Consider the following 72,089-nt stretch of genomic DNA (forward strand, 5'->3'; position numbering starts at 1 on the left):
GATTTTTTTTATGATTTTTTTTCCAGCAGCGGACTGACTTTCCAGACTGTTCCTTGTTTAGTTCCAGTAAATGAGAGGAGTCAAATGGTCCACTCCAGGCCCCAGCCCTGGTTTAGTCTTGTACAAACAGTACAAAGTAATTGAAAAGTGCAACAAGGTCAGAACAGAACTGTTTCCTGGATGATTTATGTACACGTAATATTTGTCATGGACACAAGACAGAAATGAACTTTACTTCAAAACCAGCTTCTTGATAATGACTATTACTAGTGGAGGAAGATCTATTTTTTTTCAGTAAAGAAAGAATGTCTATGGATTTTTCACAGGAGAAGAGTATTGATTTGAATTATTATATTACTAATAACAAGGATGTTTGAGTCAATCGTGCTTAAAATAGTTTTTCTGCTCTTACAGATTAAATTTGATATGTATTTTAATGTATTTCTTTGACAAAATGCAACCTTAGTTTGTGGCCCTTTCTAGAGTGATTCAACCAATACCTTGGTAAAAAACAGATTTATCAAATCTTCATGGATAATTCTCCTGGATTCTTTGAGAAAGCTTCATGTTGCCATTCAAGGTTTCCTGCACTCATGCAGCCTCTCAGGTTATATGATAAAAATGACATTTTGTCATTTAGCTCAAGTGAAGGTGCATTGCTATAGTCCTTAATACAAATGTGAACAAGATCACGAAAATCACCAGGTTTGATTTGGATCAGATGCCATTCTTATTAAATTTGTATTTTATGACAATGTCATATCATAACACCAGCTGCAATGGGCAGAGGCTGCATGAGCTGACACTACTGACTGGTGAGATGTTAACACATGAGTTTTTTGTGTAGGACACTGCATCAGGCAGTAAGAGTCCCAAAGCTGGATTTACCGTATCACTGTCTATTAGTGCAAGTTTTAATTCCATGACAGTCTGAGCTGCTGTGCTGAAATTAAACTAGAAGGTGGGTAAGTAGAAATTGCATATCTCAAGGAGTATTTGTACATAAAAGAAGCAATCTTAGTGTTTAGTGAAGTCTCTGGTGATTTATTTTTCTCACCAAATCAACTATCTCTGTTAATATTAAATAAAGAACTTTCTTCTATTGTATTTTTGCCCATACCACCCTAAATACTATCTCAGATTGTACCCCAACTTTGGAAAGAAGAGAATAGCTAAAATAAAGAAGGAGAAAGAAAAAAACCTCCAACACAAAATTCCTCTTCATTAGAAGAGTTTCAATTCCTTCTAACAAGCTGTGCTCCCACAGCATAGCTAGGGTGAAGAGATTGATTAGGATAGACTACAATTTCAGGAACAATCCAAACTTCAAGCACAGCTCAGGTGAAGTTAAATGTATTTTGGAAGCTATCTCACAGAAAGTGTTTGCTCAAATCCAGAGCAACAGGGCCAAAAAGTTACTGTGGTTTTACAGGTGACCATGATGCAGGAAACATGCTCATAGGATAATTTCTCTTTGATACAGAAAAAGAAATGTTTTGTATTCAACAAGAACATTGGCATAAAATTCTGACCAAGCTTAAAGATTATCTGTAGGACTTCTTATGCCTGAAAGCTGCAAAACTTCCAATGATTAATAAAGAACAGGAAAAGAAGACACACATATGCACAGCATAAATAGTGACAGTCTGGTCAAATCCTATAACAACAGTGCAGAACAGTAAGATTTGCCATCTTTTCCATAGCAGCCCGGAAGTGGCAGTTCTTTGATGGCTTTTTAAGCAGGATTCACAAACTTTCAAAAACTTTTCAAACCTTTTCACTTTTTTTGCTGAAAGTACCGTTTTTATGCTATTACCAGTGAAAGACTTGTCTCTGCAATGAAATAGCTCACTGACCTCTTCGTTTGCATAGTGAGGAATCCTTTGAAGATTCCTTTACTCTTTTTTCCCTTTGATTAGGGCCTAGATCTAACACTCAGCCTACCAAGGTCTATTTGTGAGAGCAACTGCCCTCTGTATCTTGAGAAAAATTTCAGAAGTGGGTTCTTGGAAAGTGCCCCAGTAAGGTAAGTCATGACAAAAGACAGCTGCAAAAGATAACGTTAGATTTTTCTGAAGCAAAAGTCTGATAGTCTCAGAAAAGACTGGATAGAGAATGGTGAACAGCGACAGTTTCAAAACACCTGCAATCCACTCCTTTCTCTTCTGAGGTTTCTGTTGGACTTCTGTTTATTCAGTTATTACAGAGAAGTAGCACTTTATTTGTGATTTAATCGCCTATGTAACATGTAAAATCCTGACCCGGTACTGCCCTCCCATTCCACTGCTGTTGTACGCAGCAGATTGCACACAACCCCTGACTCCACCTCATGCATCGAGAGCACTGAAGAGTTAACAAAACCCAAAGGACCAAATTAATCACTGTCACACTGGGAAAAGATTCCATCTTTCCACATTCTTGGTTTCATTTATTGAATATTTTTCTTGGCTAATATTTATATCCACCACAGCTGGCAGAGCTCAAAACTGTCATAGCTCTGACTACGCCTCAGACCTCTCCATGCAAGGAATCAATAAAAGTGATTCATGAAAAGCATCATTCATCAAACCTAGCTCTTGGATACAGCACTGCAGCTGATAAAATAACTTTGTTGTCTTATTCTTCAGCTAACTGCCTCTTATGATTTAGCACAGTGGATTAATTCATTATTTGCCAGTACCCACCCTTTTTATATGTTTTAACCAGTAACAAGATACTCTGAAGGGGTCCATTTGAATGCTTTGGTTATAATAAACATGTTGTGCCATAAAAATAGAGCTTAATTCTTGCAAAGAATGTGGCTATAAACAATACCTTCAGCTATTTTTCATTAACAATACAACATCAAGTAAAACTTAACATCTGGTGATGTGGAACAGCAATGTGCATGGACAAAGGTAACAAAACCCCAAAATAATTTCACATTCAGTTAGTTATATTAGTCTTTGACCGTTAAAATGTTAACATGATGATAATCAATCTTAAATCAATTACTGTGTAATTGCTGAGTCAATAGGAATGCAGTTAAATATTGATAAGTCTCTAAAAGCTCTGTCAGGACATATTGACAACAGGAGAAATGAATGCAAGCCTGTGCAAAAGGAAAGCTTGACTTGCATTGCTTTGATGGAAAGCAGCACAAGCCTGAGTTTACATTCTTATTACAAGTTAGACATGATGATCAATACAGGGTGCCTCTGCCCTGTCAGCATGGAGTAGTGAAGATGTCTGGGTGTTATTTCCAGTCTTTTCATCTTTACAACTGCATGGAGATGACCAGCTAACATCCTGTGTAGCAGAGGGCAACAGACTTAACAATCCAAAGGTTGTAAAAAAAATATATTTGTAAAGTTATATCGGAAAAAAAGTATTTATGTCCAGAAGGGTCACTGCTGTTTCTGCTTAACATTCTCTGGTGGCTGCAAAGGTAGTTGCAGTAGCCTGCAGGAACACTCACTGGGGTGGCTATACTTATAAATTATGAATTAAGAATCCTTTTATTTTGATGCATATGGGCAAAATAGCTCCAAGAATTTACACTGTCTTCACAATTACACAAAGTCAAGGCACATTTTAATTATACTCAGCTTGGTTTTATGATGCTGTTTCTCAAAGGCCTCACCAGTTTTGTTTCATGAAAGTGGAGCAGTCACTGCTATCCTCTTCTTCAGCTTATGAAATCTCTCTTTGCTTTTACAGTACTGAGCTATTTGTGTTCCTGTTTGCTTAATGAAGTCATTATGTTCCAGTGAATACTCTTTACTATCCTTTTTGTACCTGTGAGTGGATGAGTAATTTGTGCCTAGATACTAACATTCTTTGGATGAAACAGCCCAGTTTTATCTGTAGCAAGCAGCAAAATATACAGGAACAGGCAACAGAACTATTTGTTGCTGGATTTGGGTCACATAAGATACATTATTATAGTAAGCTCCTGGTAGGGCCGTTAGAGTTGTCAGGACTATCATTGTAACTTTGTTTCTTCCATGCAGATAACTTTTTGAAACATTCTCCTTCTCTTGTACTTTTTTCCCCACTCTGTGTCAGCCCAGAGGTAGGTGGTTTTCAGCAAGTTTCAGCTAAAACCTGTTCTGCTATTGCACTTTACTGAAAGATTGTTTCACCTCCCTCTCAACCCCATTAATAAATACTAAGTCACAGTTTTGCTCTTGCAGCAACAGCTGAACAAACCTTTCAGGCTAGCCCTCATGGCTCATTCTGTGCTTGCCCTTTCACGGCTGGCACTCAGATACAAAACGTGTGAGGAGCATCTTCCTCCACCTGCTGAAGCCAGTAGCAGATGGTGCCTTCAGGGAGTCAGTCGTGGGCACAGGGGAAGCCAGAAAGCTGCTGTACAGAGCTCAGTTCAGGAGTTTCTGACAAGAAATCTCCTGTGGCTCTGCAAATATACCCATTCTTTCCATGGTGTAAGATATAAACCCTGCTGCTGGAAAATTGCTCTAGAGTCCTGACAAGTCCTGTGGATCTTGCTAGCTGAGGAGCAGTCTTCCTAAAGCCCTGTACCTACAGTTCTCACCAGGTCATCATGATTCCTCAAGACTAACCACATCATCAGGGCTCCAATTTTACTTTTGTCTCAGGAACCTCCCATTTGATTCAGGAGCACACAACTGCTCATGGCTTTGGTTGGCATTGTGCTGCTCAGCAAATAAAGGATGAACGGCCCTCAGTGAGGGTGGCCCTTTAGCTCCCTGAGTCTTAGGTAACCTCTGACAAAACGTGCAACAAAGGAAAAAAATAATTTAACTGAGAAGAGGTCGATGCAGAAAATTAACTCCAAGTATGTTGCTCACTGATTAGCAAAATATGTCTTAATTTGTAACCTGCTTATCTTATTGAATTTGACTCCGATGGGGAAAAGAGAAGCACTTTTACAATTCAGTTTTATTTCCATCACTTATTTCTTCTGGAAGCTTCAACAATGAGAAAGTCCCGGTTTACCTGGAGAGTTGGTAATTCTGGGAGGGGAACAGCTGACATCCTCAGTGGGAGGGAGAACAAATTGATAAACAGGCTGAGGCCAAGACATAGCACACCCTTGTAAAGATGTGTTTTTTGGTTAGTTAAATATATATAGTTCCTCATTTCAAGAATACAAACTGCATTGGTGCAGACAGTATTTTACAGCTCTGACAAGCATAGCAAGCAAACCTTCATGACTGTAGACTATTACTTTGTTTGATCTGTGCAGAGTGGGGAAAGACATACATCTGTACAACTAAGACTCCAGTGTCTTATTTAGATTCAGAATATGAATGGGATTATTTTCTATGTGGAATAGGCTCTCTATCTTCAATCACGGCCATTGATGAAAAAGTCACTCTTAATGGGGAAGGATGTTACTATTCCTGACACACAGAATTTTTTTTTTAAATGTCAAGGACTCTTTATAACTCTGTTTAAATACTTAACCTGTCTCAGACTACAGACTGCATCAGCTGTGTTTGCACATCAGCATGTTACATGATAGTCTGTTACAGTTTAAGAACCATTTAAAAATGAAACAATAAATTATAGATTAATGTCTCTGCTAATGAGATCCCCATTTTAATTAAAAAAAAAGCGCAAGTCTTTCAATGGGTGAAACAGATAGGATTCAATAATCCCCATTTTTTCCACTTTTCCATCTATAACAATAGAGTACGTGCTTCTAAAAGAGCAAAATTTAAATGTGCTGTCCTTATTCAGATATTGCAGTAAGCAGTAGTTAAGACAGATTGTCTTTAAAATCAGGTTGAATTCAGCCTCCTAAAGAGATACAAGTTCTGTTTGCAGATTAAAGGAAGGGTTTAAGGGACTTACAGATCATAAACTATAAAGCCTTAGGGTAAGAAGTGGGACAGGGCTGTCCTATTCCCCATTGCAACCTTTGCACTCTGTGGGCTCATGGGATGTCTCCAGAAGGCTGGTCCTGATAGCAGCACAGTGGATACACAGGGACAAAATGTCCATACTCAGTCAGATCTCTCCCATGTCTACATTTTCCCAGCTGGCTTCCTCCAACTGGAGCCAGAGTGCCAGCCCACACTGAATCATTCTGAAGGCTCCAGCTGACATGAGGTTCCTAAAATCAGCTGTCAAGGTTAACCGCCATCGTGTGTTGTTTGTTTTAAAGATGATGGAAAGATCATGAAATGTCTGACATATATCTCTTCAAAACAGGGCCCTAGAATTAAACTGAAATGCACACTAATGTTGCTTTATGTGTATCTAAACAGAGAGAAGTAAAGATCCCTCACACATTTTAATAACTCCAGATAACAAATTACAAACTAATAATACCAAAACACCCATGAAACAAAGTATGACATCAAAACTGCATTGGCTCCCAGAATCAATTTGACATAGAATTTTCAATGTTGGTCTCAAACAAGAAGTGTGAAATACCCCTCAGCCATTTCTATTTCCCCGTGTACACTTTGACTAGGAAGGCTATGGCTGAGCATCTCAAAGTTGGCTGGTACCCTCAAAAATCACAGAGTATATTTGTTTTAAAAAAATATGTAACACCTATATATCTACCCTCATTTGGAAAAATAAAACCCTACAGTTCAGCGATCCTGACGCTACTTAAATAGGAAACTGATTAAATCTGAGGAGAGCACTGGTTATTTCAGCCAGCACACTTCATGGTTATTTAAATGAAGAACCTGACAGCCAAAAAAGGAGATGTGAAACTCTGGAGTTTGAAAATTCCTAACCACTGAACAGATCACCTTCAAATCTGACTTTGTCTCTCACTCGTCATTAACATAAGCTTCACATATTGAAAAAGAAAGTGGTTTTTAAAATGTAAGTTTTAATACGTTCTTACTATTAAAATATGCCATATGTAATGTGGGATATGCAGCTTAGCCACATTACACTTAGAACAACCTAACCTTCTAAAATATTCCCATTTTTGAGTGCTTGATATTACTGTGCTAGCGCTGCATTAATGTAGTATTTTGAAGCTCAGATTGTTTGTATTTGTTATTAAATTTCTAGAAGTGGGTCTGTACTCCTTTAGAAGTGTGAAGAAGTATTCTATATATACCCCGGTACTCTTGCTAAGCCTTTGCTTTTCAAAGACTGACTGCAAAACCAAAAGAGGCATGATGCTCTTCTTTACAAGCATGACAGGGAATCTGTTCAATATTTATGACCTTCAGATGTAAAAATGCTCTTTATCAGCTCCTGTTTTGCATTCTGTTCAGCTAAAGTCACACCACAGGTCAGCTAAAAAGACTATCACTAGTGCAAGATAAACGAGCAGCTGTCAGCATATGGGAAAGACTGTAAGTATCATAGCAGTCTAAGTGGATAAAGTATAGGATTTGCTTTTACGGGAAAAGACAAAGTCTTTTGAAAATTACTAATAAGTGAATTAATTTGTGCTTTGCACAGAATATCTACTTTAGTAAGAAAGAGACAGAGGATGAGCTTCAGCTGTGTGTTTTTTAAGGACAATTACAGATGGGAGTTTTAATGCTGCATTCAAGAATACAGCTTGGACCATTTTTCAGACACGTGTGCTTTCTTTCACTGGTGTCCATATTTCACTAGGCCTTGGCATGCCTACCTTCAAAATATGTCTGGTGCATGTGAAGTTTCTGACAAAAACTGAAAGTGTGCTGTTGTCCCAGCTCCTGCACTGTAGAGTAGGAAGCCCCACTGAGCACTCCAGGGGCTGGGTCAGCAGCACACCGGTGATGAAGGCTTGCAGAAATACCACATTTTTGCTGGCATAGTGCTAAATCCAAGGAGATCCACTCTCCATAGGAACAACCTTTCTCTAATGAGCTACACTGGTTTGAATCCCTAGCAGGTAAAATCATACCTGATTTTAATAATATTTAAAAATCCCAGCCAAAGCAATCCAAGGTTTATAAAGGTGACAACTTGTCATTTTCATTCATAGCACAGTAATTTTGCAGAAAACAATAGGAAAGGTTCTACTGTTAATCAAGAAAGGGTTTGTTTTAAGAAGCCTTTTCAAAATGCAAGGTTTTGCTTACTTATTTTGTTTGAAATTGCCCTTTCTATCTGCCTGGGAAGTAAACATGCACAAGCCTTGGAATCACTGTGTCAGCTTGCCAGGGGTAGGAAAGCTGCCTAATGCTATTCCAGCAGCAAACAGGCACCATAAAGTGGTCGGACATTTTAAAGTTCCCCTGCATGAGTACAGCATAATGCCCGTGCTTTTTCAGCAATGCACTTAATCATAGGAATGTCCAGACAAATAAGGACTTTTACAAACAAAAGGTGGAAATACTTTCCAGTCCAAAAGGAGGCAGGAGATGCTGGTCTTCTCAGGTTCTGCTTAGTAACTTTAAAAAGGTGATCTTTCTATTTTCAGTTAAAGCATCTTATTTCCCACAGAGTTAAGAGACAAATTACTGTATGCATTAATTATACAGTATGTTGGGGCCTCACAAGGAATACATGCTTAAAACCAGTGCTGTGTTTGAGTGGGCTACTCTCTTTTCTGCCACATATACATTATCTAATAGGACTCGTAAGGGTTTCAGATCCATTCCTAGGTCATCTTTTTAAATCACAGGTCAAGTGAGTGGAATGATTTTACAGTTTAAGAGCTGTAGGGAAATCAATGCAGTCCCTTTTCAGCAGGGAACATTTGTCATAAGTTTTTGCTAACAGTGAGCAGCTCCAATGTACGTGTGCAACTTTATATAGATAAAAGGAGCAGCAGACAGGAGGCTCAAAATGCAGCACTATGCTAGAAGAGATTTTAAACGTTCCAGGAAAACCCTGTATGAGCAAACCTTGCTGTTAATTGAAAATGAAAATTCAGATTATTACCTCATCTTCACTCTACCCATTTTTTAAAACAAGATAAATCTGCTCCAGGTCTCAGCACAAAACGAAATATCTGTCATCTTTTTATTCATCACACATTTTCTCACAAAGCATATTCAATCATTTATTTCAAGCCCTAATCATTTAAGGCTATAAAATTGATTCAAAATAGAGGTCAGTGTACAGGTATATTCTGACTTCACTTACAGCATGCTAATGCGTTCAACTGCACAGTTTTTCATGGTAGATTTTGACTTGACTTTCAGCAAAGGCTAAACACAGCATTCCTGACTAAGCTAATGCTAGGCATCCACTGGTAAATCACAGCAATGGTGTGTAGTCAAGGCTTAAACTGAGAAGCTTAAAGAAAAATTCACTTCAGGAGGTTTTTTAGTACCAGCATAAATAGCAGTTGCTGTTTAAAATCTGGCACGGTACTATCAGCTTTGTATACTGAAGAGTCCTGAGAAAAAAAGAAAATTCTAAAGGTGCTTCCTAGTTATTTTCTCTAATAGCATGCTAGTTATGCAGAAAGCGTGCTGGGAATTGGTACGCTGAATGTCTCTGCACTCTATACTTTCTCTGTGAAAAGCATTGTATTTTTTTCAATAAGCTGATTTCAGTATTTATGGCAGAATTTTTTTTCCATTAATGATCCCAACAACCCCTTCCCTAGGTACCCACTATGGATATTAAGCTTTTCACCAAGGCTTCATTCCCACAGCTACAGGAGCCTGTACACCCCGCCATGCCACTTTGTGATGTGTCACAGAGACGACGACAGAATCCTCAATTTGACATATGGTTTGGATCTCAAAAGGCAACATGCCACACTCCTGCCTGAAACCTGCTGGGAACTTACTGCTCTTATTTCATCCGTGTTTGCCCCTTTACAGACCAACAAACGTCACCATGGAACTCTGCCCTGGGAGCTTCTGAGATGTATACGTAGACACATTAAGCAGGCCATAAGTCAGCTAAACTATTTCAGTAGCCACAATGCTGTTGTGAAGATCTGAAGCCATGACAGGGGCAAAACATGACAGAAAAGGTGCTATCTAATAAAACAATAACTGTGACAGTGACAGAAAAGAAGCTAAGCTGTTACACATCCAAATCTTGTTTTAAATTAAAACACTGGCACAAACATATATCCAACAGAATATCCCTCCCCTGGCCCAACGCCACACTCTCTAGATCAGATGTTATTAAGAGAGCCTGCTCCTTCCTCCAGGTTTTGCCCGTGGTACCTCAGATGAGAACGCAGAACCAGGGAGCCAGAGTGAAACCTGAGTGAATGGATTATGAATCCACAAAACCAGTTGACAGCTTTACTGTGCTCTGTGAGTCAGTGATACACTGAACGTAAGCTGTGATGCTGTCACCGTATTACCACTTGCTAGCATAAGAAAAGAAACTCCCAAAATATAAATGCTTTCTTGTCATGCTGACCAGTAAATGACATCTGAGCTACAGTACAGTGATGACAAAAAGGGAAAGCATCATTTTGAACCATTGTTTAGGGATGACAGCTGAACACATCTACTTTATATTAACTTTGTTAGTTTACTTTTGAGAAGTTTGGGGCAGTATCAAGATATATTTCGTTTATGGCTTCCCACCACCAAACCAGTTCACTTGCAAATCAGATTAGGCTTATTTTATCCGGTATCATAGTAGTGCTTTCCCACAATTTAGTAAGTCACCTGATGCTTACAATGCTGTTATTTAATATTTTGATCTGATGTCTTTTTGACTTTTTTGCAAGTCATGTGGCAAGAGTTATACATTACAGAACATTAGTTCTTTCATTTTAAATATATAGACCTGCTTTTCTCTACTTCGCCTCTTTTGTCTCTTGAGACTGCCTTGGCTAGTTCCTCAAGAACTCTGCAGCAAGTTTTCTTTTCTTTGTTGACCTTAAGACTGAAGTTTTCCCTAAAATTATCCTGTGATCTACACTTTCCTTACCTTTGGAATATACCCCTAATCTTTTTTTATTAGTTTTAGTACTATTAAACCTCTAGTTACATTAAAGCATTCTGTATGTCAGCAGCAAAAGAACATTAAACATTCAGTATTTTCCATATCGTTACTTATCTGCTGCCTCTTAAGTAACAGACGTGTATTTCCCCAAGTCTTTCCTCTACTTCTAGTGAAATTATTCTCTTTTATTCATGGGCAGTATATTATAGCTGAGAACATTTAGACAAAAGAAACCTAGGATGAGCTGTACTTTCATCTTTGAAACTTTGCTTGATTTGCAAGCATTAGAGAAGATTACCTAACACATTTTTACATTTGGAGCAGACTAAAGACCATACACTAAAATGTAAAAGTCCAAATTTCTGAAAGTAGAATACCAGAACTAAGGACTACCCTCAAATCTTTTAACTGAGCAGTCATTGCCATTAAGTTGCGTGCAGCTGTGTATTTCATTTTAATTTACCCCATGCTACCATAGTTTGTGGTTTTTCCTTGGTGATATAATTTTACTACACCTGGGCTCTGTATAGTACTAAGCATGTTTTCAATACAATAATTAATTTTCCTGCTTTGTATTGCTTTTTCCCTCTTCTTTTACCAATGACCCACAGTGTGGTTACACGAAGAAAAAATTGTTCATGACACTGACAGAAAAAACTTTCCATCAAACCATTTGATAGTAGCCAGAACAAGGACATTTGACACTAATGATATAGGCCTTGACAGCAACAGTAGAACCAGATTGTTAATGTTTACTTTTACCTGCTTGCAATTATATTCTTTGTGTGGTAATTATGTATACGTACACCAACATACTGTCTTTAGAAAAGAGCCCAAAAACACAACTAGATTTTTTTAAGTCGGTTGAGTTTAGATTTTTCATTATGGAGTCATTCTTGAACAGCAATTTCTACCTGGATGTGCTATTTTTCCATAAAGAAAGATAATGACATCATGAATTACTCCTGATTTTCAACTAAGCTAGAAACCACGTGCATCATTTCTACTAGATAGGAACAGTAGCTGAAGAAAAGGAGTTTCTGAAGGATATGCTTACATCTGATTTATGTATTTCTGTGTCACAATATTGCTGTGGAGAGAGAAAAAACAAAATCCACCTTACATGTACAGTATAGATTGGTCAGAGTTCTTCTTGTAAATATAAATATGTACACACAGAGAGAAAGATATTTATGTGTCTGCTGTTAGCTATCATTGCTTCCATGTTTAGTAGTACTCCTCCATTAAGGATTATCTCAGGATAACTGAAAAGAGAAATTGGTTCCAGATTGCTAAAATGCATAGAATGGAAAAGAAATAATTCCCAGCAGCACTTACTGCTATATTAAACAGTAACCTAATAGGATAGAAAACAGCAGGAGTTACAGTGCTATGCTTATGTCCTGGTTTCAGCTGGGATAGAGTTAGTTTTCTTCTTAGTAGCTAATAAAGTGCTGTGTTTTGGATTTAGTGTGAGAACAATGTTGATAGGACACTGATGGTTTTAAGTCAAAGACTTCTCAGGTCCTTGGGTCCTGCCAGTGAGAGGGCTGGAGGGACCTGGGAAACTGGGAGGGAACACAGCCAGGACAGGTGACCCTAACTAGCCAAAGAGGTATTCCATACCATATGACGTCACGCTGAGTATATAAACTGTTGGAAGAAGAAGGAATGGGGGGGACCATATGGCATTATGGCGTTTGTCTTCCCCAGTAACCATTACACGTGATGGAGCCCTGCTGTCCTGGGGATGGCTAAACACCTGCCTGCCGATGCGAAACGGCAAATTAATTCCTTGCTTTGGTTTGCTTGTGTGTGTAGCTTCTGCTTTACCTATTAAATTGTTCTTATCTCAACCCTCGATTTTTACATGCCTTTCCAATTCTCTTCCCCATCCTTCTGGGTGCAGGGGAGTGAGCAAGTGGCTGCATGGTGCTTGGTTGCCGGCTGGGGTAAAACCACCACAGCATGACTGTTTCTTTTTATAGGCCAACTGGTTTGTAATCAATATTTAGGCAAGATAGAAAATCCCCTTTGCACCTCAGTCCATTTTGATCTCACTGGAGCGGTTGCACAACACCACCATGCTAATATGAAAAGAGACATCATCCACCCCATATATGCAAAGCATACTTGACGGTGTTTATGCTTACAGACGTCAAGCTGCTTTCAAGTCACATTCGGAAAAGCTGAAAATGTGCGTCTTTTGATAGTCTGCCAGTAACGTATAGATATATAACCAGCATGGCTACAGCACATCATAAAATTTTATTTCCTGAGGATTTTTCTGCCACAGAACATTTACTTGCTGTCAAAAACATAAAAAATATGCTAACAGCCCAGGGTATCTTCTACACTCGTGGAAATTTCTGAAACCAACCCTACAGCTACTATGTTTTCCTTCTTGCAACATTTGATGTACTCTACTTTTGAGGTATGGGAAAAATTTATCCTAAGAAATGGATTATTTTCATGTTAGTATCTAGGGAACAGCAACTTCTGGAGATATGATTTCATTTAGGCCTCCTTTGTGAGGCTTGGGCATGGGCCCACCACATGGCACTGTGCTGCTTCTCCTTACTAGAAAGAGCCTTCACAGGAGTGACATATAAGCAGTTTATTAGATATATGTGTTGTTTCACTCGAGCCTGTTTCAGCAGCGATGGGTACACTGCCAGCTCAGTTGTTCCATTGTTGCCAAATGTACAGGGGCTAAAAAAGTCTCTCTGGTGTATCTAACAGGGCAAGTATTTTTGTGCCTCTGTTGCAGGGCTCTTAGTACATTAGAACTCAGCAAGAGAAAGGCTGAGCAGTAGCTTCAGCTGTCAAGTAGTAAAATGAATTAGAGACCGATCCTATGCCACTAGCCCTATTTTCAACAGGAAAGCAGCTGTTCTGGAAGTCTGAGGGTGCTTCAGTGAAGTTGTCCTGTATCATCAAGTTAGCTGAAGATTGTTATGGCAAATTTGTTAATAAGAGTCCTTCATACAGTTGGGCATTCTCTCCTACTGTAACATTAAAAAACGCCCAAGTATGGTCCCATATCACTGTGGAAAGGTCCAAGTGTGCTGACTTTACTGCTTTTACTCACACCATGCCCCAGGATAAATACGATAAACCCACCCACAGTCATGCTGAAGCACAGGGAAGCTACACAGCTCAGATCCATCCAGTGCCTGGCTCAGCTCTTCCCAGCAAGTGCTGCTGCCCCACGGTTGAAGATAAAATAACTCATATTTTATCCTCACCTTCAAGAAGCAAAATTGAGGTCTGTGGCAAAGCGTGACTCCTTTGTCAGGAAAATGTTCAGCTAGTCCTTTTCTGTTTGGGGGTAGGCTTCTGGGGGCTCTCCCGGTACTGAAGGGTCCCACATTGCCCAAGGAAGCCTCATCAGAGCTCCCTGGGGCAGCACCAGCCCTTTGCCTGCCCCAACAGCTCGCAGCCCCTGCGTGGCTGGCAGGGCAGCAGCCGGCAGAGCCTGAGCTCGGCAGCCACCCATGCAGCACCCTTGCACAGCCCAAGCCTCGCGCTAACTCCAACTCCAGCACCCAGGTGGGCAGAGATGCTCTCCCCCAACTCCAGGAGCTACTGTGCATGCACCAGACAAAATTCTTCCAAAAGTTCACCAGTGCAACTGTACATATTAAAGCACAAACCAGAGTCACACACTGAGCACACCTACCTGCCAGAGGTGATGTGACAGCTCTGATACCAGCAATACCTGGGGGTATTTTTTGGTTCTGTCAGGGATTTCTTGAACAACTCTGGCCATATCATAATCCTCTCATTGCTAGAGTTTTAATGATAACAGCTTTCTTGCGCTGTCTGGGTGGCATAAAATTATTGGGAAAGCAACACCTCACATGACTGGTCTCTAACTAAATTATCCTGTCCAACAATATGCACTAAATAAGACTTGACAGGTAAATGTTTTCCATCCCTAGATGTTTTCATATTGAAAGAGAAAATCCTAAATTCCAAAAAGCCCAAAGAAACAAAATTCTCAAAAATATTTCCCAAGTGATTCTTTAATTTTAAACTTAAACTTAAACCTTTTAGTACATTCCATACTGGAAACATCAGAATTATATATTTTTAGGAATTAGAAATAATTTCATAAATAGTCTTCCAAATAGACTGGTTTTGGAAGCAAAATTAATAGATGTAGTGAGCTGGCACTTTCTAGCATTTTTTTTTCTGAAAAATTCCCAAGCAATTTAATCAGGTAATAGTAATACCACTTCTGAACTCCTTTTGTGTGCCTTTGATTTCTCCCAAGCTGATGAATGCTTGCAAGATTATAGAGAGAACAGAAAGCTAATTTTTAGCATTTGGAAAAGGAAGCACAATGGAAACGAGCGCACTCTTGTGAGTGCGTGTGGAACCACTCACCACACTGCATCTGACCGCACAGCGATATAGCCTGTTATGAGCAAGAGCATTTAAATAAAATCAACCAGCTAATAATTTTAAAACAACAACAAAAAAACAATAATCAAGAGTCTTTGAAATATAGACTGCTACAAAACACATCCATTGGAAGAGTTTCACCAATATGAATTAAAATATTCTTATCTCAGTCCTGTTAGGGCTTGGAAGGACTCTCTTCCTCTTTGAAGCCTGCTGCAGTTGCTCCCAGCAACTGCAAATACTCACTGATGAGAGCGGCTGAGGGCTGGATTCAGGATCACTATGGCAAAAATGTGAAAATCAAGTTTTTTCAGATTTTCTGCTAAAGTCACTGCCTCTTGGGCACATTTCCCTGCAAAATCTGGGAAGGGCTTTCCAAGGACCTCTCTCTGGCTGGCGGCTCTGAATTGGAGCAGAGCTTGGGCCATAACAACTCTCTGTGGACTGCTTTTTCAGCAATAAAACTGAGCTTTGTGCTCAGAATAATGTTGGCACAGAGTAGTATTTTGAGCCTTATGTGTTATTTGTTGCCTTATTTTATGTGCATCAGCTCTGGATGTCTTCTGTCAATACTGTGCAATATTTGTATTTGGTTTGGTGCTTTCCTCATTATGAAAGTACAATAGCACATACCTAATCCCTGCTAGGAAGCCTGGTTTAAACTCAGGCCTCAGAAAAGCTGCATTTGAGCGGAAACTAACTTCTGTATCTGCGGGTTTGCAGCTAGTCATAATATTTCTATTTTAAATGTCATTGTGTCTTTTTACAAATTCCTAAGTATGTGTAGAATAAATACATCCAATTCCCTGTAGAGTTTTTCAGTACAATAGACATTTATGACAAGTAAATTGCCAAGAAAACATTTACAATGCATATAATTTTCATGTTAAATCAGACCTTTAAAATAGAAGTAATTTTTTTAGAGTTTCACAATTTTTACAGCAAAAGCTTGAGAAAAGAGTGTTTCCCTTCTGAGAAATAAAGCAATAAGATAATTGCAAGGCTGCTGAGAACCATTTGGCAAAAGCTGCTCGCCATCTTTGAGATTATTCCTATGGTAGGTTTTACTGTTTCTCATAAACCTTGAAGCAGCTATTAGATGAATAGTAAAGAATGAGCCTGGAGAAATACCCATATTTGGCCACGAAGCCAAAAGAATATTAGTATGTTACTGTTTTACTCTCAGGAGCTAATGGAAAGGCAGATTAACTGAAAAAGAGAATGTCTGGATCTTGTTCTGCATGAATACAAGAGGAGTCTTGACCTGGACACAAACTAAGAATGGAAGACTCTTGTAGGGAATCAATCTATTGCTTTTTTTTTTTTGAGAATGTGGCATCCTCTTATTTTGCTATTTTTTTCTAGCAAGTTCTACATTCAAATAAAAGAAAAATCTGAAGATAGGAATGGCAGAACTGTCTAGCTGCATCGCTACTTTTGAAATATTTCCCCTTGAGTTTTCATTCAATGCAAGACCAGACGGTTAGAAATCTGGACGACCGCGGGCCACAGCAAGCAGGCAGAAGTACAGTCTGAATTATACAAGAATGGGAGTTGCACTTCATGAACCAGGAAATTAAAAATAAACAAATAGCTATTATCACTGGAAAGCAAGCTTTTCACACTTTCCAGAAGCATATAACGTGTGCTGCTCGCTCCAGGAATTTGTGAGATTATGCTATATACACTAACTATTTGCTCTTTCCAGGCCAAAGCAGGGCAGCAAAATTGATTAGGCAGAGAAGCCAGAACTGCCCTCAGCACCAAGCCAGCTTTTCAGCTGTTCTGCTGTAACATGGTCATCACAAATATTTAAATCTGGAGCAAATAAGGATACAAATGTTTAAGATACCTATTCTACAGAGTTCAAATGTTTCATTGAAGGCTGGAGGTAGAAACTACAGGGATCATACATATTTATGAACAACTGCTTTTTATTATGAGATGTAAATCTCACCATGTCTTTAATTTTGACTGCCAAGCCCAGTGACATTTCTAAATATATCAATGAACACACTTTGCTATGTAGTCTTTTTATGAAATATTGAAATTTCTGAAATATTAATCAATATACAGTCACTCCGGTTAAGAAAAAAGGGTCCCTCTAAATTAGTTTTTACTGTAATGAACTCATAACTGAATTTGGCTTTCTACCCCAAATAGCAGCTCTGGTGTCATCAAGATCGAACATTGACTCTGATCTTCATTGTGGGTTGTGTAGAAAAAACGTAGTGACTTCTCAAAGCCTTTGAGCTGCAGGCAGTTCAAAGAAACAGTTTACTGTGTTCAGTGTTGTGTGTTACTGAAGGGTCCCCTATGAAAAGGCTTCTCTCTCCCACACCACACTCAACAGCCAGCTTGTAGATTTAACAATCTAATCACATTTCTGACATACCAATGCAAGGACTTTTGTTCGGGCTGTTTCAGATTTGTCCAGCGCTGCAGAATTTCTTTGAACTACTTAGTGCACATTTTAACCAATATATTTTAATTTCAGGATTTCACACAGCAGTTATGTAGACTCTGGGGCTGTTGACACCTCTCCACCAATTTTATAAATCCAGTAAATTGTATTAATCAGATTTTAGGTTTCAGTCTAAGCTTAAAACATAGCATATGAAATCAGAGTGTGGTATTAATTACATATTACAACAAGCATGGGCTATTGCAAGCTACACTTAAGATTCAGAGAGCTCTCAAAAGAAGCCTTTGTTAGACACCAGTGGTTTGCATTTACTCCTTTTAAAATAATGTGTGCAAAATACCAACAGAAGAAAATAACTAGTGGGTTTCCTAGTAGAAATCATGGAATGCTAACCACCTCTGTGATTGCATTCACAGCCCCACTAACCATTTCTAGTATAGTGGCATTGACAAGAAAATTGTATGCTCTTGCACTGAGTAAGAAATACTAGACATGAGCAAAGGTGTGCTTCTGCACATCTTGTCTCATGTGAAAAAGAACTTACTGTCAAAATTTGTGAAGCTATGTAAAGTAAAAATGGAATTCTGCTGTAGAGGAGTCCTGTAATGACTATGTTTGCATGGATAAATGACAGTGTTTATACAGTAAACTAGTACGTATGGCTTGACTCCTGCCCCTCTGGATTATCATAATAATATGATGTTACTCTTCCTGAAGATGCCAGAAAATAATGTTTTAAGAAAAGTCAGCACAGCAAACAGTGACTATCATCAGTCTAATCCAGAATTAATGTGCCATAAAAATCTGTACGATACTCAGAAGAAAAACAACAAAACACCATTATAATTCAACAAAAGCTAATTTATGGAGTCTATACCCATACAAAAGCTAAGATACTGGCAAGGTTTAGATCCTCTTGCATTCTAAAGTTTTTAAAAGCATAAAGGCTTTACTGTCACACTCTTATTTTATGCATCTGCATTGCTTATGTAATTGTGCGATATGTTTCAAGTGTCACGTTATCAAGCACCCTCACCATCTGCATCAGAGAAACCGATTCAGGTTGAACCTAATCCTGCTCAAGAGGAGATGAAGTAGGAAGGACACTTTCTCAAACAGCCTCACATGTCTTGGGCAGCAGAGAACTCAGTCAAAGCAGCATTTACCCTGTAACTCACAACGCTCCTTGACCCTGCTCATGGCTCAGAAAGTCTGGGAAGAAAATATCCAGGTAGAGATGGGAATTGTTGTCAAAGTTGTCAAATAACCTTTCTACGCAGTGTCCTCCCACAAAACTATATCCCTGGGGATATATGCCGATCATGCCCATATTCTCAGAAGTTTCTGTACTGCAAATGAGATGTTCACAGAGCTAAAATTAGCTGAAAGTACTGATGTGGCATTTTTGTTACATACTGGCTTTACCATACCAGACAAGGGTATACAATCAGCAAATATCCTATGAAGCCACTAATAGGGAGCTTTTACTAATTTCAAAGAGAATAAGGTATAGCTAAGAATGAAGCTAAGTCAGCAACTTTGACAGACAAATTAGTTTTATCCAGGTTCCAAAAAATGGTCAGAGTATACAAATACTCTGACACAAATACCCAGAAATGGAAAAGAGATTACAAGTCAGATATGGACAAAAAAGACACTAGATTCCTTAAAAAATCAGCAAGACTCAGTTCCACACACTGTGTCAGAAAGTGTTGGGAGATTTTCAATTCTAAATGCAGACGGTCCTGTCTAAAAGTTGACCCAGATAACTCAAATTTCCTCTGGAATTTTCTACATGGGCTAAACTATCCCTTAGAGTCTCTGCTCAGGTTAGCAAGAGACCATTGCGTCAGCGATGAAGGTGAAAAGGCCACAGAGTGTTTGGTTTCAGACTTTTTGACAAAAATACTGAAAAACAGTAACAACAAACAAAATGAATGCAAATTGTATGTATTATTATATTTGATGTAAATACCAGAGTCACACTACTTGCATTTATTAGCTAAAACCAAAAACAAAACCCAACCAAAAAACCAGAATTTTTGTCCTATTTCAACAGGATGTTTGTCTAATGTGTCTGGATAAACCCTGGGGGGAAAAAAGCAAGCTAAATTGTCATTTTCCAATTATTATTCTTCCTTATGTGCCTGTGGAGGGCAAAGACCACTGTTTCCCATGACTGTTGCAAACCTCTTAATGCACTGGATATTTTAGAGCACGAGAAAGAATTAAAATTTTAATCTTTTCTAAATGTGAAGCCTTTATGGTTTATTTTATGTTTCAAAATGTAACTTGGTTTCCCACTACAAATCAATAATGGTATATTTGAATTTATAAATCTGCTTTGTTTAATGATCCCCTTCTACTTTCAAAATTAGGAAAGCCCCTGTTTCATAGACATGCATGAGTTTTTCCTTTTTTCTTTGACTTCCTTCCCTTTAATATAGATTTTAAGCCAGAAAAAGTCTAAGCAATTAAATCTTTGCAGAAGACAAAGTCTTTGCTACCTATCATCCAATTAAGAGTAAACTCATATTTTGACCTGTGTAGCCTTTTATAATGTACTTCCCTTTATTTATTCAGTGGAAAGCTACAACAGGAATATTCAAAGTGGTAGCCACAGTACTTTCTTCTCTCAAAACTCGGAATCTCTCTTTGGTTATTATACTCTCCTTTGCTTGCCTGATACTTCCTAATCTTTCTGTCCCTGTGCCTGGACTCACTTGTAATACACCTTTTAATTAAAGCTCTTCACCTCAGTATTAGGTCAAAAGGAATGAGACAAAAGCTGATGCAGCTTGGGTAAAAATGCATTCATTTCACTGTATTACTGGAATCTGTGTTTTATACATCTGTGCTAAATCTATCTACCGCGTGCCAACACTCAACTTGTGAATCTGAATCTCTTTTGCACTGCTGTTAGTTTTCTTTGTTGTGAAGAACAGCTTCTTCCGGTCCTACTTGGTATATTTATTTGTTCACTATTGTGCATTGAAGCATTGAAAAGAATGAGGTTTCTGGAGAAAATGGTTCTGAGTTCTTTAGAGTATTTGTCTTGTATTTGAAAGGTGCAGTTTTATAACTGTACCTCCCAGTTGGCATAACTTCAGATCCACTTCACATCAGCTTCAGGCAACGAACTTATTTTACTTGTGCTGAGCAAAATTTTGAATACCAGGTATGATGCACAACTCCATTATATTTTCAATGGTCTGAGAATCAGATGCTTGCATACACAATAAACAGGAAGAAAATTACTTTTCTCATGTTACGCATTATTGTGATTATTAGGAAGGTTTTTTTCCCCTTATATCATAAGCAAATACCTGTGGCAACTCTTCTTAAAGGCTCTCCTGTTCATGTAATTAGATACCCCTGATGCCCACATAAGAATCAACATACCATGTTGCCAGCCATGGACCAGATGTAATTTCTAGCAGAAAATGTTTTTTTTTAATTTTCATAGCATAGCACTTCCAGACTGCTACCATTGCCACAGTGTGTGTGAATACCAAAAAATAATAGAAATAGGTGGGCTTGAACTACATAAACAAAATTAATGACAAAGGTGGGACGAAAGTCTTTTTGAAGCTTCTTAGAAGGGCATGCCTTTACACAGAATGCTGTTTCCTCTGCTGATAATTAGTGGATATGAGTTGTTCTGATCTTTTCCTACATGAGAGGATGGAATTGAGAAATGCTCTTTTAGAAACTGATAGAAGGATTGAGCTGACTAGTCTATATTCCAGATAGCTCCACACATGATCCAGATATTCCTGTTCTCTTGTTATACTAAATACAGCAACAGCAATTCTTACTCCCACCCTTAGCTACAGCGGACCTTCCTAGATATTGGTGAATAACAAATATTTGGAATATCTGTAGTGGATCACAGGAAAAACATGAACCAACACCATAAAGCTACTGTGAAATAGGCAAAAATCAGTTTAGAATATATAAAAGGGTGTCTAACTCTAGAGTTTTCTCCCACTGTTAGTTTTCTACAGTTCTGAAGTTTTCTAAGAGATCTTGATGAGAAAAGCATATACTTTCAGGATAATGCACCAGTTTAAGTGGCTCCACCTGTGTGGACAGTGTAGGTTAGTAGAAGAAAAGCAGATGGTTTGTCAAAGATTTCAGGTATATCAAGGACCTCTTAACCTGTGCAGGCAGAATAGTGACCATAATGTGGTTACACATAATCCAAGGAAAATGGTTAGAGTACAAAAAATGGTATTGGCCAGTGGAGTAGATGGCATTAGCATACCCAGCTGTATGCTCTGCATGAAGATGGCATCCCTTTGCAGCCCAGTTGTTAAGGGCAGATGTTCTGTTAAGCACATACCAATTCATCAACTTGATCTTACAGTGAGACTAAGCAAGAAAGTTTTTCTGGCTTGGTTTTATTAGAAAGCAGCATACTTCTGCACTAATTGGTGAGTTAGCGAGCATCTACCTAGGAAAGGATTATTAACAGATGTTGATAATCTGTGAAGAATAATGCAACTACATTCAAATAAATACAGGCTTCCAAAAGAAAACTATTGAAAGAAAAGATCTTGGATATTTTTTTGACTGGAGAAGGATACAAATATTTTACTGAAAAAAAAACATTAAAAAGATGTGCAAGAGTGTGCATAAAACATTTGAATAGTCTGCAAAAAGTATTAATAGGACCGAAAAAAGCTTATTTCTGGATTTCTTTAAAGTGTCATGAAATGTAACAGAGATACAAACATAGATCAATAAATTCAGGAAATATGAAGCATGATGATACATGGATAGATAGTATGCTACCCACACTCCTTTTTTCAGCTGTGGCATAGAAGAAACCACAAACTTTAGAAAGAACACTTTTTTTTAAGAGAAAATTTAGCTTTGCGCAAAATGGTTGTTTTCCTGCAGAATTTCACTGATCTACTTTGACCAGTGTTTTCAACAACATAGACTTCAAGGACTACAAAGTAGAAAATTTAAATAAAAATAATAAAAAATAATCCTTTTTTTCCTACCACCTCTCCATGATGGAAAAAAGGGCCCACTAATTTCCTTCCTTTTTCAGCCCAACTTGCAAAATCAGAGTAAAGCCACCCAGGAAGTAAAACAAGGCAGAATAAAATAAATATAATTTCATTTAGGTAAAGAGTTGCAATCAGCTTCTCTGTTTGCTGCAGAAATACTGAAATATCCCTAGGAGGAACTTGTATCCACAGAAGATCACAGACACACAAAGTGACCGTGTAGTATCTCCAGATCAATTTCCACAGCTGAAATTTTTGAGTAGTTTTAGATGAACATTTGAATGCTGAGCGTCTGCAAGCCCACGCTCATTGCTTTTCAGGGTACTTCATAGATGTGAACAAGTCTACTGGCCCAGATAACACATCTGAACTCAAAATTATTCTCCCTGAAGGGCTCTTAACAGTGAATTGCAAGGACTGGATTTCCAAGATTGCTGAGTACCGTGGCTCCAGGTAAAGTCAGTGCAAGTGCTCAGCATAATTCTGAGAGAGAAAAAAAGCCCCAAACTCCTCTGACTTCAGCCATGCTGAATGGAAGGAATTGGCAGTTCAATTGCTACACTTAGGGAAGGAAACAGGTTTATGATCTGCACCATCCCTGCTGGCTTCACTGTGGCATTATGAATTTTTTCCCTAGTGCATAGTTTCTATTGTACACCTGGTTTCTAGCAGTCATTGGTATAGAGCTGATAATAATTTAAAAGCTCTAGGTAAAGGCTTAAAAGCTTCTGAAATGGTGAGTTTCAACTGAATCTGAATGGGATGTGTTTAAAAGATTTTCACCTACAATAAGCCTTTCATGGTGAAATGATGAGAGCAAAAAAGAGATGATGAGACAAGACTGAAAGAAGCAGATGTTGAAAAGATGATCAATATTAAAGCATTCTTCCAGGATAAAGCAGCCGATGGAGACAGCCTATAGCCATGCCAATGACGGCTTGGCTCACAGCACTGTACTGTGGGAAAACCAGCTGATCTTTTTTCTTTGTGACATTATTTAAGGCCCCTCTTTGGCTTTGTTTCTTATTTTGAAGGAATTCTTGACAGATCACAATCAAAAGCTTATTTCTGACACAGTTTCTACAGGAGCTTGTGCCCAGGCATTCTCAGAGGCCCCTCTGGCTATCCATCTGCATGTTAGCTAACAGAATACTTTTCAAAATCTGGCTTTGTGTTACCAGTTGTCAGTACAGATTGAATTCCTGAGGAAAAACTACTGGGAGAAAAATGTGCAGGCAAACATTCAGAAAGCCAGAGGTTTTTTTCATGATCTGGTTTCTTTATATTGCCTGAACATTGTAAAGCAGACAGTCTGTTCACAACAGGCAAACAGAGGATTGTCCTAATGGATGAAAACACCATACTCTACAAAACTGTTAGATCCCTCTCCCAGATAAGCAATGCCACCACCTCATGCAGCAAAGGAAAAAGAAAGAAGCTTCTGAAACAAAGCAAAGCAAAGAAACCTTTGGCATGGCAGCAAGATGTAAGTTCTGCTTTGATACTATAAAGTATATATTGTGGTGGCACCGGTGTGATCTTTACAATTCTGACTTTGTAATCTCTGCTTATATATTCTGCCTGGAACAACAAAACTTTGGTTTCAGACTAAGTTCGTTTCAGCTCCATCCAAACTATATTCTCAACCTTAATATGAATAATACTGCTCCTTCAGATTTTGCAGATATTCCTCTTAATCACTGGAATAAGACTGACATATTAAGTGCCATGTGCAATACTGCACTTTTATTTCACTTAAACATGTTTAAAAGCTGAATTTGTGACTTACACAATTCTGACTGCTAAATCAGTGCAGTATTTCTTAGCCTCCACCTGGTTTCCTCACACTTGTTTTGGTAATGATATTGCTCAATTTTATCACTCATTTAACAAGGTGGAGTCTGTCCTAAGTCCTTTGGTGAGTCATTTTGCCTCATAATATTTGCCTCAAAAAATTGGTAGCACAGAGATTTCATGGCCAACCTAATGGCAGAAAGAATATTATATTGTACCATCTTACAGCATTGCAGTCTAGTGAAACACATTCTGACAAATGATCAAATACTTTAAAAGGAGCCGGAGGTGGCTATCTGCAGTCACTGATATTTCCATGTGTTTAGGATATGCATGTTTCATGCATTGCAAAGAGTCCGATGGCATTGTCCTTTTACCACTTGGCATTACAAAAATTTTACATTTCCATGAATGATGACTGACTACAACAGCTCTGGCATTGACAGAAAATACTGCTATTGTAAGATATGCAAAATATGGCTTCCAGCAGAGACCAGCACGGCATGGTTCTCAAAAGCCTGGCCAGAAAGGCTCTTTCCAGTTATTCAACAGAACCTCTTTATTGAGCACTTTGGTTTGAACAGAACAACTGTGTAAACCAAGGCTATAATAAGTCACACAGACTTCTGAAGGTACTTTAAAGATTGTGATGATACATCAAGAGATACATTCTCCTTTCTGTGTTGTTGAGGTAAACCCACTGACTCCACTGAGGTCACTGGGAGCACGTTGAGTGATTCATAGAGTCTAAATGTTCACACATTGAGTTCTCCACAAACACCAAATGCATAGAAAACACAACCTGCATCTTACAAATAGAATATAACCACAAGATAGATGCTGATGTTTGCAAAGTATTCACCAGTCTGCGACTACAGGCAATCCTACAGAAATGTCATCTTCCTGGCTTTCAGTGGTTTGGATAAACAGGAATAAATATGAAGACTACACAGGGAAATAGATCAGTGATAGCAGTTGGTTTTGGTTCACTGAATTTAATAAGTATCAATTTAAAGATTAATTCCTAAAGAAACCCTTCTATGTGTTTTGTAACATCAAGGTTCCTTAAATTACATCCCAGCTGATTACTGCCTTTCTCCAAAAAACACCTTTGATCCGTTTGTGTCATGAACTTGATGACATGTGGAAGACACTTGACCTCAGCAAAGAAGGGTCTTTCAGATAGTGCTGTGTGTAGTTTATTGACTGAGAGAAGCAAATGAGAATCAATGATAGAAACCTCTCTGATGGTCAATGAGTAAGAATCTGATATGTTACACATTGAACCTAATGTCCTTTTTTAATGATTTCAGATGGATGTTGGCTCACACACACAAAACCCCGCGACAGTCAAAAGTAGGAGAGGCATCATGTTCACCATTCACCAACAGCATACAACTGTGTTCCTCTTGAAAAACCCGTGTGGTTAATAAAATATACTGAGTGGAAAGATATTTTAAGTTTTTCCTGTCCACCAAGAAGCAGCTCTTACAAAAATAAATATTTAAAGCAGTGATGTTTAGTATCACACACATCCCCTTTATGCTTCTTTTTCATTGCTGTTATTAGTTTAGAGCTGTATTTTCAGCTCCAAGTAGTCTGTACACATACATGATTAACATCATCCACTCACCATTTTTCTTCAATCTCTTACTGTATGCACCTTGAATGATTTGGATGACTGTATGTAGTTAAGTCACATTTTTATCTCATTTATTTCAGTTCTTCCTCCTTTTAAAAATAGCTTCTTTGTTACGCTACATTGAGACGGGATATAATATTCTGATAAATCATTACCAGTCTCTAGCAATTCAGCTATATAGAAATACTTCTGTAATCTTTAATATCCTTGAATTTGCAATTCAGTTTCTAAGAAGCAAAAGGACATATAAAGGTACCATGCTTTTGCAGCCTATCATACAGGGAATACATCTTCAATATATCAACTAAGAAGTAGCACAAGTTGCCTACAAAATTTCCCATGTATCCCAGAGAGACAAAACCCTTCCTGTCAGGATACAACATACTAACCCCTCAGATAAAACTGCTCTTTTGAAGCAGAAATACCTCTTTTACATTTGACTTCTCTCTCTTTCAGGTTTACACGCCCCTTGGAGGCAAGCTAGCAAATTACACAGGAAAATTTATGTGATAAGTCAGTCATTTCTTATGCAAATATTATGTTCTGCTTCAGGGTGTATCCTTAAGCTGCATCAGATATTTACCTCAGCTTTTGAAAGTATTCCTTCTGCTAGAGCAAAATGGTATGTCTTGTAGAAAGGAAATTATACTGAAGTTTGTGATAAAACAATCTGCAGGTGTTTTAAAAGGCATTATTGCTAGAATTGGTAAAGAATACACAATAAGGCTTTGCTGCCGAGCAATCATCTGCCCATTTACAATTCATACTAGGTCATTGAAAATCACAAGAGATAAAATACACCACAGAAGTTTGCCCCGCAGATTATATTAGGTCTTCTACCTGTTGGTGCTATATTTGTTTAACCCTTTCTGACCCTATTCATATTTACTTTCCCAACAGCCTCTGATCTTCATTGATGTAAAGCAGTATGAATTAATTCACTAACTTCTGATATTTCTTGCTATAACTTGTCTGTTGTGTCCAATTAGCAATTGACATATTTTCTTGATAACACATGAGAATTTGAGAAAAATATTCAAAATGACCTGATTTTCTTAATTTGCTGACTATACTCTTAATTAATGCTGAGATCTCAACACTATCTCTTCTGAAATTGCAGTGACCTGATTTTGAGTTTCCAAAGTCGAACATTATGTGCCAATTTCAGATGCACAGTCTCACCAGTCTGGCCCACATCAAAGCACTAAAAAGGTCTCAAGGACACCATTCTGAAGGGTGCAAAAGAAAGCCCCAGCTACACAGGCTTCCTTCCTGGAAAAAACAGCACGTCTGAACCAAGTGCGTGATATGCAAGAAACATCTTTAGATGTCGGAGTTTCATTATGCGACTGCTCAGATGTAGCTATTACCATGACTGAAAATTCCAGCTGTTTTTGACTTCAGGGCAAAAAATTCAAGGTTACTTTAACATAGCTTTCTCTATTTGATAATACTTATTTTCTGCTAAGGAAAAATTAGTTTAGAACTTCTCCTGCCTCACACCGCAATTATTTTTTTCATCAGTTAGAGCAGCTGCCAATTTACTACACTTTGTGACCTGTATTAGCTTGGTTTAGAAGCCAATCTAACAGTAATAAGCCTTTCTGAGCAGGAAGCACCTTGGTGTTCAGTATTCAGGGAATGGAGACAGACGATATCATCAACAGTCCTTATCAGATCACAAATGCAAACCCAGTTCTGACTCAATTCTCTGAGAGCTACGAATGGATTAGTTCCCCCCTAATATTTTACCTCAGAAATCTGTAAAACAAATAACACACCATGTTCATGAAAAAAAAAAAATCTATTTTCTAGTATTCATTAGTATTTTCATTATAGATATTTCATATTTCAAGCACGTCACATTCGACAGTACCACTGCAACTAAATATATGACAGTGATGAAGTCAATACAGTACATCTGAAGATAACACAAAAGCAAATAAGTTATAACCTGCATATATAATTGTATTTACAAAAGATAACCACTACTAAATTTATTACAGAAGTCAAGAAAAAAGAAATATTTATTAAGAAACAAATCTTATTCCTCTTTCTAGGCAACATCATTGACTACATTATCTATAACAGAAATTAGATTTGGTATTCCAGGAAACATTTTTAGTTACATTGCTAGGTAGCAAGTTAGAATATTTTTATTTTCCTTAAGGTTCATCAGTAAAGTACTGTGAATTTCATGGTTAAAAACATGCTCTGAGTAGCCAAAAGATGTATTTCTGTATCAGCAGTAGTAGCAATGATTTAAGTTTTTACTAAAAAAGTCACAGCTCTGCCTTTGTGAAAGCTAGACAACTCCTGTTTATTTGGGAATTGACTTTGGGATGAATAACCCTGAGAACCAAGAACTCAAAGACTTCTGCTACAAGTGCAAAACACAATTCTTTCATCTCTCTCTCTGTAGCACAAATAAATAGGTCTCACATTTAAAAAAAAATAACAACAGAAAGCCATACCAAAGGAAAATATTCCACTGCAAATCTAAGGAAAGGATAAGGAAGCAAATAACCTGTGACAGATTTGGTTGCTTAATGTCCTACTGGGAGGTGCTCAGATCCTGAGGTAATAAACACATTACAAAAATTCATACAGAACAGAATAGTCTAATTCACATGCAAAGCACTGTGCCCAAAGCACCAGGTATTCCCCGAGGGACATAATACAGTGGTGATGAAAATAGCTGAATAAAAGGAGAGAAAGCATTTAGAATAACCAACCGCAAGTCAGAACAGTTGACACTTTGCACCAGAAGAGTCTAAACACAAGGAGATAGGAAAGACAATGACTGTGGACAGCTGAGAGGACAAAAGTTCAGTCTGAACCAGAATATCCCATGGGAATCAAGGTACACCATAAGGTATAGTAAGATATGTGCAAAGTATATCAAGGAATCCAGTGGTAAGAAAAAATATCCTATATTTTCTCAGGGTTATGAAAACAAGAACACAGTTTTGGAGATTGTGAATAAAACCTTATTTTTTCTGAGAAGGGAGATTCCAATTCTAGTTTGCTTCTACTCCTTTACTGGTCTATACAGATATAGAAGAATACACTTATGAAAGGTCAAAAATATAGAAGCTATGCTTTACAACATAAACAATTTTTGATAGAAAAGACTCTGACAACGACAGCTGGAAGGTCACCTTGTCAATAAGATGAGGCGAGAAAAGCCTAATACTACAGGGACACGGTAGTACCTAGGATCCGGTGTGTTCTTATTGGTCACACCTGCTAAACATCCTTCCTGATTGTACCTTCAAACAGGTGTAAAACCATAAAACAACAAAAAGCAGCTGAGGAAAACCATATCCTTTCACCAGAATGTTAAAAAAAGTGTAATTATTCCAGTCAAGCCACAGTTCTCCCAGAAAAATTAAGGTACTGATACTTATCACATATATATGGAATGCAAACAAAACTAGCATTGTTTACATTTAGTTCATATTTTTATATTAAAAAAGCTATAAATTAAAACACATGGAGGAATTTTGATTGTTTACCACTGTAGAATATCTACTTATGTTTGTGTTTTCAGCTGTTCAAATACAGGTTTTTAGTTACATCTCATTTAAATGTAAGAAATACTGTCATTTAGAAGAACAGATCATAACACATATTTCCAGGTCAGCCTTATTACGGAAAGTCACTCAAGTAGTGTTTTCATGTAAGGGATAAATACCACTTTTGTGAAAGATCCAGATCTTTAATTAAAAGAACACTACAGAAATGAAAGATCAGGAGTCATAAGTTAAAGACACAACGTAAAACTTTTTAATTTCAAGTATCTTAAAGCTATAATGAGCTCAGATCCAGGGCTTTCTCTCAATTCACTTTATAGCTAAGTTGAAGACCATTTACATGATTCACATCCTGACCATCACTGCAGGCCTGGTGTCCATGTCCTGCTTTGAATCCATCTCAAATAAATACAGCTAGAGAGCATGGGCTGCCTGAGAAGATTTGCCAAAAAAGCAATGTTTTTTATATACTGAAAATAAGAAATATATTTATAAATATATAAAATGTCTCAGGCTGTTATTGACCTGGAGTAATCACTTTTACAATACATTTGTGTGGAGATTCAGACAGATTTGCAACCAGACTGATTCTTCTTTATATATGAAACATGCCTGGGATGGAAGGTTCTGTTTACTGAAAACTGGAGTGATTTGTGGCAACTCTAAAGCGTTACAGCTATGCCAGCAGAGAAGCTTACCTTGTATGATCATGTTTCAAGAACACATGCATATGTCAAGCTTCAGCTGTTTCTCTCAAGAGGGATAATCAAATGCATGATAGTACATTTTTCCTTAATAATCTATGTCATACAACAAAAACAAAATAGCAAGCATAAAAATGCAGATGTTTCTGTCTAAAAAGACAAATACATACTGCCTATTAATTTCATTTGCAGCTTTTCTAAGTGATAATTCTTTAGTGCTCAAATACAATTTAATAGGTATAATACCTAACAGAACTCATCTTCACCGTTATTACTCCAGTTCACTTTGTATGGCATTTCTAGTGTGCACCAATCAGTATCCTCTGGAAGACTGTGCATTACACAGCTATTGCATAAATACAGTATGTATGGAACTATTCAGACTAATCCAAAGAAGAAAATTCATGTGTTCCTCATATCTTTGGTAAAACTGATCTGAAAATCAGTAGCGTATTCCCTAAGAGTAAAATATAGGTTCTACTAGATAAGAACATGAAGATTACAAGAGCTGTAAACATAAAGGGTAAAGGTCTCAGTCTACACATTCCTATAGTTTGAAAAGCTCTGGGTTTATAAAAATTATATTATGGAAAATACTACAGGCTTCTTGCTACAGAAGATGCCACAGATGAAGGAAGTAGAGGATACATATTCTCCTGAGCCACCTTTGTGTGCATGCAGGAAAAGGCATGGCCAGCAACAACTAAACTTACCTAAGTTATATCGCTATAGCACTGGTACAGAAATGGTATCTTTCCACACCCTTTGACCTGCCCTAAATATTGCCTATGGCTTCCTAGAAGTCGGCTATTTCTTTCATCTGAAGAAGAACATTGTACCTCAAAACCTCTTACTGCAGAAGTATAATATTTGCAATTTGGAAGTTCTCAGTTTAGTTCATTGCCAAAAATCAAATCAAATCTCATGTCTATGGAGAGCTTTTCATCCCAATAGACACTTTTAATTTCTTGGTAGAAATTAAGAGCCTGAACTGAATTACCTCTGTATTATTCTTCAGACAGAGCCACACTTTTGACAGTGCAACAGTAGTTGCATAACTTTACATCTACCAAACATTAGGATGGACGTCTTTGCTCTAAATGTGTTTCTATTTGTCTGTATAGTACTTGCAAGTGTGTAAAAAACATTTTAGACTGGTGAGACCAAGCTGTACTGTTGTCAGAAATGCTCTGGCACATATCCAAACACTATAATTTATTAATGGTTGTTCCATTTTTGGAAGGCCAATAATTTAAAGTGTTAATACGTGCAAGGATCCTGTCAAAACGTATTTATATTTATTAAAGCCCCCCCCCCCCCCAGTTCTCAATTTTCAAACTGAAAGAAAAAGATTTAGCTGAAGTAGTGTAAATACATTTATATGGGACATTTCACAATTGCCTCTTTTTCGTAAATGTAGCACAAGATCTTGGTTTGTGAGTAAAAATAATTGCACAGACATGATCAAGGATCATGTAAAATTAGAAAGCAACAAAAAACAAGCAGAATTATACAAGATATAATAAAAAAATCCTTACACAAACAATTCAAAGTAATATGTAGTTAATTCTCTTGAAAAAGAATTGCTAATTCATAAATGTAGCACAGTAAATCCTCTCCAAAAGGTCTGTCGCAATATTAATCATAGGACATTCACTGATGTTTAAATATTTATATTTCCTTCGCTCATAAGTGGACTATATTTGTAATAAGAATTGACTGACCAACATAAACAGTGGTGAGTGTCAATAAAAAACATTTCATTTCAGGTAAAGAATGGGATGCTAACTTCAAGTATTTCTAAAATAACCTGCATTTGGATGGCTTGGCTTGATGAAGGAATCACCATTTATCTGGACCAAATTAAACTAACAGACAATATTATAATGTTTAATTCTGTAAAAGATAAAGAACTGAAACAACTAGGGGAAAACCATACAGAAGAAAGATACCTAATAGCTTCCTCAGGGAGAGCCAATAATTTTTTGAAGATAAAAAAATTTCAGCTCTTTCAAGCCAGAGGTACAAAGTGATACAAGCCTTTCACACCGCTGGAATTTCAATATTAGACCATTAGAACTGAAAAGATACTTTAATTACTGGCCTCAGTACAATTCTCCTCTGGCTCACACATTAAATTTTCAAATCTCAGTATTCTTCCTAAATATGATAGACAGGTTTTAATGAGAATCTTTTATGTTATCATGTTAACTGATTTAACCAAATAAATTAATGATGCCATATCATGCAAATAGTGAGCTATCTGTGCAGACACCCTTTACTATTTGCCTGTATAAGCAAAATAAAGCTTAACTTTCTACTGGAAAATATTTGTTATCTTTATTGTTCAGTTAATTCTACCCACATTCCAGGTTATTTATAATCATTTTATGGCATAGTTAAGGATTTATTTTTTTATATTTTATGTTTCATTTTTTCACAGGATGCTTTTTGATCTCTAAGCTAGAACCACAGGCAGCTATACAAGTCACTAACAGTTTGGAAGCTACAACTATTTTCCTCTCTTTCTTAATATTGTATCAGGGAGGAATTGCAATTACACCCAGCTATGTTCAGTATTATCTTCAGAGATAATGTTTCAGTTATATTTTTGACATTTTGGGGGAACAAAGTGCAAAATACTTCATAACAGTGATGAGATGAATGTTGAAAAGTGGGTGCTTACATTGCCCAGATAAAAGGGAGAGTAATGACCACCAATATTCAAAATCAGGTAGATAAACAAACAACTCTGGTGTTTCTTTCCTTTGAATGAATCTATTTTGTATGAATATTACTGTTATTAGTAGTTTTCTCTATAGATTGTATATCCCTGCTTGCTAGAGTAAAGATATACTACAACTACACCTCTTCTACTGGATTTGGGCCTCATTACCAGCACTCACAGCTTGAACAAGCCACATCACTGGGTAGCTCAACCTTCATGTCTCATTCCAGTTTAGTTTTTCTTCTAATGCCACCAAAAGAGGTGGTAAGTGTTATGATTCCACTTTTTGTAATGTGGAAACAAGACCAGCAAAAACTAGCTTGAGATTAACAATTCATTTCTCTTAAAGCAGGCTGTGCAATGCAATTATGCCGTCTTTCAGCCATGGCACATGTAGCTGAGGCCTACACACATTGAACTATCCTAGCCTAAAAACATAAAGCATTCATATGCTGTTAAAAATATTTTTAGTTCTCTGTATATATCTAACAAAAACTTGGTATCACTGGATGCCAATCAACGCAGGATTAGGACTACTATTTGCAAAACTATTAGTGTGTGCTCTACTGCACCACCACCATATCCAAAAGGATAATACAAAAACCATGAAACAAGAAAGAAAAACCAGTTTCTTGTAAAAAAAAAGAAAAAGGGTTACAGAAAACTGGTTTCCTCAAGGAGAAAAAGAAGCCCTGAAAGTTACAGCTCTGAAGGTTGTTTTCCACTGCCTCTGCTTTTCAAATGCGATAATGTCCTTTTATAAGCACCCCAGTAAGAGTTTACAACCTTCTCCCAGGGATTGTAAATCCACTGCTTTTCTCCTCTAAATTTTTAACAGATACCGTTGTTTCCTTAAATTGCACACAAGGGGGTTGAAAGAATCGAGATTATTCTCAAGTACATCAAATTCAGTTTCAAGGGCCTTTATGACACACAAAACTGTATCAAGGGACATTTAATAGGCACAACAGATTCAATCCTGAAAGGTGAGAGAGCACTGCACCAGCAGATGAGCAATGTTAACCAAAACTACAGCAGAAGCAACTGAAAGAGATGTGTTACCAAGGATTCACTGCCTTAATACAACACCAAGACATTCATTAATACTAATACAACATAAAATAGTTGTTTTTATTTAACTTTCTTTAGGTAAAACTTTGACCTGAGATGAATGTCTTCGAGGAGCAGCGGAGAAGAGATGGTGTCTGACAGGACACTTTCACTTGCAGATCCCCTCTGTACAAACGCACCCAAACTGCAAAAAACATTCCATGCAGTACAGGGAATGGGCTGGGTTTTGGAGTAAGAGAAACTCTTCTAGAGCTAATCAAACAGCGGGAAAACTTTGGGTCACCTCCACACTAGAACATTAAACCTCATTACAAGAATCTATCAGAAGCTAATTTTTGAAACAAATCCAACTAGTTAACATGCTACTTAACATTCCTGACTTTCCCCTACAGTTTAAAGAATAAGCTATTATTCTTACTAGCATTACATTTACATCTGTTAAATGTGGTCAGAAGCATATCCTATGACTGGATTTGATATCATACATGAGAACTAATACTTAGCTAGGAACACTGGAGTGTGAGGCCATCCATGCAGCATGGTTCTAGTTTTGCATATGAAAAGGTACATTAAAAGTCAGTTTTTTTCATCAGTAGAACAAAATATTTCCTGATTGCCCAGAGGAAGACAATAGAAAAGACCAGGTTTCACTTCATGATTCATTTGAAAGCAAATACCAGGGAGATGTAAAAAAAGGCAGGAGAATTATGCCATATATACTTGGGCAACCTGTGTCAATAGTCCCATTGTATGAGTACTATGGTGTTATAGAGAAAAATAAAATTTTGTGTTAGTTTAATCAAAAGATATGAACAACTCTGTCAGGTTGAGTGAAAAAAAAAGTGGAAACATAACATCAGTACCTAAGAAATAACAAATGAGCTTCACTACAAGATGACTGGGAAAGGACCTGCAGCTTTTGGTTCAATCCCCTATGCTGCTGATAAACACCAAATGTAGTCTTTTCCTTAAATATATCAAATCTATCTTTAAACAGCATACAGTGTTCAATCTCTCAGCTCCTGGTGATAAGATTGCTCCTCAGAACTTCAGATGTCATTTCTCATGGCTAGAAACAGTCTTCTCATTCCCAGCCTAAAATTATTTACCTCCAGTTAATATTATATTTGTTTGTATACCAACATTGACGCTTAATTTCAATAGTTCTTTTGAATTTCTGCAAGTTAATACACCTGCAGAGAGCCTGAGCTAATTAGGATGAGTGCGCTGCTGTGTTAGGGCACTGTACAGCTTCCAGACTGAGCTGGTGAAGCTGCACAGCTCTGCTGCTCTCTGTGGGCATCAGGTGCTTATGAAGCTGCCACTCTGTATTAGCTGCTGGTGTTGCTGCAACCACTGTTAGATATCACAGCTCCCCTCCACTCTAGCCGGATTTCAGTTTTCCAGAGTTATACATGGTAGTTTAGGTAAGAACTTAACAGTGCTTTGAACACTGATACTTTCAGTTCCATACACCTACTCAAAACAGATAGTCTGACACACAGTAAGGTCACAGCGAGTCTTGACACACTCACGGCTCCCAGTGATTTGGGATGTGTGAATATATACATTCAGATAATCAACTCATCATCAAATGATGAGAACCTGCCGTTTGTGGAACTGTTTGTTGTACAGATGAACAGCTTGTGATGAAACATTGACCGTGCATTAATAACTGTTATTAAAATTATTTTTTCTATAATTCACTAAACAAAAATACTGATTTTTTTAATGTGCCATATTCTAATAACACCTTCCAGCTTGCTTTTCTTTTCCCAGGCAATTTCATCACCATACCATTTTGCTACTTCTTTGGACCACTCCAACACAGATTAAGGAACTCCTCCATCGTCTGCTCTCCAAGCAGCTTTTCAGTCACATTATATTTCTCCTTCTGACCCTCATTTTATTCCATCTACATGATTTCCCAGGTGATAGCATACCAAAAACTTTACTAAGTCCAGAAATGTTTCTTTCAAGCTTTGTTACCAAAGTACATTTCAAGCTGGTAAAAAACTTTGCTACAGATAGGTTGCTTCTCAAGGAGAAGACTTTGAAGATGTGCTGTAAAGCATGTACATACAACTTTGATTTTGCTTTCCATGGGAAGTGAAATATATAAAGATGTTTCCTACTTTTACATGCATGTTATTTTATATTCTTCATTACTCACAATTAAAGATTAGACCAGGAGGAAACAGGCTCTGCATACCTTTGCCCTACTTAACTGTTGCACATGTATGTGTGCATGCAATAACAGTGAAAGACCAAGAGGAAAAATTGTTTTGTTTTGATTAAGGATCCTAGTAGAACAAGACAAATAGTGCTATCATTACAGCTGCTTAATTCTAGTGTTTCCTCCTAGAACTTTTTGCAGCTTCGCTCCTGTCTGGTTTCCTACCACTTATGTCTGTCTTCTATTTCTGCTGGCGTATTTGTATATACAGAGAATTCACATGTGGCAAACCTATGTTCAGTTTGGTGAAACCTCAATAAATATTTTGTCTCATATTCTTGACTGAAGAAATGAATAACAATTTCTTAAACCAGTTCTGTCTTCCTCCTGCTGGAGCATTTGTACACTGACTAAATATATTTCCCTCTGTATTTTCACCTAGTAAGATTGACAACTTTGTGCAATAGGCATATGTAAAAGTACCTTCTTTTACTATTCCAGCAAGCAAGATTAGTGATCCTTATACTGGTTATTTTTTTAATGATTCTAAATCTACAGAGGTGGATGTTGTGGGTTCTTAACATCTCTAAAATATCTGCCTTATATTTGCAGATATCATATCGTAAAATGAGGTCTGACTATTTTGCCTTTCAAAAGAAAAAATAAAGTATTTGGAATGAGAAACCCTTTTAAAGTTAACAAAGCAATCTTTGTGTTCATGTTTCAGGTGGCCAGCTTTCACTCGACTGCTCAAATGGCATTACATACTTTTTCCTTTCAAACATACAGACCTATTTGTTTGCCAGAATCACCTAGAACTACTGGTTATATTGCGGTGTGTATATATATCTATCTCTATACACACACAGAGAGATCTAACAGAAAGATGATGAGCAGCTGGTTCTACACCATGTGCAAGAGGTAAGATGCCATGTGACATGTGAACAGTGGGTGCTGTCCTGAGCTACTGTGAAGTTTGACCACATCACTTCTGAAACACATTGCTGTTCTCATGGAACTCCAGCAAATCTCTGCATCTTTTATACACAAGGAAGATGATTTTCACTGCTCAGATTTAAAGCATTAGAAATGTGAAATAATTGACTGAAGACATAAAAGCTTGTCACTTGTTTGAAGAGTAAAAGTGTTGGTTATGACACGATATTGCCTGATGCAAGGCAAATGTGGAAGCTATTTGGAAAGGATAGCAAAATCCAGAACCAGGAATTCCCGAGTTCAGGAGAAGTACAAGCAATGTATTAATACAAGCATTCCATTTGCCCCACATCAAACATTCACTGCTTCTTTGTGTCACAAAGAAGATTTTAGATTTGCCACCTTCTTTTCTTGGATTAACAGAAAACAAAAAATGTCACTCAGTTACAGATAAAATCAGTAAACTATGAATATGTCAAACCATTAATATTTATAAATCTAGGATTTTAATTGCATATAAAAACAATTACAGAGTTTTGATTATGACTGCTACTGTACTGCAATAGAGAACCCATTGTTCCCAGTTAGATGAATAAAGCAGTAAATGTAAGCATTGCCAAAAATAGTGCAGCTATCCCACCCCAATTTACAGCTGAGACTGCATGGGAGGGTGTCTGCAGTGCTGCATCAGCTTGGACCAGTAAGGCTTGTATTGCTTTTGAAACAAGACCACTGATTTTAGTGTTGGCATTTAGGTTTAGATGTCAAATTCTGGGTAGCTTGGTTTGAAATTATGGCAGAACTCTTTTTTTTCAGTCTGATGGAATCTAGCTCTGAGAAATCAGTTCTCACTCCTCTTTCTGTGCTCTCTAGCTCACAAACTCCTCTGTCTTTGCTTGTGTTCAATTCTTTTTCTTTAGGTCTTTTCTATTTCTTACTCATTATTCAGTTGTTCATTCTCATTTTTTCTTCTCTTTTGTCTCTTTAGTTCCTTATCCACTTATTATTCAGTTGCTTATTTCAAAGCATTTTACAGTCCGTGTTAGTCTGCTCACATTTTCTCATTGTTGAGCAGTCACATCAGGAAGCCTTTTCTCCTCATGGCTTAAATTTATCAAAATACCTGCTTAGATTTTAAGTGCTTGTCCTAGCAGATCTTCCAATTTATATTCTAGCAATGAACAAATATTCTGGATTTCTCACCTGGAGTGTGACTTATGGCATTGTTTGTATATAGTAGAAGAGCTGAGATGTTGAAGCCAAGACTTCTGGCCCTTGTTTATAAGCACATTGCCTGTCATTCAAAGCACTTGTATAACATAACATTGTAATGGTTTTATAGTTGTAAATTGTAATAGTTGGTTCTTTCTTCCCCTCCTGTGGTCTGGGGATGGGAGTGGGATGAGACCCTGATTAGGATCTGGCAAGAGGCTTATTTCTGTTAACTTACCACCTGATATCACAAGTTCTTAAATTAGGACATCCCCTTTAGAGACCAGCCCAAAATGCATATTAGGGGTGAGGTATCCGGTCCGGAAGAATACTTGCATACTGCTGACTGGCTGGGCTGTGAGTAAAACCATGCCCCAGGCCTCCCAGATTAGACTTCCACTACTTGCGTTACCTGACAACCACCCTTTCAGCAAAGTGACAGACCAGGCACTTCTCTGCATTTCAGGACAGAATGGGACATGTCAGTGCACCCAGAGAAACTAAGTGACACAATGCATTATAAAGACACACAGTAAAGTCAGCTCCATTTGTGTCTATTACTCTGGGTTTTCTGTTATATTTATTATGTTAGCATCAGGACAAAGTAATGTGCTTGGATATTGTAAGTATATTGGCCTATCCATACAGCTGAGCAGTGTGCAAAGAAACTGAGCTAGTTTTATAGCAAGTAAAACTAATTAAAAATGGAAGCAATTGCACCCTTCTGAAGTATTTGTTAATATTCCTTATTGAATAGGCAAGACCTAATAACGTCTGTATCATACAGACTTCTGACCTAATTCAGGACAGATCTCTCTGCCTCCACAGTTTTAATGTTACATAGTATACACATGCCCTCAAGTCTCTCTGAGGCTGGAAGAGCCAGTCCATGGAACAGCATTTAGCAGCAATCTATTTCACATGGGTAATGCATCAAAGATTGAATTATTCAGCATCGATGTAAAGCTTTGAGGTCTTAAATAAGTCTTCCCATATCTCTGTGCCCTGTCAAAGCCCAAGAACCACCGGAGTAGACATTCAAAGTAAAGCATATAATTTTAAAGCATATTCAGTCAAATTGTCATTTTATAAGCTATATAGCTTTCCATCTTTTATTAAAGAAAAGAGAGAATGAATTTTATGTGTGTATATATAGCATTCTTTTTTAAACAGAAATAATATAGTCTTATATGTTGTGTGTCAGAAGCCAGTCAACTAAAGATACGGTAGATAGGATTATTTAGTGTGAAGAACACAGGTTACATGGTATGCCTCTATACTTCACATTCTTGAAAAGGATGATTTACACAGGTGGTCTCTGAGCTGAAATACTTAGGTATCAGATGAAAGGAATACACTCACCCAGATATATTCTGAAAGCATAAGCTAGCTAGCCATTATTTCCTGGCTATTATTAGCTTTGCAGCACTTTCTGCTGTAGCAGCCTGCTGCTTCACAACCAGCTGGTTATCATTTTCAAAGCTCTTCAGATTTCTTTCTGGAGTTTCTTTGGACCTCCCTCTGGAAAGATTCCATTTTCTTTGGAATTAAGGGACATCAAAAGATTAGATTGCGTCAGATTTTTTTTAAGAGCTAGCTTTATTCATCTCAGAGGAAAAGCAGAATTATCAAGCTACATCTGACCATTCCAGCTTTCTGAAAAACCTTTTTTGAAAATGTTGTTAAAGACTATAACCAAGCTTGATCATGACCCTGTTCTATATTTAGCTCTAATTGTATTTTGAAGGCATACAGAAATCTGGAATTAGGATAAAAAGTCACCAAATCAGAGAGATCACACTGAGAGGAACTTCATTGTAGGGTAACTAGTGGTCCTGCACAATGTGCTTTTAATTAGGCCAGGAAAAAATGCATTCATTTTAGCTAAAGTAGTAATTTAACTCCAACCAAACATCCAACAGATAAACTGTGCTAATGCTTATATGGTAACATCATAACCTCTTTATGGACAGGTTTCTGTGGAACAGGATGAAAAGTTCCCAAGAAAAGAACTGAATACTGTGTAAATCTGTAGCTGGATATGAAGTATTTTAGCACAAACAAGTTGCAGAAGTGTAGAGCAGTAGACTGAACATAGGCATGGTATTTAAGAGAGCTGGGGTTTTGCTTTGGAATATCATTTCATGTAGAATACTTACCATCTTTTCTCTTTAAACTACAAGACCCTAAGAGGAGGTACTTGTGATCACTACTGTTAATGCCCACCATACAGTTCAAAGTGGAGAAACACAGGTTAATCTGGGTATCAGAAGGCACGCAGCTGTGTAAGTGCAGAGCTTTCCCCAGGCTGTGCTTTCAACACCATCATGGCGACAAAACTCAAATACCTGAGGAAGCCTGTAGCACAAATACTTCTCAGGTATCTCTGCATGGTACTGCACCACATCAAGTAAACATACCCATCATGTGCCCAGACCTGCCCAAGACAGTAGGTCCTGAACTTAGTCTGAGCACCCGGATTACTGTTGCATAAATAATAGTTCTCTATTTATTAAAGCTGCCTTGTACATCTTTGTTCTCATGTATACATGGAAAACAATGTTGCACAAAAGATGTTGAAATAGGCGCATAGCAGGGTCCATAGTTCATGGCATACATTCAAAGTGCAATGTCTTCAAAGTTACCTTAGGGCACAAATGGATATGAGAAAGAGAGAGAGAGGGAAAAAAAAAGAAAAAGGAAAAGGGAAACTCTCCAGCAGTGAGCAGGGAAAAGCAGTGATCAACTCCACGGACATCATCTCCTTCAGGCTGCTCTAATCAGAGCAGAGAGGGGTGGTGATGATCACAGCCATGATTTCCCCCAGCACTACATGCTTTTCATCAGCATCCTCTCAAACTCCCTGTTGGCACTCGTCATTTATGATGTTTTTAGTGGGACTGGGGCATCCTTAATGTGCATGCTGACACAAGTATTGCATGCTTCCTGGTTACTCAGCTTTTGTGCATAGGTAATTAAAAAACCTATTATTTTCTATATCCTGCACTAAATTCTGGTCCTCCTCTATTCTAAACAAATGGTCATAAAATAATGAGTAAGAGAAGGCGGGAAAAGAAAGGATGAATTCTACAGGAGTGGCAATTGCTTCCCTTGAGAATGTGCAGTAAAAGCAGTATTAGGGTTTGCAGGTGCAAGGCCATGAGCATAACAGTAAAGGAACAGCAGCATGAAACAAGGGAAAGGATCCTGCCACCGAGGCACTGGAAAAATAACACTGTCACAACAGCTTATTTCCAAGTTGGAGTGCTGGGAGTGGAAGCCATGCTACAGATTGAGAAAAAAAAGAGGGTCCACAGCATGGCAAAAGATATGACATCTAAGGCACTGTGCACCAAGAGGTTTGGCAGGGAAGTAGAGAAGAGTTTGGATTAGATATAGGCACTTGTCATCCTTACCAAGTTCCTTTTTGCACAAGTGCTAAGTGGAACATTAGAAATTCCTGCCTCTTAAAAAACCCAAAGGAAACCCAAACTATATTTTTGCCACTAACACTTTTTTGTAATAAAGTTACTTTTTTTCGGACTTAGTTGTTCTTTGACATCTTTATGTTTGTCATCCTGTCAAGCACCACACTATGTTACTCATACATTTTTAGGAAATTATATTTTATACATTTATTTGCACAAAGTATGACCAAGGACAAGATTTCTCTGTTTCCAATGGCTTGTATCAGCCTTAAGGAGAGAATAAAATTGCTACATTTCATTTACTCAAGAGAATTTATGCTTTTGCCCTTAAAATTTAGGAAATACATAATGTGGTAATTTGCATCTAGATAATTTCATAAATGAGTAGTGTTGATCTCTTGCATATTTAATATTATATTTACCTACACTTAGAGTAATAACAGTAAAAATTGCTACATGTCACCACATTTTTGGATCATGAGAAAACTGTATCTTAAATTGCATTACTGGCTATGCACCATAAACACTAAATTCAGCATTCTCACTTAAAACGTTCAGGTCTGTAAAGAGATATTTTTGCATTTCCACTCGTATAGAAATGCCATTGGTGGCTTATACTCCATGACATTCCCTCAATGTAATAGATTTATTTGGGTATCCCTTGTTAATGCTCACTGGCAGAATACACATAAATTCCCCATGCATTAACAAGAAAATAGAACTCCACAAACCCTTTCTATTTGGAAATCCTGTGTGCACATGTTTCAAAGCATGATTATGCAATCATTTTTAAATAACCAGTATTTTACCTCCTCCAGGCTTCTCTATTTCTAATTATAAAATATACTTTACATTTAAAACTACTGGTATAGGTACATCTGTTATCCCAAATGTTCTGTTCTTACTCATTCCTTAGAGTCCTGACAACATGCAACTTTAACTTGCTTTTAAGACCAAAAAAACCCAAAAAAAAAACCCAAAAAAGAACAAAAAGAAATATTTTTTTAGCATAAAGCAGTTTTTACTACAGAAAAGATTTGTTTTGTTACAGAAAGTGGGCTGACTTAAAAATAGCCTATCTGATACAAATTCAAAAGTGCAATACAAACCCATCCTAGTTCTCTATGTCATGAACTCAGCGGGAGACTAAGGTCACAATCTGGCCTCCACACTTGTATTTCATTAGCAACTCTTCAAATAAATGTTACACATTTAAAACTGAACTAATACAAAATACTAGTGAAGGGTGACATCCTCAAATCTCTCTTTAACACTGTGATTCCATCCAATATTGTCAATTACAAACTCTACAGTATCTCTACTGCTGCTAGTTGAACAGAGAAATAAATCATAATTTGTGGAGAAGAGTTTAAATTTTTATAATCGCTCTGACATGATACCCAAATACAATCAAAGATGACAAGTATTGTCTAAATGATTTTCCCCAGCGATTGAAACTGAACAAGAAAAAACTGTGATACAATTAAATGTACGAGAACCTGGGATTATTAATAATTACAGTTTGGCTCTGACAATAGCTCCTTTTTTTTCAGCTAGTGTAAGTCAACCTGATGTCACTGCTCATCTCTTACTTGAGGAAAAAGTGTTAATGCCAATCTTGGGCTGATATACTATAAAAAATAGCCGATGTCTGCTCAGAACCAAACATATAAAAGAAATCTTTAAAAAATTATGTCAGTTACTTCTCCTACTGTCTAGATCAAACACTGAATAAACTAAATCTGAGACACAAAAGAGCTGAAAGTTATAAAATCAGCTTCACACAGCCACCAATGTGGATTACTGTTCTACCAAGTTATAACTGATTACATGTACAATAGGGGTGATCTGCTGCTAGTGCAGGTTTTCTAGAATAGTTAAAGAAAATTTTGGTGCTCTGTTGATCAAACTCCCTCCTACCTCAGCAGTATCCCACTTCAGTTAAGCAAGAGAACGTCATCGTATTACATCGCATATGAATTATTTAAACCAAAATAATACTCATTGTCATAAAGTTTTAGTTGTTACATATAACAGACCAAAGAAAAAATCTGACATTATATGGCCCCAGAGAAACCTACCACTGTAATATCCTAATATCTTCGTAAGAACTGTCTGGAACTTTCCAAACCACCAGTCATCTTGGAGGTGCTTTAAGCAGGCAGGAGACAGAGCAGCAGAATACTACGAAGGCACAAATGTTGCTCCCTGCCCTGAAGTGAATGGAAAAAGTTAACCTGCTCTCACATTTGCCTAGATATAACAAATAAACTAAGTAACTACAGCTCCTCCTGCTTCCTTAGGATCATATGGCTTGATATCTGAAATCAAAATACGGAACAGCCACATGTAGGCAGACCTGCTGTTCTGCTTCAAACAGCAGGCAGTAGCAGATTCCTATACAGGAATCAAATGAGAAATGGGATTAGGGTCTACTTAAAGCACAGCCAGCCATTCTGTTTAGCATGACTACTTTAACATACACTGAGGAGATGTATGCCATCTCTGCTACAACAATACAGAAAGGGTGATGCAGAAAAGTTTCTTATTCTACACCAGGAGTCCCCAAACTACAGCCTGCGGGCTGGATACGGCCCCCAGCATCCTCAATCCACCCCCCGGTATTTACAGACCCCCCCCCCCCTCCCCCCCCCCCGGGGGTTGGGGGGGGAAACCAAGCAGCTGCAGATGACTGCCTGCCACTGCATCCGTGCACTGGCCCCCTGGTTAAAAAGTTTGAGGACCCCTGTTCTACACAGACAGACTGCCACCGAAAAGGATATGCAAGGTGCACATAAAGGGTTCCCTCGGAAAGGAAAAGCAACAGCAAGTATAAACACAAATTTTGGAGCCCATACCTGACTCAGCAGGGTACGTTAATCTAATCTAGCCAAATTCATAAGAACGTGATGCGTATTCCAAAAATACTTTTCAAGTTTGTCATGGACAAATCGAACATTCTATTTTAAACCTTTTAACCATTAAGTGTTTATCAAATACATTTTAATGACAAAGAGGTTTTAGCTGCACCCCAGATAACAATACGAGAGAAACTTCAGGCTTCCTCAAACTTTAACATTTGCATAGCTGAAGATAGAGCAATAAGGGTACAAACAAGAATTCTCAAGAAACAGCTCACACCATCTGATTTAATTGGGTTATAGAATTAAGTCATGCCAAGAAAGGATTCAAACTTTGCAGTCATTTTAACAGCTATGGATAGATAGTTTAAAGGCCATCAGAGTGGAAGCTCATGATAAAATGAGTCATAGAACCGAAGCTGCCAAAAAATGTGAAAGGCATACATAATAAGTACCTACTAGGTCTGCTTGGCTATTTAGTATGTTCTGTACAATCGAATGTTGAATGCACCACTAAAAATGCAGAACAGAAAAGATAAATAAAGAAGTACAATCTTTCAAAGGCTTTTGTCTAACTGAAGCTAATTGTAACAAAACTGTCTCAGTGCTTGGCTTTGTTCTCTCCATTGTGGGGGTGGGATTGTCTGAGAGTTCATCCTATTTAATTGATTTTTTTTCTTATGTACCTTAGGATAATATTTTAATTTGGCGAGCATGAAAGGGGAAGCGGGGTTAATGGCCTACCAAAATGTAATTGAGACACTAATAAATATTTTAGATGGGGTTGGTTAAGGAACTAGTAACGTAAAATATATGGCCTATATTTGGCCCCTGTATAATTAAAAAAACGTAACTGCAAAGGCTCCTCTCGCTGACCAGAAATGGCATAAACTTGCCTCCCCACTAAGGGAAGACACTATTTAGGGATCATTCTCTATTGCCTCAAGATACCTCCTAGAGGCTGGGAGTTTGCCTGAGTAAAGCATGAAGGATCAAGTTTCTTTGCTTCATTTTTAGTCCAGGATCATCCCTTTTTTTTTTTAAAGAAAATCTGTGTGAGGGATATTTGGCAGTGATCAAATGGGGACAGCTGAACTCATACATAAGTGAAGTCAGCGATAATTACCTTTGGCCATCTTTTCCCAGATTGTCCAAGCACACCTTCAAATAAGAAGTACCAATTCCAGCAAAGCCAAGCAGCTGCTTCAGCACTGTGCTGGCCGTGATGCTCCCAGCCTTTCACAAAGGGTGCATCCAAAACTTAATGTACTCAGAGCATCTAAAAAAGCATTGCATGCAGAGCACCGTATGGCTCAAGTCCCAGTACCTCAAGGTTTGGAGTCATCACGTGTGGAGCATCAAGGAAATTTTCTCTATTATTCATAGGCATCAAGGAACATCACCCTGTTATGAGTAATGACTTTCCAAATCACTGTGGCTTATGTAATTGAATTTGAACTGTTCATGTAAACAAAGAGGAGAGGAAGAAAGATATTTGGAGAAATCAAAGGAATGAATCAACCACAAGACCACAGCAACTGGGTATTTCCCTTGATAGTTGGTGAGTTCAATGCAATTCAGATTATATTCAGTAAGTAAAACTTTGGCTTGTGATATTAATGGGCTCATAATAGCTTCCTCTGGGATATATATTACTTCCACTCTTGTTAAAAGTTCCTTTGATAACTTATTCATCACTTTGCCTTTTAAGAGTTACAACATGTTTCTCAATACATTTAGTATGCAAGTCCTTCTGGAAAAAGGTTTTTGACCTTAGGTAATTTGAACTCTCATGATTTATTATGCCAAAACTAGAAAGGGTAATTTCAAATGTACTGTTTAAAAAGATCTAGGAAAGGATGAAATAAATAAAAAGTTGCCATTGACAGAGACTATAATCTCAAAATAATTTGGCCTTCACTGAGAATATTCTAATTTAATTATAAATAGACAGTGTAAAAATAGACAATGTAGATAAAGTATGCCAATAATAGAAAGGAGTAATAAAAGCAAAATGTATGCAAACAAGACAACATTGCAATACTTAACATTAGTGAAAATTTTACAATGTTGTATAAATATTTGCTTTATATTTAGTAATTCTGACATATGATCAGAAAACATACGGCTTGAAAAAACTGCTGTCCCTTCTTGCAACATTACTCAGAGAAAATGAGGGTCAGGGGAAAAGAAGTCATGACTGATTACGAATATAAGCAGCAAGCTTAGATTTACACACACTTAACACATACTGTTTTTTAATATATTCTATAAAATGTTTATAATCTTATCTATGATATGCCATGTTGCAAATACCTCCAAATACATACACATAAATAAAACAAAAGGTCTTTAAAAAACAGGGAGACGGAGAGAGAGAGACTTCAAAACAATCTGAATCTCCAAAGCACAGGGGTTTACAGATAAGAGTCACTGTTTTCTACTACACAAAATGAAGAAATGAATGAAATCAGATACTTGATGGACAGGTAGGTAAAATTTAATTTAAAGGAAAAGAAAGAACATCTGCTTTTGGGCTTCCCTTTTGAGGGATGCATGTACAGAATGACTTCAAGAGAGACATTTGCTTCACAGTAACTAGCTAGGCACAGTACCTTTACCCATGTGAAATGTCAGATAACTTGTCCAGTAGGGAGAGAGAGATTGGGTCTTCTCATATGAAAGAAAATGTTTACTTACAACAGAAAAGCTGTTATAACAGATACAGTGATCATGACATAGATTTCCGAGAAGCAATTGTATTACACATTTCAAAAATAAGCCTGAAAAATATGTCAAATCTCTTGAACTAGTGGAAAAAAACAACTTATCTCAAAATAAGGGGATAAGAACTGTCCACTCTACCATCATTTCTTTCTGCATACCAATAGTATACATTAAGTCTTAATCAGATTGCAAGCAACTAGTTCTGGAGTGGGCAATATGTAACTGTTTACTTAGGTTTGAGGAAAATGCTCAGGACAGTTTCTTGAAAACACTGGCAATGCCTCCATCCTTAAGATTTTTCCCATTGCTCTGTGTACACACTAAAACAGGCCAACAACATCCTATATGAATAAAGCTTCTGGAAAGACAAATACATAAAGCAAACCTGTTAGGTATCCCAGAATTAAACAAAACAGACATGTTTAAAATCAGCATCAAACTGTTGGTATTGGCAATTGTTGCCCAGGTTTTGGGACACAGTGTGTTTGAATTAGCAGTTGCCCAGCTAACCTCACCCCTGGATAGGTGGGAGAAGTACCATCTACAGTCTCTAACGCAGAGTGTCTATACAATCACATTAAAATAAGACTTCCAAACTAATGAAATACATTCTTCTACTCTGAAAGTGGGAAATGTATAACGGTGTCTAATATCCCAAACTCTAACATCCTTTTGAAAGTGCTCAACAACAGGCTTGGAACAAAGACAAGCTTGGAACAAAACCAAACAATATATGCCAGCTCAGAGTTTTTCAGATAGAGTTTTTGCATTGTTTGCCACTATCACCTGAAATTTAGAGGCAATTTTAGCTTCTGGTGCCAATATACTCAAACCAAAAAGATTCTTAGTGATATCACCGGTTATCATAATTAAGTGTTAAAGTGCGAGACACTTGAATGTTGCAAATAGTGATATAAGATCGTTGGAGCTTTTAAGCTCTGAAACTCTCCTTTTGTATGTCAACCCACATGGATTTTTTCTGTTTCTCACTCAAAGAGGAAATACAGCATCTGGCATAGGTTAATTTGTAATAGGATTGCAAAAGTTATCTGATTAAATGTCCTGTACAGTTTGACATCTATGATAAGATTTCCACCGCTCCAAAAATTAAATTTCAGAACTTAGTTGTTCAAAGAATGGAAGGAAAGGACGGGGGAAAAAGGTCCCTGTCCCAAGTACTTTACAGAAAGTCTGTGCTTTCATCTTTGAAATTCTTGGCTCTGTTGAAGAGTATTTCTATACATTACTGTCTGTATTTGATTCTGAAGGCAACAGACATTTTTTTTGATCCATACTTTGCAAATCTTCATCCCTACTGTAGTACAGGATCCATGTATTTTTATAGCTAGGCAAATCAATAATCTATTTTGTTCTACTGATGCTCTAACAGCATCAATAAATATCTTACTGAACACAACTACTTAATAGGACATTTCTAGCTTTTTGACTCATTGTGACAAATATATCCAACAAAACCAGTAGTTAATTACCAAACCTCATTTAATCTAGGAGTCTGAGGCTGCATGAAATTAGCATTTTGTGTATAGTTTATGGAATATTGTTACAAAACTGAAGTGTGTCTGTTGCAGGGTGTTTCATGTGCTCTTATGGGAAGGATTACATTAAATTTTCCATTACAGAAAATAGCAAATACTGCTCATATGTATGATACAAACTTTTAAATCCCCGTATTTTATGTCTACATGACCCAAAGGACTTCAGTACCATACAGTGCAAACTCCTACTACAACATATCTTATTATATAATCATACTCATATACTTACTAGTTTATGAGCTCTTTAAATTCAGATATTCAGGCAGCATTTATTCATATAATGTGAGTATATAATTGATTTTAAACATTGTAATGTATGTATAAATGTGTACTTACCAGTGTATTACCAGCGTTTTGGGCTTTGTCTGAGGGTGGTTGGTTTTATGGTTTTTTTGTTTAGTTGGGGTTTTTTTGGTTTTGTTGTGGGTTTTTTTTGTTGTTTTTGTTTGTTTGTTTGTTTTTTAAAAAAAGTAATTTCTTTGCCCTGTTTTTATTCTTCTGCTTCAATCACTGGACAATGATCTACACCCAGCTCTTGCTTTGTTAGAATACCCCCAAAAGGGTACTTGAAAAATATTGCAAGACATACTGCACAGATATTAACATGGAAGGTAAAATTTCTCTCCCTTGCTTACAGAATGGTCAGGGTTGGAAGGGGCCTATGGAGATCAGTTAGTCCAACTCCCTGCTAAACCTTGTCTTAGAGCAGGTTGCAGGATCATGCCCCACGTGGGTTTTGAACATCTCTAGAGAAGGAGACTCCTCTCTGGGCAGCCTGTTCCAGTGCTCTGTCACCCTCACAGTAAAGAAGCTTCTCCTCATATTCAGATAGAACTTCCTGTGTTGCAGTTTGCTCCCGTTGCCCCTTGTCCTGTCGCTGTGCACCACTGAAAAGAGCCTGGCCCCATCCTCTTGACATCTGCTGCTGAGATATTTATATGCATTGATAAAATCCCCTTTCAGCATTCTCTTCCCCAGGCTAAACAGCCCCAGCTCTCTCAGCCTTTCCTCATAAGGGAGATGCTCCAGCCCCCTCATCACAGTTGCTGCAGTGACACTGGCTTTCCTCCAGTCCTCAGGTACCTCACCTGTTCTCCATGACCTTTCAAAGATGATTGAGAGTGGCTTAGCAATAACATCTGCCAGCTCCCTCAGCACTCGGGTGCATCCATCCCATTCGCATATGGTGGGAAAAGATACAGTCCCTTAACCCTAGACCAAGCAGATGACTACTTAGAAGCAAAACTCCACAGCACAATCCCAGCAAGACTATTCCTGTTGCAAGGTACTGCGCTATTTCTTGAGCAAATCCTCAAGGGCAGATTTGTAACCCAATATAGACCTATTTTCCTCCTTCCCTTTCCAGAGTTCAGCAGGGCCTCTCCAGACCCTCATCTGCATCCATCTTAAAAATTTTCTGATTCACCTGTTCCAACACCTTTCAAACATGCTTAACTCGATCACTGTATAGTATTCTAGATGAGATTTGGCTTTACCTCAGCTGAAAGAAGTTCAGCTGACACATCTATGTTTTTCACAGCTGCATCTTAACAGCTGACCCCTAGCCAATCTTTAATTAATTACTGCTCCAAGGTCCTTCTGCTCCTCTGGCCTCCTCAGCTGAAGAGTTCCTGGCTTATTGCAGAAATTCTTGTTTTTACTTAAATGCATAGGTTTGCGCTTTGTACATTATAGTTCTTTTGCTGCATTTCAGGATCAACAAATAATCTTATCAATACATTTCATTTGTAAACTACTGTTTTCCTTCAAAATCTGTGAAAATGCCCTGCGTACTCATTTGGTTAGACTGAGCTATATATAACTGCAACATCAAGACCATCCCCTATGACCCCTGGCTTTTTTGATAAATCACACTTTACTCCCTAAGGAAAAGGTATCATACCAATTCAGCTGCTGGAAGGAAAGATATGCCTAGTCCCCTGGAACACTGACATTCCCGTACTCCAACAGCCTTCAGCAGCACATGGCAGGGAGGAGAGTGAGTACTGGATGAAGTATTGATTTGTTTTCATTGAATACTCCATTCAATAAGAAAATGAATTAATTCTTCACCAAGGGTCATGTGCGGACCTGATTTAGATCACGAAAAAATGTTTATATTTTATCCAAAGCACACCAGAACTAAACCGCTCCTATAAGGCAAAACCAGTGTTGCTTCAGTGTAGGAATGGGCTTTCATATGTATTGCTACCACGGGATTTTTCTTAGGACTATATTGAGACTGACCAGAAATAAATGCTGGCATTCTGAAACAGGGAATATAAGGTCCTCTACCAAGTGCCATTTGTCGGAACAATATTTGTATACCTTTTGTAACTAACATTAGGATTCTGACAAACTGCTCAAAGATACATTAGACCAGTCTGGACCACGTGACATAATGTCTCTCATTTCTGTCTTCCTCAGCTCATCAAACCTGAGTGAAACCTCCGCATCTCTGTAGATAAAGGCCGTGATTTCTATTGTTTTATCTCATTACTGCAGTGCATCAGATATCAGTTGCAACATTTAACATGAAAGTGAAAAAAGAAAGCAAAAGGAATCAGTCAGAGAAAGAGAGGTTTCATGTCAATGGCTTGTTGTTCAGGAAAAGTTAAAAGCCCTTGAAAATATGTCTCTTCAACTGCCCTATACCGCTCTTTCATAAACAGCACTCAGCAAATGTTATGTTTATTACTGTTCATAACACAGTGTGTAGATAATGTTGTCACTGAAGTGTATTTAAAAAAGTGCAGCTTAAAAAACAAAAAAAGTGTCAGTGGGCTTACAGCAGGTCATCCAGGTTTTTAACCCTTACATGCATCCCCTTCCATATGCTATACTTTCACAGAGTGCTTGTTAACAACATTTAGGGGGAAATAATTTTTCTTTTGGATAGTTTATTTTCTAACACTGAAGTAATTTTCTGCTATGTTATCTTCATGATACAGTCAAGACCTAGGTCACCTGAAAAAGATCACCAAGGTATACATACATTGTCACAGAGCAGGGAAAAAAAAGTCTTTTCCTGGAGACACCATTATGAATTGACATTTATGAGCCTCTCTCTTTCTGCACATGGTTCTTTTCTCTTATTTTCCAGTGACACTAGCAATTTGCCTCTTGTCAAGGCTTTTTCTTCTGCAAGTGCTACTTTCTCTCTCCAAAGTAAAACAACTTCAAAGAAGCATTAATTTAGTTGTTCTCCTGCCACCTAGCACATCAGCAGTTCAAATGGGATGAGTGAAAAGGTGAATCAGTGGTTAATACATTAGCATAAGAGTTTAATGCAAATCCCTGATACGCACAGAGAACCTGTTAGGGAATTGCAAAGACCTCATTTCGTGTATGTGAAACAGAGCTAACAGAACAAGGAAACCTGAGTTCTGCTGAATGGGAAAACAAGAGGTGTTTAGATTTCTTTCCCTTGCGCTAAATGAAATACAAACGAAAACATTTGAAGCTTCTTATAACAAGTGCAATAGTCAAAAGCCAGATTTGCTTCATTTATGCAATTGAACCTAACCCTCCCACATTCAAACTGAATCATCAACCTACATATTTTGCACCCTTCTCCAAATACCAGCTTTCATCTTTCCTAACATTAGATATACTTCTGGGTAAACCTTTGTTTTGATCCATCATATCTATTCCAATTTTAAAAGTTAGCAGCATACATTCTACCTTATAAAGATACTATCACCTCCCTTGTATCAAAGAAAAAGTTGTGGGAATATTATATTAAAAGACTATGAGCAGTACAAATGCTATAGTAGTGAGAATCTGGGGATATATAAAGCCAGTCTTGTTTACTGTGCCCATAATTTTAACAGCTTTTGAAGATCATTAGGCCAAATGTTATTAAATGGCTTCAGTAGTTATTTGTGAACAAATATGTGCTGTTCCTGTCAGATAAGGAATTACTGATGGCGTCACACTAAACCAGAATATTCTCCCATGTTTTCATAGGCTGAAGCAGTCAACATTCCTCTTGCCTCAGAAACATTCTACTGTGCTGATGTAGAGAAAAGATTGCATTGTGAGCAGTTTACTAATTCATTATATAAACACCTATATTCTTCTGCGCATCAGGTTTGGAACTGTCCTACCATAAACTTCAGTGGCAAAAAGAAAGGAATACAGCAAGTTACCTTTTTTACATGTCCTCTCAATGTCTCAATTCTCTGCAATGCTCCACAGGCATGAGCCATGATCCCATGTATTTTACCATGTTAAATACTTACAGATACCTGTGGAGTAGTAACAGGGAGACTGTTCTGTGGAAAACAATTTGCCTTCCTGTTAATTGTATCCTTCATTCATCAGTGCTAGGTAATTGTTCATACCTCATTCTACAAATTCAAAATTAATGTACAGCCTTTTATCTAGAATATTAGCATATTTTTTCTCAGGGAAAAAAAAAAAAAAAGCAGGCCTTTTTCTACGGGCATTGCAGTTTGTTGTTTTTTGGGGGTTTTTTAATCCTTTTTATATATTGCAGATACTGGACTCCTTATTAAGTTACAATAGGATAAATGAATACCTAATTTGCACAAGTATGGAGAATTGTGCACAAGTTAGTGCCCAGGAAGACGCTGGCAGCATATCCTTCAAGGGAAACATGCTCCAGCTGCTGCTTTCCTGTGTGCACTCCTACAAACAAGTACTACACTTCCCTTATGTAACTACTCTACTGTTACCACTGTATTGAATTTGGGGGTATCACATCACAGGTTGTAATAAATGAGCAGAAAGAAAGAGGAGCATCTATAGTGCATAACCAGGTTCAGCTTGTACTGATTCCCACAGTTACTGTATAACACAGCGTATACACTTTTGATCTGAAATCGTCTCTCTCCAGGAATGGAAATTTGAAATCCTAACTTCTTTTTATTCTGATTGCTACCTGACTTCCTTGGAAATTGGTTTTAGTGTAAGAAGCTTTTACTATTCTAGTTAATACACTTTAGTTATTTTCTGATAAAAAGCTGCTCATGAGCTGTAAAGGTATATTTGTTTCCTCTGACTGGTCTCCTGTCTTTGCCTTTGGGAACACCTAGAACAGCTACGAGCAGTTTCTCAGGTGAATTTAAATCTGTTTGTCTTTGCCTGTTTGCTTTTCTGCTTCTGTTCTCCATACCATTCCAGATAACACTATGGTAGCTGCTACTTACTGGAATTTAAATTTCCTTCTAATACCAAATACCAAACACACTTTCTAACAGAACATCTGTGTGCTGCAGCAAACACAGAATGTTTTTTAACACACCAAAGAACCTAAATTTTAGTCATTACTGAATACTACATAGAACACAAGTCCTCTGTTCCGCCATCTACTAAATGATATAGCTAAGATTCCAGTTCACTGCATCTGTGCTCTGTCAGAATTCTAGCTTTATGTTTAAGAAAATCTAAAATATAGTTTGATTTCTAGTTATTATAGCAGTGATCTGAAATTTGAAAGAAAGTGAATGATGTGTTTGTTAATCAGAACCCTTGTGCCTACTAACCTGCACCCGTTTAGACAATCCATTTCTATTGTTGCAGTTGACTTTTTGAAAATTCATTTTATTACAGACAAATCTAAATGTAAAAAAGTATTTTTTCTCCACTATTTTTTTTTGTTCCAAAATACATTTCATCCTTGCTTTTCCAGATAGAGAAGCATAAATCCTACAGTTAATTATTTATCTACTGAGATCTTGTCTTGGTTGAAAGAAAAACGATCACCATGCTGAAAATTAGATTGAACCAGTTTCTCCAGTAGTAAGTTATAACTTAATGCCATCCGAACTACAAGAGATTAATTCTTAATCAAAGTTTTCACACTTCGACTGTGCAATTGGCTTTACTAAAGTCTACTACAGATAGTATTCACACAAAAAGATCTTAGTAATTTGTCCTTAATTTAATACTATAAAAAGTTCAGGCTTGCTTTTATTTTCCTGCTAACCAGGCACTGGAATTTATTAAGAACAATGTGTAACTCGGTTATATAAAGTTAAAGAAAAAAGTTATCTAAAAAGAGTGAAGATGAAAAACCAGAGCACTGTTGTTTTCCTGAATGCAACAGGAAATAAAGCCTATTTCTAAAGAGTTATTACCATATGATGAAACCTCCTTTCTTTTATTTTAATCCCTTTATACTGCCCTAAAAAATACTACTCAACCACAGATGCTTTGACTAATGTACATTTCAGCATACTTAATCAGATATCAAAGCAGGGCTTTACTGTCAGGCATGCTCAGTATCGAACCAAAGGTCCTAAGCTTTGCTGTCAAACCTGTAACTTTAGGCATTGAACATAACTGCAACACCTACTCTTGTTTTTATAATTATTCTGCTCTTAATAGAAAACAATAATGACATTCATTTATGTGTGTCTGGCAAAAAAAATTAAAATCCAGCAACATATCAAAAATAGAATTACTGCATTTTCTTCCCAATGTTTTCAGAATTTTTGTAAGAGTAGGAAGAGAGACAAGAATCTAATGATAGGGCTAAAATAGACACATACTTGGGTTTTAATGCAGATTTTGGAACTATTTAAGCAGTTTACCTACCCATCATAACAGCATTTCCAAGAGCAGCTAAACTAAGTAACAGTGGCATTGTGGAATAAAAACTGTGTTGAAAAAATATACAATGAAAATGATGCTTTCTTGATGGAAAGCTACTGAAAACCCAGGAATATTCCCATGGACAGCACTATAGGGAAAATACCTGGATGAACTGAAAAAACACGGAATATTTTACGTCCAAGAAGTCAGGATTCCAAAATCGTTATTTAGAAACTCTTTGAGTAAAATTTGGATGTTATAATAAAAATGAAGAGTACCTTTTGCCATCAGTTATTATATGGTAATAATTGTATTTCCCACAGATTGCTTCTTATTCTTTTACACAGATGCTGTCATTAACATTTGATCAGTAGGACAACTTAATCCTAAGTGATGCACTTCCTTCGGATCACACATTGAACCAGTGCTGTGAACAAAGCATGAGATCTGTGACTGCACCGCTGCGTGTGAGAATGGTGTAGATAACATGCTACAGCCAGGAGGGCCAGACTCTGCATCTTGAGCCGCACGTGGCTTCTCAGTCAGCCAGCCACACTTAGAGTGCAGGACATTTCTTGTCTGACTAACAACAGGACTGAACCTCCTGGAGAGCTCCTCATAATCCCAGTCCCTGGCTGCTGGATAGAGCAAATCAAGGGTTGAAGCCAGACCCTGCACCCAGTAGTGATCATCTTGGCCTTGCCCTTCCCACAATGAACTGGCACTCCATCGGAGAAGCATTTCTGTATACTGAAGAGGAACCATCACTCGCTGTACTCTCAACTCTTCAGGGGCTCCTAGCTGTGTAAGATTTTCAAAACTCATGATTCAGGAATTGTGTTCCCACTATAGTAACACTAGGACCCGGAGCACTGGAGATAAGTGACATGTACATGAGGAAAGCTAGCAAAATTCAGACATTTGAACAGTCAGCCACCTTTTGTTCAGTTACGTGTTGGAAGCTGTGAAGAACCAGACAGCAATGTGTGAAATTACTTCTTGTGGTGCCATAGGATTTTTATGATGTCTTAGAAAAGGCTAGAATTACACTCCGAGTGCTGAAGTCCAATATTTGAATGCACCAAAGCATTTTTTTCAAAGAAATTACCATTAGAATTACAAAATCTAATTAAATATGAAATAAAAGAGCCAAAAGATCTTCAAAACTTATGGATGCACTGCACTGGGGATACTAAATCGCTGACATATACTCTGTGATTCTCTTCCTTTGTCATTTATTTTGAAAATTATTAGCATAAAAGAGATATTCAGCTTTTATCAATTCATTTGATCCTTATTCCTCACATGAGATGAAAATTATTTCATTAAGACATCATAACCATCTGGACACAGATTATTTGGGCTAGGGCTCAGCAGTACTAAGAAAAGGATTGAAATGCGTAAGCGTCGTGAGCTTTCAAGGAAGTGACGGAAGGGGAGTAATATCTCATAATTAAATATATGTCTGCAAAACAAGGGAAAACTTATCTTAAGATACCTTAATTTGGTGGGTGGCAAATATTAATAAAGCTCCAGGCGAGGTCCACTGTCTGCTAATGACCCTGAAGTCCCTCGTCACCTTAGCCCACACCAAAAAGCTTTCAAGAATCCAGTATCAAGTCTCTTATTCAAAAGTGATAATGCATTTTAAATTTATTTAAACTTCTTTCTTTCTCTGGCTAGAGTCCAAAGTATAGATACAAAATTTCTAAGAGACTACTTAAAAGGAAAAACATAAAACCTTTAATAAGTTCAGAGATAATGTGATGGAACCAGTAGTAACTAGTCAGCTTCCCAACCTCAATACTAATAAATTAACTGAGAATTGAGGAAGTAAAACAAGATATCAAACTTACTTCTTTTCTTTCCCTTGAAATAACCTTAATGCTGTTACTAATTTGAGAGTAATGGTAAGGGAAATTTAAAAAAATTCATTACTGTATTGAATTAATGTAAAATTTAACAATATTTTTTAGCTCAGAATCAGAATATTCACATTTTCATGAACTTCCTTACATAAAGAACCACCTGTGCTGACTAAGATTTCTTTTTGCCCAGAAACATAAATGTGAAGATCAAAACCAATGGATAGTATGCATTAGTTGACTTTTTTTTCTAATATTGATGCAGCCTTGTGAATTTGAAAATTTTTCAGTCTCCTGATTAAATGTATGTTTTTATTTAACAAAAATGGAATCAGAATTAATGCCAAATGTTGCTGCAAATGTTCATTTAGCAGGTTGGTAATGCTAGATAATAATTTAAAAATAATGATCTTATGAACACTGCAGGTGATGAGATTACAATAAATTTTTATATGTAAAGATAGTGAAGTATTTTCTGTGTTAGAACTTTGTTAACTATTGGCTTGCAGCTGAAAAGTAACTTATATGACATGTTCAAATATTGCCTTATAAACAGACAGAAAACTGAGTTGTTTCTCTAAATGCCACTGTTTTGGCCCCATCCCAAAGCTGCAGAATGGCACAAAGTCCAGTACCAATTGTACCCGCAGGCAGACCACTTTCCTGAGAAGGGGTAAATTTGTAAGAAATCATGTAAGCCAACTGGCATGAATACAGTCTCTGTAAGATGGGTCCAGAGTTACTCTCTGTAGGCTCATAAGACGATGGCAGGCTTAAGAAAAAGTCAAATGTTATGTTTTCCCTCTGCTGTGTTATGATCTAGGGTCATACATGTGGGAGGGAGAAACCACTGTTAAGATTATATGCTACTTTAGAAAAGCTGACTGGTCAATATGTTAATCTTCAGTCAATGCTGCCAAATCAATGGATTTAGTGATTGGTACTGGGCATTCTTAGAGATTAATCACTACCAGTGCAATAAGGTGCTTGATCTTGGAATGCAATATGAATTACATTTTAATTACAATGACGAGCATATAATCTTGAGGATGTACTCAGGAATGTATGCAAGAAGCAGCACAGTACTAAGCACAGCTACGTCTGATTTGCAAGACATGCTGTTGTAAGCAGAAAGCACAACAGGGGTGGGAAGGATCAGGCAATACTTTATTACAAAACCAACGTCATTACAGGGTAGAGTCCCACAAAGCTCCCAGATGTTGTGTGCCAGACACCACCTTCTCTCTCACAGGGAAGGGATTACTGCACTGATACACAAACAGATGTAAAAAATTTACCACTTTCCCCCAGATGTGCTTTACTGAGGGGAACTGTATTGCGAGCTCCTCCTTCCCCTGTGACCCTTGCTGGGAGGGACAAGGGTGGTACTTTCTTTCCCACCCCATGCACCTTGGGGAGGTTAGTGATATCAGACCACTAGAGTTTACATGCTTCCCGCTCTGTTTCAGTTTTTGTATTAAATCTGAATATTCCTTCTTTGCCAAGATGTGGTGAATAATATATGCAGTCCTCCTCAAGTAACGCACACACCCCTGCCCCCCACATGCACCACCTCTTAGCATCTTAGCTACATTCTATTTCCTTCTAATACTGTTTTTTTAGTCCTAGTAGTTTATGGCACCGGTAAAATGGATTAACACATTTGATTCCTCATAGTGCTCTAAATAAAAATAGTCAGATCACCCAAAGGTACAGGTGCTTTAAAAAAACCTACTAATCAACTAAAGGTCAGTAAAATCAGATTGTTTAAGTCATAAAGCCTCCAAAACCTGTTCTTTTTAGAATCATAGATTTGTTTAGGTTGGAAAAGACCTTTAAGATGATCATGTCCAACCATTAACTTAGCACTGCCAAAGCCACCACTAAACCGTCTCCCAAAGTACCACATCCACAGATCTTTTCCGTACCTTGGACAGTGACTGCACCACCTCCCTGGGCAGCCTGTTCCAATGCTCGATCACCCTTTCCGTGAAGAAATTTTTCCTAATATCCATCTAAACCTCCAGTTGCACTGGAGGCCATTTCCTCTTGTCCTATAGCTTGTTACTTGGGAAAAGAGACCAACACACACCTCGATACGACCTCCTTCCAAGCAGCTGTATAGAGTGGTAAGGTATCCCCTAAGCCTTCTCCTCTCCAGACTACATGACTGCAGTTCCCTCAGCTGCTCCTCATCAGACTCATGCTCCAGACCAGGGGTCCTCAAACCTTTTAACCAGGGGGCTGGCGCACGGATGAAGTGGTTTCCCCCCCTAACCCCCCGGGGGGGGGGGGGGCAGGGGGGGGTGTCTGTAAATACCGGGGGCTGAATTGAGGACCCTGGGGGGCCGTATCCGGCCCGTGGGCTGCAGTTTGAGGACCTCTGCTCCAGACCATTCACTGCCTTTGTTACCCTTCTCTGGATGTGCTACAGCACCTCAATGTCTTTCTTGTAGTGAGGGGCCCAAAACACAGTCTTCAAGGCGCAGCCTCATCAGTGCCAATTACTGGGGACAATCACTTCCCTTGTCCTGCCAGTCACGCTGTTCAGATACAAGCCAGGATGCTGTTGCATGGGCACACTGCTGACTCCTATTCAGCCGGCTGTCAACCAGCACCCACATGTCCTTTCCCACTGGGCAGCTTTCCAGCGGCATTTCCCCAAGCCTGTATGTTGCATGGGGTTGTTGAGACCCAAGTGCAAGACCCAGCACTTGTTGAACCTTACACAATTGGCCTTGGCCCATCAATCCAGCATGTCCAGACCCCACCGTAAAACCTTCCTAACCTCAAGCAGATCAACACTCCCAACCAGCTCTCTGTCATCTGAATACTCATTTAGTGCACTGGATTCCCTTGTCCAGATCATTAATAAAGATACTGAACAGGACTGGCCCCAATACTGAGCCCCAGGCTGGGTAGTTTAGATTGTCTAGAGAACATCCTGAATCACAGATAACCTCTTTTGTGTTATATCTGGTACAGTTCACACTGTTTCATGCTTTTGTTTATCTTGCAAGTTGAGTTATTTAGTACCCTAGACCTTTCTATCAAACACTGTACCTCCAAGGCTCCTCAAATCAACATCAGATAATCTGTCAGTTTTCAAGTACTGGATTATTGATGTGAGGGGCAAGAGTCTCTCTCAGAGCTCAGATTCTCCCTCAGTCAACAAGAGTATGAAGCCGACACCTATGTATATGCCATTCTCAAAAACTTTGGGTTTTCCTCCTACATAGAATTTACTGTTCTTTCACATTTTAACTGCAGTTTCAAATGCAGTTTCAATGATTTTGTAATTTGTTTTGATCCTTCTATGCACAGGTAGCTGTTTGAAATGTTTTTACAAATAGCAACATATAATTTCTTCACAATTTCATGTTGCAGGCTTTTTATTGCTAATAGGTAATGGGAAAGGAATCAAATGCAACTTTCAAATTTCCAGACCTCAAGATAAAAGAAATTCTAAAAATAAATGCCCACCTCAACTCTTCCTCTAAAACTGCTGAATAAATTTGTGTGTTGCTCTTTGAAAGGTATTTGGTCACCTATAAATTCACATCAGGTGTGTCAGTAAGGAGTACCTGAGAAAATTAGCATCTGAAAGTAACTGCTATTTTCTTTATAATTTCACAAGACTATAAAATGAGCTGATAATGTGTAAGTAGTTTCTATTCTTACATGTTAATGCCCAACTTTATACTTCTTCATGAGGATATAAAACACACATTAAAGCAAGAAACAAAGCACTAGTGTATATTGTTAGAAGTCTGTCAGCCATTCTGCAGTTTTCTATGAGCTGCTTCTTCCAGTTCGGTTCCTCTGAGCCCTTTTTTGTTTTCTCTGAAGGGTCTTTTTAATGCAATTTTTTGCAAGTAGAATAAGAAAAAGCCCTTATCTTTATAACACACCTATTTTAATCTCTTTGATGCGTGGTAATCCAATATGCATGTAACCTGGGGCTACTTTCAAAAAAGATCTGCAAATGATAAGAGCCATGTAATTCAGCATGACAGAATTTTAAAAAGGCATTTGCAAGGCTAGTTACTAGAAAAGCAGAAGCTATTCTTTCATCTCAGTATTGATAGGATGGATCAAGCTGGTTAGACATAGATTGAATAAGTCTACATTAGTGGATCAACAGCTTCACTGTAGCTGCCTTTAATTCTTCATAGTCTCGTTTATGAGTGTTTAAAAAGGAAGCAGTAATAGCTCATGCCATAAATTCAGTGACTATATTTCTATGCACAGGCATGCACATGTGTACATAATGTATGGTTACTAACAATTCCCTTGGAGCAAGACACATCAAGAAGTCTGTTAATGGCAACAACAGTGTCGCTTTTATAGAAAAGTAACTATTTCAAAGAGTATCCAGGGAATTAGATGTCAACAAGAAGAGCATTAAACCAGCATTGCTCTCCCCATGTTGCTTCATTCTTGGTTACATGCAGACTGTTTTGCTACTGCATGAACAAGAGCTGCAGTGTTACACTAGCCTCATGGAAAGAGCCAAACAATTGCTGCTCAAGCACTTGAGCAAGTGCTAGTCTCTTGCTAAATAAAGTGAAGAAACAGCTTAAGAAAAACTACTGAAGACTGTACAAGAAGGCAGACTCTTTGGATGTGCAGGACTTACCTCACCTGGGGAGAATCTTGAAGGTGGTTTCAAAATCTGCAATTGCTTTCTAAAAGATGGGTCATCCCTATCACACTTGGGACTGTGGCATTTGCAATAATAAAATGGGGGATGTTTCAGGATAGGATTTATGACAAGATTGGGAAGGAATCTTTTTCCCCCTGCACTGGCACCAGCACACAACTGGCTAAAGGACTATTTGGTTGTTCACACCAAACTTGAAGCATCAGTCATAAGTGTGAGACAAGGCATTTGCAGTGATAAAGAGAGTGGGCTGGAAGGTAATCACAAAATTTTGCTAGAAGGGAAATTCTGAAAGAGACCTCTTCAGGTTATCTTGGGCTTTTAATTTCTGCTATAAGAACATGAGCTTGCACTGCTCACAGTAGCCATAGTAGGACACTGCCTGTGTCCCACAACTGTGCCTACAGTTCACACACTTTAGCTGTATGGAGCAAATAAGGTCTGTTGTACTGCTATAGGAACAATCAGTCCTAATGCCAGCTCCCCCTGCAGACTTCCATTTGGATACACAGACGTTTCTTTTGGCTGAGGAGGAGAGGAAGTAAGAGAAAATACAACATAGCATTGACTGAAGAAGTGAACTGGCATCTGGAGAAACTAATGCCAAGCCAAGTCATCAGGTGTAGGAGACAAACTGGATTCAAGAGAAACTGTGAGGAACTACATCCAAAACAGGAGATGGGGACCAACTGGACAGGGTACAACTGTTGGACATTGCAAGCTACATTCCTGTTTGTGCATGCCTGCAAAGCATCCTGTGGTGGCAAGGTAAGGTGGGGACTTGGGACAAACTGGCAGGGAGAATGGCCAGGTGCTCCTCCCAGCTTTGCACACTCTACTTGTTTCTCACCAAGACAACTGACTAAGAGTAGATGCTTACATTTTGACAGTCCTAATCCCCAACTGGCTTATGCTCTTCAGGAAGGCTAAAACAAGAAATTTTATTTCTGGATTGTAATTCTTAAAGTTGTTATAGCTAGGATAATGCAGACTTTTTCTTTCTTGCCAGCACAGTAAAATAATTTTAATTCACCTGGAGTGATGACTGTGAAGGATGTGACATTGCCAATACTGACTGCCACTTGGGCACAGTGCATTTGTAGGGTACCCACAACACTAATCAACAAAGCCCCCTCAAAGCTTTCTATCCTGTAGATAAGGTGGAGTTTGCAGGGGCAATGAGATAAAGTTACATGTTTGGATAAATTCTTAAGCAAAGAAATGGGCTAAAAGAATTTGAGGAGAATGGTGATGTTTCAAGGGCTCTGGGTAGGACAGAAGTCAGAAGAGGTCAGAGGGGTTTTAGAGTACCTGCCAGTACAGGAATTTCCCTCCAGCTGGTGCTCCTTCCTCAGGACCTTCTCTTTTCCCACACTTCGTTCGAGCACGGATATCCTCCCTTAACTGTCACCATCCCTGGACATTCCCACCACCCTTCTGCTGGGCTAAACTGATCTTTTTCTTATCCAATGTGACCATCCTCCTTTTGATCTCTAGGTCTAAGCTAAAAATGGCAACCCACTTCATCTTCTTGCAAAGGAAAGCATGCTCACCCTTTGTGCAGCACGTTTGCTAGACTGAGGAGAGAGAAGGAAAGGACCAAGAGCAGGACTTGCTCTTCTAGGTGGAAGCATGATACAGACTGGGCTGGGATTGCTCCTGAGGCTGGCTGGGGGAATGGCAGTCCTGGGAGAGGCCCCCTTGCACACTATTGCCCACCGTGCTTTGGCGAGGCACAGGGACCTGGTCTGGACAGGCCTACCCCCATGGTCATCTTGCAGTCCCTGTGCAAAGCAAGCAGCCCATCACTTCCATGGGCTGCCAGCAAGATGCTTTACCCACTTAGAGCCGGACCCTGCCTCATTGCTCAGCAGCAGTAACATCTCAAGGTAGCCAGAAGTATTCCTGATTTTGGGGAAGAGATGAAGGGAGGACATATCCCAAGCTGTGCTCGGATGAGCTTTAGCCAAAGCAGCAGCTGTTAGAGAAGGAGCTTGGTAACATAGTGCTTCAGAGGCAAGGGCAAGCAGCTGATCCTCCCCCTCAGCTCCCCCCTGTGTTGAAATCATCCAGCCCTCTGCCTTTGGTTGCTCTTTTCTGTAAAGTGCCTATGTTTTCTGAGCACAAATTTGAGTGTTAGACAGTTAAAAGAGGTGAGAAAACTTGTCACAGCTGCCAAGCCAGAGGGAAAGGAAGGGCAAAGGACACATCCCAGAATTGAGTCATTCTTCCTTTAGGGGCAAAGTAACAGGAGGCAGAGGGAATAATGTCTCTATCAGTTACAAGTATTTACAGTCTTGAACAGGGAATTAAATGACAAAACCATCAAAGTACAGAAGCATCAGCAAATCCTATAGCTCCCTGGACTCCAGAAAGCAGCTGGTTCAGACCTTCTACCATCAGTTATTTTTTGTTTTCCCCAAAGACACTGTATTTAAAACTGCTGTGTGTCTTCACGCTTACACTTCCAAACTCTGATTACAGAAAATTCATTGTTGATGAAATATGTGCCAGGAGGAATCTACCTTGAATTTCAGATTCAAGGTTGCTATTGAGAGAGAAATTTTTAGGGTTGAGGAAAGGTTAAAAAACCCCAAACAACAGAAGACAAAAAAACCCACCCAACAACAAAAAACTCTTGAAGTTTTGCCCTAATCAAAAGATTGCTGTTTCCTTGAAACACAGAAATAGTTCGTAGAATAGAATCACTTTATGAAGCTTAATGACATAGTAACATTCCAAATACTTTCTAATATCAGCTTACAACCGCAGCAATAGACAACATTTTGTAATAACTGTCAAAAGTTTTTTTGTTTTTTTTTTTTCTTGTGTGCTATTAAGCTTAGTTTCCTAACCAGAATAAAGAAAACATGCTCAACAACTTTCTTGCACCAGAAGTAGCACTACTATTGAGAAGACATGCCTATCAATAGCCTCATAAAAAGATAAGTGCCTGTGTTTGTGAGGGGAGAGGTTAAAAAACTTTTACCCTGATGGTAACTTATAGATGCTTTAAATTAAGTGAATTTTGCATAGCAGAATGTTGAAGTTGTCATAAATAATACACTTCTGCAAGTGCTATAAGCAGAAACAAAATCGAACTTTTCTTAATCATTCAGACATGCAAAGCTAAGGTCTAGCCATAGCTCTACATTTAATTCAAATACTTAAGCACATATTTAAGTGCTTGTTTAACTGCAACCTGAAAAAAAGGCTTCAACTTCATGCTGAGAAAAATGGTTTATTTTATTACACAGCATACTTCTGGCTGCAAGGTATCCCTAGGTGTTTGTACAAATTTTTATAATAGCAAGTGCTGACAGATTTAAAAAAAAAAACAAACACCACAAACCAAACCAACAAACCAGCAGATGTACAGAATTTGATATTAACTGCAGTTTAGAGATTCATTTGGACTAATAAATATATGGCCTGATCCTGAGTGGTCCTAGGCATATACTCGAACCTGTGCAATAAACAGGAACGAGCCCGTCAGTTGTACAGCTCTAGTTTCATTATTTTGCTATTGTAACAATCAGGGATATTTGTGGAGAAAGTGGCAATAAGAAAGAGAGGAGATAAATAATTTGGGATACCTTTAGTTTACACCCAGGTACATACAGGGAGGCATATATAAAATTTTAATTAAAATTGCATTAATTACTGAAGGAATAGCTGAATTACTGAGGGAGAATGAGCATGAAGTACCTGTTTTCAGATGGGTCTATCTGGGACAAATTACTCCCTAGAGAACTATATTGTAGTCACGAAGTCAGAACATTACTGATGTTAATATATGACAAAGGACAAATGAAGGTCTAGTTAACATTGTAACAGCTTCTTCTCAAAATAGCACAAATCAGACATTTAGGCAAATCTCATTGCTGAGTACCTTTATAAAGATTAAGTAAAAGAAGAAACCATTCAAACCCATCTTGTTTATATAACATTAACTTAAAGGATATTTTAAAAATAATCAATTGAAGTCAGGGAGAATGAATATTTGGGCAGCATCTGTACTCCACCATATCCATCTTCTTGGCAACATACAGAGTTGTATCACTGCTGTTGATTATGGGAAGAATGTGACTTTTGTACCATTACATTATAATATAAATAATCTTTTTAGTTCTGATTCCTAGGGCAATGAAACTTGTGTGACTGCACAGCTTATTTCACCATTTTTGCCTTAATAACTGAGAAACTGCTGTTTAGTTTTATCCAAATCCAACTGACACAGCATAGAGGACAGCAAAATTATCAGAGATAATTAAGTTCCTACAGGTTTCAGAGGGGGAGGAAAAAAAAGGTGATTAAATAGGAAAAGAAAACTCTAATTAGTGTTCCCACAGATGGGAAAGCAGGTAGGCTCATCTCCTGTTTGTAGCCACCAATTGACTAATCTACACCCTGGAAATGGCAAATCATCCAGCACACAGATAGTTCTAGACTAGCAATGGAGAAAACAAGATTATCCACAGAAGTTAAAGAATAAAGGACAGATATCAGTAGCAAAACTGGCTTGATTATTTAATTACAAAGTGTGGGAAAAGAGAAGGTCACTTGTATGAGAGAACTTGCCTTAAAACCGTGCCCCTTAATTAATGGTATGCTGTAGAAGACATAATTAAGCATTCAGTTCATATATTGTGAAACACAGCAGAAACACCCAAGGATACCCACATCTTCGTATAAAATGCATCATAGACACACAGCATCTAAGCTCCCAGTCGCTGTGGCAAATAGTCCATGTACACAGATCTTACAACACTACAGCTAGGGCTCATAAACAGCTTTAGGTCAAACACTGTCTCTGCTAATGTTGCAAAAGCTTTGACCTGCATTGGTTCTGAATTAGTACCCTAAAAGCTACATTGAACTTAATTCTCCACCTCCCACCCACCCCTCCCCCACCCACCCCCACCCCCCACGTGTATCTGCTGTTCCTTTCACCTTGGTAGGTTTCTAGCCTCTCCTTATCCCCAAATTAGGTTCACTACCTTTCTGACACCAGAGATTTTAACTAAGCAGCCACTCTCAGCCCCAGTCCAATTACTGTATTCTTTCTGCATTAAAACCTGGCAGCTACGTCCTCCTTCTGCTGTCAGTACTAAATGGCAAGTCAAAAAAGCAACAAGCTTCCTGCTCTCAAAATCAAGCCCAACATGACTGCAACCAGCTAAGTCTTGCAGCTGTTCAGAAAGTCATACTCTGTTCTGAGCTACTGCGTGTCAGCCACATACAGATCTTTAGCTGCAAAGCCTGAGCAAAGTCTGATTGAGCAGGGGTGAATTGCAAAGCTCATATCAGCAAAATGCAGATATTTTTGTACAGAAAAGGTTGCAGATGCACCCCTGACAAAACTCTCACCTAACCCAAAAGGTAAGTGTAAGTTCTAAAGAAAAAGACAAACCAAAAAAGCCCACAAACGTTCATCAGAATTATCATTGTGGAAGATGAGCTCAACATATCCTGAACTCATTCTCTGCATATTATTCTCCAAGAGTTAAAGTTTCCCCAAATAATTACTTTTTGTACATGCTTTATAATATTCACCTTTTTATTAGATTTTTAAGGCTTTAGTTGTAAAAATATGTTTGTAAGAAACCTGCATTAGATAAAAATTAACTCAGCTTTCAAGTGACATATTTGCAAAAGTTATATGGTCTCTTGTAGCTTCATGTCTGCTCTGAATATGAAATTTCATGGACAAGAAGAACCATTTCAGAGGAAAAAAAAAGATTTAGAATCTCTTTATTTTTAAAATAAACTTTTCACCACAACAACAAGAAGCTGGGAAAGAAGTCCACAAAACTATATGCTGTACAGGCTTGAAGCTGAATAAAGGAGTCCTTGGGTCCTTTATAGAGCTGTGCTGTTGCTGGGGATGTGAACCTCCTATGCAATATCAAGTAACTCCACTAATTTAGTGTGCTAGCACAGCAACAGCTTCAAAAATATTGCAGCAGTCAACTGTGTATGTATCTCTCGATGTGAATCATAACAAAAAAGACCTTTGCTTTCTGGTGACCTGTTCCAAGCACAATGGAAAAAAAAGGTGTATGTGTATTCATGGAGATATATGACTCTACGTTCTTTAAGCATGACTGTATTTTATGTTCAAAAGTTTTGTAGGGAGGCCTATATGTTTATGTCTGGGATGGCTTGCAGTTTGAATGTATTCCCCTTGGAAGGATACAAAGCTTCTTTTTTACTTTTTCCTTCCTCAATTAAAGTATTCACTGTAGAAATGGGTAGGCATATTGCAGCCATTCACGTTCGTGCATTAGTTTTTACCCTGTGAACACAGCTGCAATTAGAATTGGGAATTTCAAGACATCATGTTCTCATGATGCATTCAAAGCCATATTCCCTGTACCCTGCCTGCTTGATGTGGTGAGAGCAATAAAACCAGTAATACTTTCACAAGGAAGATCTCATTTCTTCTGTGTATAAGAACAGTAAGGAACCTTGCATGGTACCTAAATACCAATTTTTTTGGCAATATTATTGACTTCAAGTTTTGCAGTTTTATTTAGTTACCATGGCTCAGCTGTGATATGTTGTTATTGAGGTACATATAATTTGAAATGACATAAAATAGAAGGCATACCATGTTACTATTAAGAAAATGTAGATTTTAAGCAATGCAATCACTGATACCAAGTAGCTTACACAGGCACTAAACGCTATAATATGTGACACTAGGCTATTTGAAGAATGACATAGCTTAACCCAAATAGAATAAACACAATTTATGGCCTAATATTTTACATGCAAACTAGGACTGCTCTGTGGGATGCTATTTCCTAGAAAATAAAATGTTCATTCAAGGTTATATATGTACAATGTAAGTGTGTACATGTATACATAAATACATGAGCATGACTGTATGTACACAGACTAATGAAGATAACTGGTTTGAAGTTATATTTTGCTCTTTTAATATAAGATTGCAATAACAGGAGCGGTGCTTAAGTTACCTGATGACAAGAGCTTCACAGAGGATAATCACATTATTTCTTATTTTATCTACCAAATAAAGCCATGGAGCATATTAGCTGTTCTGAAGAAAACTGTTCATATAAGGATACAGCAGCAATTTTGGAAAGGTCTTTAATAAGCACTGTCTTTTTTGTATCATTTATGAATATGTTCTGATGCCAAGTAGAGGACCATTTTGTACTGGACTGGCTGCTTTTTCTTCATTATATCTTGAAATACATTAGCATATAACTAAGGTAACCTTGTAAAAAGAATTGTCTAATAATTTCTATTACAAAACTTAACTTCCAGAGACAAGTGGTAAAGTACTTACATAATATAAAAAGTAAATATTAAAGACAGAGGAAACAGCTTGAGGAATAGTTTGGAGGGTACTTTGTAGAATATAGTGTCAGAAGAGGTTGCAGACAGTTTCTTTGAAGCTAATGTACTCAGGTTTCCCAGGGCTGATGCAGCCTAAGGCTTGAGCATCATGTGAATGAGACATATTTCTGTCTAATCCTGCTGAAGACAGATAAGTTTGCCAATTGAGAATGTGCAGGCCTGACAGCCAATGGCACCAGCTTTTTAATAGCAAAAAATTGATGCTGAAATACCAGAAATGGAACAGCACTTTTTGAAAGCAAAAAACCAACACGTTTGACAAGAAATTGGAGGCAAGGTATTTTCCAGTCAAACAAGATGTCTCTTCATAGAAAGCATGAAATCTACCATGCTATCAAAGTTCAAGATTCACTTAATTGCAGGTATTTTATAGTTCTTCCTCTTAGAGGTACAGCAAAATTTAAAGAAATATGAATGACACTTCTGTATTCCTCATGCTTCTCAACAAGGCAACGTCCTCAGTCATTTCTCCCTCAACAGGGAACTTTAAATACAAATTTGAATTGTGGTTGACGGAAATTTTAAGGTATTTTATGATATTCAGTGTATTTAGTGTTCTCAGAGTTCTTTTTCATACATTGCTTTATTCATTGATGTTTGGAATTGATATAGATAGCTTTCTACAATCTTATAATAAGACATTCCTTTCATCCTTATATCCTCCAAAGCTTGCATTAATGACTAGGTTTGATATTATAAGCTATTTCAGCAAAAGACAAAGCTCCTTGTCCACTTAGGATGATACTTCATCACAATCAAAATAAAAGATTAGATCCAGTGACCGGAGAGAACATCACCCCCCAAAGAAACCCCAACCAACCAACCAACCAAAAAAACCCCAACAACTAAGGGGCAGGGGTTAAGGGGGGAGAGGGAGAGAAAGAGTTTAGAAGAACTTTGGAGCTTAAGGAGAAGTTTCCTTAAGGGTAAATACATTTACTTGTAGATCATTGCTTGGTAGGATGTAAAAAGCCTTGTCCTGAAAGCAAAAGAGAAAAAATGGAATCTAGTGAGGCCACTTGACAGGAGGAGCAATTAGTAATTAAAGCTAACCGAGATTTGGCTCCAAAACTGAAGACATCTGCATATCTTTTGTTTTATAAAATGGATAATATGACATGGTTACCTACAACACCAAAATCTGATGAAGTAACTAGGAGGACGTACCAGTTTCATACAAAGATTCTCAAAAACTTCACACTGCTACAAAAACCTAAGAATTTTCAGAAATTTCAAATACCTTGGAAAAATACCACAAATGATGACTTTGAAAAAGAAAAAAACCCCAAAACTCAATAGGAATCAAAAATTAGCTGAACTACACTGAAAGAATTTAGAACTTGTGCACCCTGCTCTGCTGTTCTCAAGTTTCAGAACGCTACACTAAGTCCTGTTTTTTGAGGATCGTCTCACTCGGACCAGAAATTATCTTGTGCTGGACATACTAAACAACCATGATCATATTATTATGAGCAGTCTACATGGATTTATACCCAACAGTCTGAATAAACAGCATATTCTCATGATTAAGGAGTAGACAGGAGTAGTGCTCTATGACAACAAATCCTAAAAAGCAGCAGATCTTTCATTTTAATCTTTTTTAAGCATACTGTATTGTTCACTTCTAAAAAAGAGGGGGAAAAAGAAAAAACAGTATGCAAAATTGGACTACATTTAAAATTGTAATTATATTCCAGTATTGTCTGACAGAAACCCAAACATGATGTTGATCTAATACATTAAAAATTGGATGAAGGAAAGTCAGAAAGTTGAATTGTGTTAGTAAATACCACTGCACCAGAAATAATTTGATATTATCTTATAATTTCTTAGTTTAAGACTTGCTTACAGAAGAACTAGAGAAATAAGCACTGGAAATTCAATTCTAAGCCAAATCTTACTGCTTACCACTAGCACACATGGTTTGCTGGCAGTAAAACCCAACAGAGTTGGATTTCCAGAAAATACTGATTGTTTATCCTTTCAAGGGACAAAAAACAATAGCAGAAATATGAGAACAGATTTTTACACCAGCTGTTACACAGAAAGAGAAATACAGAATTCATTTGCCCTGAAAGCATATGAAGTGTATGACCTCAGCCATTGTATAGATTGCAATGCTTAGAGCAAAACCATGTCACTAAGGTAATTTATCTCCAGGTAAATTAAAAGTGACCGCCACATGTATCTGAAATTGTGGATCTAGGTAGTAAAAGATTTTTTTTGGTGGGGGGAGCCATTACATATACGAACATTTTCTATTCAAATGATTTCCTGGTTTTGCTGAAAGCAGGTATATGTGTCAAACACTTGAAAAACTTGTCTTCAGTTATGCTTAGGCAGAAGTGAAATTGGGCTTACATAACTCATCTGTGTGAAGAAATGTTGAATTATGTAAATTTATATCCTGTAAAACTAAAACCAAAATAACAACAAATTATCTGCTTAAAGAAATAGATGAACATTTACCTGCTGGAAAAAGAAGACCTATTCTCTGTTTATTAAGTTCTATAAGAATAACATATTATTGAAAAAAATATCTCCTTAAAGCAAGCTTACCTTGTTCTGAGTTAGGTTG

This window comes from Falco rusticolus, chromosome 11, assembly GCF_015220075.1.
Source record: "Falco rusticolus isolate bFalRus1 chromosome 11, bFalRus1.pri, whole genome shotgun sequence".
Classification (NCBI taxonomy): domain Eukaryota; kingdom Metazoa; phylum Chordata; class Aves; order Falconiformes; family Falconidae; genus Falco; species Falco rusticolus.